This window comes from Haematobia irritans, chromosome 3 (assembly GCF_050003625.1).
Source record: "Haematobia irritans isolate KBUSLIRL chromosome 3, ASM5000362v1, whole genome shotgun sequence".
NCBI classification, from domain to species: Eukaryota; Metazoa; Arthropoda; class Insecta; order Diptera; family Muscidae; genus Haematobia; species Haematobia irritans.
Window position 1 is genome coordinate 166,270,884 of NC_134399.1, and position 72,089 is coordinate 166,342,972.

The 72,089-nt window shown below is 34.4% G+C and overlaps 3 protein-coding genes and 3 long non-coding RNA genes across 6 annotated transcripts in view; 2 read left to right on the forward strand and 4 right to left on the reverse strand.

The window, feature by feature from the left end:
* Positions 1 to 494: 494 nt before the first annotated feature.
* Positions 495 to 1,228, reverse strand: LOC142228344 (uncharacterized). The gene is made up of 2 exons (XR_012720141.1): positions 1,150 to 1,228; positions 495 to 654 (listed from the first exon to the last, which is right to left on the reverse strand). It is a non-coding gene; the product is annotated as an uncharacterized LOC142228344 (long non-coding RNA).
* A 5,249-nt stretch (positions 1,229 to 6,477) lies between these two features.
* Positions 6,478 to 6,962, reverse strand: LOC142230231 (uncharacterized). Its single transcript, XR_012720612.1, has 2 exons — positions 6,847 to 6,962; positions 6,478 to 6,781 (listed from the first exon to the last, which is right to left on the reverse strand). It is a non-coding gene; the product is annotated as an uncharacterized LOC142230231 (long non-coding RNA).
* A 527-nt stretch (positions 6,963 to 7,489) lies between these two features.
* On the forward strand, positions 7,490 to 8,183 carry LOC142230425 (uncharacterized). The gene is made up of 2 exons (XM_075301067.1): positions 7,490 to 7,635; positions 7,690 to 8,183. Exon 2 carries the CDS (start codon positions 7,697 to 7,699, stop codon positions 7,898 to 7,900), a length of 204 nt encoding a protein of 67 aa, XP_075157182.1. The 5' UTR covers positions 7,490 to 7,635; positions 7,690 to 7,696; the 3' UTR covers positions 7,901 to 8,183.
* Positions 8,184 to 11,844: 3,661 nt separating this feature from the next.
* Positions 11,845 to 17,032, reverse strand: LOC142229486 (uncharacterized). Its single transcript, XM_075300046.1, has 2 exons — positions 12,328 to 17,032; positions 11,845 to 12,258 (listed from the first exon to the last, which is right to left on the reverse strand). Exons 1-2 carry the CDS (start codon positions 16,848 to 16,850, stop codon positions 12,213 to 12,215), a joined length of 4,569 nt encoding a protein of 1,522 aa, XP_075156161.1. The 5' UTR covers positions 16,851 to 17,032; the 3' UTR covers positions 11,845 to 12,212.
* An 11,026-nt stretch (positions 17,033 to 28,058) lies between these two features.
* Positions 28,059 to 45,265, forward strand: LOC142230724 (uncharacterized). The gene is made up of 2 exons (XR_012720787.1): positions 28,059 to 28,191; positions 44,462 to 45,265. It is a non-coding gene; the product is annotated as an uncharacterized LOC142230724 (long non-coding RNA).
* A 10,126-nt stretch (positions 45,266 to 55,391) lies between these two features.
* The window catches only part of LOC142230726 (uncharacterized), a 260,167-nt gene continuing 243,469 nt past the window's right edge, over positions 55,392 to 72,089 (reverse strand). Inside the window, exons 5-7 of the mRNA XM_075301355.1 lie at positions 65,293 to 65,480; positions 61,160 to 61,312; positions 55,392 to 55,607 (exon numbers count right to left, since the gene is read on the reverse strand). Of these exons, the coding sequence (XP_075157470.1) occupies positions 55,482 to 55,607; positions 61,160 to 61,312; positions 65,293 to 65,480 (467 nt within the window). The 3' untranslated portion in view covers positions 55,392 to 55,481. The remainder of the gene's footprint in view (positions 55,608 to 61,159; positions 61,313 to 65,292; positions 65,481 to 72,089) is intronic.

The following is a 72,089-nucleotide window of genomic DNA, read 5'->3' on the forward strand; positions in this document are numbered from 1 at the left end:
TGTGTGCCAAAAAATTTAATGGAATGAAAACATTTGCAAAAAACAACATTTGTTACTCAAAGTAGGTAGGTTTGAGCAGAGAACTGAACTGGGTGACGCCGACGCAAACTGTATGACATTTAAGAGAAGCGCCGATAAAAGCGCATGATATTAGAGAAATTTTCCTCATGACTACTACACCCAGACAAAAATTATTACCATACGGGCTCAAATCAATACCGTACGTTATTGATAGTTAGCCAACCCCGTATGGTACAATATCAATACCGAACGGTACAGGCGGTACACAAAGCATGGAAGTACCATACGGTATTATGAAAATACCAAAATGGTATTAAAAATAATACCTAAGCGGTATTACTATTTATACCATTAAGTTATTGATTTATAAACAGTGTGGTATTACAAAATAATACCAAAACGGTATTGGGTTTAATACAAACCCGGTGTTTATTGTTATAATACACATTAGTTCAATAAAACACACGTAACAATGACTTTTCCTTTAATACATTTATAAAATATATTGTACATACACTTCACCACTTTTTTCATGCAAAATTATTCTTTGAATTTTATGTCCCATCACAGGCTCTGTATGCCTCAAGCTGTCTGTTGTGAGATTTGGAAAGCTTTTGTATGTCTCTTAGGTATCTAAAGGCCGGTACTCTGTTCGGTTTTCGCGTTGAAACTCCATACAAAACCAAAAAATGCGAAAAATTTGCGAAATTTTTTCCATTTGTGATACTTTGTTTTTTCGTGTTGAAAAACTGACGTTTATAGCACGGCGCCATTTGCAATGTGAATTAAGAAATAATTTATTTATTAAAAACTATTTGTGCGGGTTTATAAATCAAACACGGACCATATTTTTGTTCCGAAACTATACAAAGGATCAAAGGAATAGCAGATCAATTGCCCAAGGAAAAATAAAATGTTATTTTGTAAAAACAAGCAACACCACCAACTTAATCCAATATCGCTCCCTGTAAAATAGAGCTCCAAGCTACCTAAAAAAACGCCGCTTTCTATGTGCGAAATAATGGTTTCCATAAAAATTTTTCGCAAGAATGAACATAGTACCGGCCTTAATGAGAGAATGATTCCGAATTAGTAAACATTAATAATACTAAAACAGTTTATACTTACGAATACTTCGCTATATCCACAAATTTAGTTTTTTCAGTCATCATGTTTTCCAAGAAATATGGTAAGTAACGCGTCTGTTTACTTTATGTGAACAAACTAAACTACTAAGGCGACAACTTAGTTTTTAGCAACGGCGACATATCATATGCTGCGGGTATGTGATAGTTAATACCATAATAATACCGGATGTAAATGATTTGATAAAAAGTGGTATCAAAATTAGAAGGTAACGTGAACCCATCAATTAATACCAAACGGTAATGGCCACGTACAGCCTTTTTCCTACCAGTGTATGGCTTAAGGTAGAATTAACATACATATCATGCGTTCAATGCGTCGGATGATTGAAGAGTTGAAATTTCTCTTTGAAATCAAAAGCTCGAATAGTCTGTCGCAAACAGAAAAAAAATCAACCCTTCCATCAACGCACGGATTGACGCATGGTGTGTAAAGGTTGAGTTACATACCATGCGTTAATGCGTACGTTGATTGAAGAGTTGAATTTTCTCTTTGAAAGCAACAGTTTTGTTAGAGTGCTTTAAACTGAAAAATATCAACCCATCCATCAACGCACGGATTAACGCATGATATGTAACTCAACCTTAATACGGTGTTCTCACCAAGCATGTTTTGGGGTTTGAAATGTTTTCCCTTTATAAGCACTTCAAAACGAGTCGTTTTCGCCATACTAAAAAACAAGTTCAAAACACAAGTTTTCCTCCAAAACACGTCAATTTTAGAATATGATCCCACCTAAAGGTAAGTACTATGTTCGCTTTTCGCGTTGAAATTTTCGTGGTTACTTTATTAAAACAGTTCAATATAAAGCAGACAAATCAACACAATTGATGCGTGGTTTCTTGTTCCTCTAGATTTCGGCAAGACTTTACAGGAATAAGTTTGTTTTCATTTATAATTTTGATTATTTAAGGAAAAGTAATCGCGAAAATAAAGTGGTTTTCAACTCGAAAACCGAACATAGTACCTACCTTAATTTGGAATATACCCCGAATAACATACCCTATTCAAAATATATGTCAAAATATTGAAATAAGTTTCATAAAAAAAAGAATAAACAAAGGCTTTTAAGAACATGGACATGTGAAAATAACATAAAAATTTTTCCCTTTGCGCTCGCGGTAATTATTTGGAAATAGGTTGCATACATGTGAATTTCGAGTAAATGTGAATTTCTAGTTTCCATGATAACTGACAAACTAAAACATCTCAACCCGGTGTGAACGGTGAAATGTTTTGGAAAAACGAAAGAGGAAAACGAGTCGGTGGGAACATAGCATAACTCAACCTTTATTCTCTTTTGTGCTTCGACTTAAGTAAAAATATCAAAACATCCATCTTGTCATATTTTTGGGATGGGATTTATACCGGGTGACAGCCGGAATTTAGAGGAACAAGAAACTACGGTTTATGCCGTTTACACTATACTTTCATTCGGCAATAATATCGCTATTCATTACCATAATTTAAGTTCGACCACACAATCCATGCTGAAATTAACTTATGTGATCATTTATCAAATCTTTTTCTTAAGCTTAGTATGTTTGGATAATGTTTTCGCACGAAAAGCTATTATCCCTGCCAACATTTTTTGAATTTGACGGCGCTTCTGAGAATCCCCGCCACGTCGAAAACAATCGTATACGGCATCCAAAACTCGACGGAAAAGCGCCGTCACTATTGAGAAGTTGTACCATGCCAAGTTATGCGCTTTACAGACTACCAGTTATTCCGGACGACAGTGCTCGTGTCGAACATATCCCATATATTGTGCACATTATAAGTTAACAGCCTATTTCTGCTATCCGAATTCTAGTCTTCGTTCGCATACAAAACGAAAAACAGCTGATTTTGGTTTCTCTAAGGGGTATCTAAACGAAAATCGAAACGAAAGTCAATGCGAACGAAGACGTAACGTAAGCTCTAAAATTGGGTTTCTCTAACTCGATTCGTTCGCATTTTGACGAACTGAAATGTCAAAACCACTCACTTGGTAAAGACCTTTCGTTTTGTGGAAAAAGGCATTTATAAATAGGAAAAACTTAATAATTGATAAAATGATTAAAGCTTTTATTGTAAATATGTGATAAAAGTTAATTATATCGATCTATTTTTTCTTTATAACCGCCATAGAGACCGTTTAAGGGAAAGTCTAACACGAGCAAACACATACATTTCGAATGAATCACTCATTAAAAGGACAACTGAACTGTAATTATTGTAGAAATATGGAAATACAAATCCTTATCTCTCTACACGGGCTGATTTGTTAAAAAAAATTATTGAGCTAAACCAAATATCAAAAGCGGGAAATTTTTGCCAAATGAACGGCGATGCCAGATTGAATTTTATGGAAAATCATTTTTAAAATGTATGGGCCTTTTTCAGGAAATTGAAATAATTGAGATCTGGTAATGCTAGCATTTAGGCCGGTACTCTGTTCGGTTTTCGCGTTGAAACTCCATACAAAACCAAAAAATGCGAAAAATTTGCGAAATTTTTTCCATTTGTGATACTTTGTTTTTTCGTGTTGAAAAACTGACGTTTATAGCACGGCGCCATTTGCAATGTGAATTAAGAAATAATTTATTTATTAAAAACTATTTGTGCGGGTTTATAAATCAAACACGGACCATATTTTTGTTCCGAAACTATACAAAGGATCAAAGGAATAGCAGATCAATTGCCCAAGGAAAAATAAAATGTTATTTTGTAAAAACAAGCAACAACCACCAACTTAATCCAATATCGCTCCCTGTAAAATAGCGCTCCAAGCTACCTAAAAAAACGCCGCTTTCTATGTGCGAAATAATGGTTTCCATAAAAATTTTTCGCAAGAATGAACATAGTACCGAACGAAAGGAAGTTAGAGAAACCCAAATCTAGACGAAAGTGAGTGACTGCCATTCGTTCGCAATTGCTTTCGTTCGGATATCAGAAATAGGCTGTAAGTCCGAAGGCATAATCGATACTGCTGTATGTTTATGGGATCGATAACACATTTACCGATTATTTAGTCATCGCCGACAAGTCGTATCAATCCGACACATTGTAAGATTCTTCACACACACCGACATTCCGTCCGGAATATCTGATAGTCTGTAAAGCGCATAGGATTCTTTGCAAACACCGACATTACGTCCGGAATAACTGATAGTCTGTAAAGCGCATGAAAAACAATTGCATTATTCCATTTGGAAAGTCAAAAATTGTTCACCAATATACCTTTTACAATTTTAAGCGAAATAACTATGTTTTCCGTACTTCATTATCGATTTCATTTAAATAAATTATAAGAAGCTAGTTGCGCTTGGTTTTTCACAAAATATAAAATGGCTCTTGTAACAATAGTGATGACAAAATACTTTAATATACATTTCATACTTTTTCATACGCTTCCCCCATCACAGTTGGCGATTGTTGCAGTGTCACTTACGAGTCTGTGGTAGCGATGAGTATGAAATGAAACTTTGAAATGCTGGCAGGGTAAATGCTGATATTAGTTTTTTGCTGAAACGAACTTAGGCTGGACACACTGTTTTTTTTTTATTATTTTTATTTATTCCCATTGGCGGGTAAATTGAATAACTACCATACATTTAAAAACGTTAGCATCATAAATTCGATAGAGTTTTTTCTACATATTGGGGATAATATATATATCGCGCCCTTATCGTTGTACTTTCCCTGCCAACTTTTTATGAATTTAACGATTCTATACATCTTTCTTTTGTTTCCCTAGTGATATATACCAAGCTTTGAGCAACAGCAAGTTTTCCTCGATCAAGATGGTATGTTTTAGTTTGGCGCTTCTTTTGACTTCCAATGACTTCAATTGGTTCAAACAAGCATCCCAATAAACACAAACGTTTGAAAAATACTAAATTTCAACAATTTTTCAAACATTTTTTCAAAGGATTAGGGTAATATTCAATTTGAGAAATTGTTGAGAAAATCGTGTTCTCAGCAAAAAACAGACATTGCCCTCAACAGTAGAATTCAACACGTTAGCAACGATTTCTCAACATATTAGCAACAACTTTTCAAACTAAATTTCATATTAACGCTTCAAAGCTATTGGAAAATTTGTTGAAGGCAAGCAATTTGCAAAGCTTTTCGAATAAATGTTGAATATGGGATTTACTATCAAATTGATATGGCGTTACCTATGAAAAATGCTCATCCTTGTGTTTGTTGGGATTGGTGTTTTTCGCTTGGTTCACACATTGCCCAATAAACACAAACGTTTGAAAAATACTAAAATTCAATAATTTTTCAAACATTTTTTCAAAGGATTAGGGTAATATTCAAGTTGAGAAATTGTTGAGAAAATCGCGTTCTCAACAAAAAACAGACATTACCCTCAACAGTAAAATTCAACACAATAGAAATAATCTCTCAATTGTAATCCTCAAATTGAAATGTATCGCTACTCAATAATTTCTCAAAAAGTTTTCAATGTGAGGCAAATTAAAAATTAACATTGTTGCGAATATTTTCTAACCACAATTTGCATGAAAGTCAATCCCAGTTCTAACTGAAAGTCAACACTAAATTTCTAGGGATTTTGTAAATTTTATTAATTTTTTTCGTTAAAAATATAATAATATTAAAAATAACATTAATAATATATAAAAATAATAATAATATAATACCATAATAATAATAATTAAAACATAATTTTCTTATTAAACGTATTAATAACTAAAACGATCAATACAACTTTAAATATCTTAAACATTTTTACATGTATAATTCCATTTCCTCCATAATGTCGGTGTCACATAACTATTAATTAATTAATTAATTATTAATTAATATGTTGGCAATTTGAAATAATTAATATCGAGGAATTTGCTGGCCTGCGTGTTAGAATAGATTCTATCAAGATGAATTCACAAAATATCAAACTGATCACGGAATGTAAATTGATGTAATGCACATTTTCATCCAGAAGCTCTTGATATAGGAATTGTTGCACTTTTTTAATTGGTTGCACTTTGCAAGTTTTCTGGAATATTTTCTTTGTTGTTTCCTTCATCATTTTTTCATCGGTCAACATCTTCCAAGAATATAACATCCAATGATTTTAGTTTTCTGCAAAGCAGTCGAGTTTTGTGATTTCCATTACGTTTTATTTCACTTTTTGTTTTGAATTATCAATTATAGTTAGCGTTTTGGACTAATTTCACTCTTGTGTCAAAAATATTTCAATTTTTGTATTTCTTCCCACTGACCACGTACTTCGTGGCACAAAATGTATTGAAAACCACAAAATTCGATTTCCTCAAGAGCGTTGGTGTCACAAAATTGTTGTAAAACTCATTAAAATTCGGGCAATTCGCAAGGAACTTGATAACCAGTGAGTTAGAATAAATTTCCAGTAATTTCAATTCGCAAAATAACAAATTAAACCGATGATGCGAGGTAAATTAAAATATCGATGTGATGCGAATTAACATGTAGTAGTTGTTGATATGGAAAAGCATAAATACCAAGTTTAATTCGTTGCACTTTGATTTATGGAAACTTTCTCTTTTCGATAAGCCACCATCATTTTCATCGGTCAACCTCTTAAGGTTTCAAGAATGCAGCATCAAAATATTTTAGTTTTCTGCAATAAGATTTAAATTTAGTGACTTCTCTAAAGTGTTGATTTAATTTTCCATATTGACTTACCAATTATTATAAACTATTTGAATCAGTTCCAGTTAATTGTCCAACATTTTTTATCGGTCAGCTTTTTAATGTTTCAAGAACTTAGAATCCATAATTTTAGTTTTCGGCAAAGAGATGTATATTTAGTGTCTTCCTTAAAGTTTCATTTAATTTTTTTGTTTTATTTTCACTTACCTAATATTAGAAACTATTTGGAGTAAATTCAGTTTTTTGTCTAAAATTTTCCAAGTTTTTTATTTCTTCCAATTAACCACGAACTTCGTTGCACAAACAAGTATTGAAAACCACATGGTTTTTTCGTTGCATTTTAGGGTAGTGTTTTGTCAAAGTTTTCTCATATTATCTCCAACACCTTTTCAAATATTTCGTCAACATTTTGGCAAATTGGAAGTAATTCGCAAAAAATTTGAAGATGTATTGAAGATGAGCTGTTTCAAGTCAAGTTGAATTTATGTTGAAAATTATATTTACCCTCAAACCGAAAAGTTGTTGCATTTGAAAAACGCTCATCCTGTGTTTATTGGGTGTTGAACGAGTAAATGTATTATGTGAACAGCTCGTAAGTTCATACGAATATTAAAACTTGTTGATAAGTGCGAACCTTCCAAGTCTATGAAATGCAACTCTTAGTATAACACATTTTGGAAAAGTCGATTTGTCAACAACTATCAGCTGATTTTGGTCTATGTTTTATACGGCATCATATTCCCTAGGAAATATTTTTGTACGGTATCGTAAAAATAAGTAGTTAATTGCTTGCAGCAAAAAATTGCTTGGTTTAAAACAAAGGTAGATTCTGAATGGTAACTGATTTATAATTATCACTAATTTTCATTTACATAGATTCCAAATGCGTAAAAGAGAGTTGCAGAGCATACCACTGAAATTAGCCGAACTTAAGGAATATGATGCTGTAAAAACAGAAAGGATATTAAACAAAAGTAAAAATAGTTCTGGAGAGGCAAGTGGTGCCCCAAAAGAAGCATCACCCATAGCAAATGTTGGACCAAAAACAAAGAAAGAAATCCAAGAACGCATAAATACTACAATGTAGCAAAAAAATTTTATATATTCTGTAGATTAAAGTGAATATTTATTAAGTTGACAACAACATTTATTCACTAAGAATGGAAATATGTTTGGGAAAGGTAGATCTCTAACAATTGATGAATATTGCTTTCGTTGGTACCACTTCCATATTGTTCTGGTTTATATGTTCAAACTGTAACGAGTTATAATTCGAAATTGTAAAATATTATGCGGAAGAAAACACCCATAAATCTTTTTCAATATTTAAATACAACTAATAATAAATAATGCTGCTATGCCACCATCAAGTATGTCGTACACCTTCCATCTGACAATACGAGATTGGTTTTCTTTTGTCTCCTTATATTGGATATTCCTCCTTCTTGTATACGGCTTGGATCTCATTAAATCAATTTTGACGTAGCAATCGAACACAGAATGAGTTGCCCGATTCAGAATCACTGAACAATGTTGTATTCTTTGAATTGGTTCTGGCTCCAATAATATTGATTTTTTTCACGAGATTATCGTGAATACTTTCAAAAGCTTGTAAAACTAGCAAATACGTCTTTTATCCTTTTTGGCAGACAAAGATTGCTATTTTTAGGGCTCTTTATATTTTAATCAGGAAAAGGATTTCTGTTTGTACTAAAGTAGTCTTTCCGTTGACCGCAATACTACTCAAGATCATGAGAAGCGGATTTGTAAACCCATGTAAATAAATGTGCATGTAATAGGAATCCGCATCTGCTGATGCAAAACGTCAGTTACTCAAATAATTCCTACGGGAAATGGATCAAGAACTAGTACCAGTTAGGGTCAAAACATATAGAAGGGATTGAACACCTTAACATGGGTATGTCATTGATGGGGGTAAATGTACACTTTAGGACACGACTCATTCTAAACGACACGTTTTGAGACAACTTAGTAGGACTCGACTATAGACAGATCCTCATGAATCTATCTTGGACAAACACCAGAAACGAAAAAGTTTTGGAATATGTTGAACAATGGATTATTCTGATTGAATTGTATTTCTGTAAATGTGTAGATCCACAAAGATTTGAATATCAAAGAAGTATAGAAATCACAATATTATATGAAAATTTAAAATTTGCGATAACCTGATGCACTGGTATCAGTACTGTGATAGGTCCATTAGCGGCTATTTGCACCAATTGCAAACACTAGCTTGATGTCCCGGGGGAGTCCCACTTCCAGAAAAATTTCAATATTCCAGCAGAACTAAAAAGTTAACCGTATACATTCGAAAGCTTTTACCTTTTATCAAATTTTACTATAAACTTATGATCCAAACCAACAAGAATTATTAAAGAAGAGTAAAAGATGGTTGTTTGATGTAATTCGTACAGCAATTTGCTTCATAAAGCAATCTGACCGAAAGTGTCTGTGTAATAAAATAATGTTGACTACCAAACAGAGTTAGGTTAGGTGGCAGTCCGATATATCAGGCCCACTTAGATTATTCAGTCCATTGTGAACTTCTCTCTTATCACTGAGTGCTGCCCGATTCCATGTTAAGCTCAATGACAAGGGACCTACTTTGTATAGCCGAGTCCGAACGGCGTTCCACATTGCAGTGAAACCACTTAGAGAAGCTTTGAAACACTCAGAAATGTCACCAACATTACTGAGGTGGGATAATCCACTGCTGAAAAACTTTTTGGTGTTAGGTCGAAGCAGGAATCGAACCCACGACCCACCAAACAGAGTTGGTATATTTTCTTCCGGAGTTGGTTGCTGTTGCATTTCCTATGCATCACACGCTGCACGATAGAGGATTTGCGCTATTTTGGCTCATTCCCGGCAAAACGTTGATTTGTGCACAGAAAAAAATTTCACAACAATTTTTTCCGATTAAAGTCTTAGTTGAGTTTAAAAAATATTCATTAAAAACTTAATTTTTTCAACAAATTTTTTAAATGAAACAAAAATCAATCACACACAAAAAAATTTTCAGATTCAATCACAAAATTAATTGATCCAATTAATTTTTTAATTGAAATGTCTTCAATCACAAACATGATAGTATCAATCAACGTTTTAATTGAGCATCAAAAAATACTTGATTAAAAAATTAATTGATTTCATTAGCAAATTTCAATTGAATGAAGACAAAAAATATTTTTTTTGTGTGATGAAAGTCCAACGGATGGAGATTTTAGTGGCCATTGTGCTGTAGAAATAAAGCGGGGAATCTTGTTCTTAAGTCATTCTCGATTGACGTTTGCTGAGTCCTGTTAGAATGTCCACGGTCTGCGGCCAAAATGTTTGTCTGCCCAGAGAGTCAATACAGTATTTGGACATTTTCTTGATAATATGACGCATTTATTTTAATTAGAGGTGTGCACGTGACACGAAATTGTCGTGAATCACGAAAATTTTCGTGATTCGTGCGTGAGTCACGTTCATGACAACAGCGTGAGTGTGATTAACAAACCAAAATGTCGTGCGTTAGCGTGAGTCACGAAAATAATATCTTCGTGAGTGTGCGTGAGTAACGAATTACCCTCACGAAAATATTCCTGCTCACCAAGATAAAACGCTTAAGAGTTAAATTCAATTGCAATTTTAGTGACACCTGGGATGTTAAGTGTTTGATAACACTCTCGATTTTAATAATGCTCATGTTTTCATACACTTCACTAAGGTAAATTAATCATAAAATTATTCGTGAGTCACGATATTTTTCGTGAGTAACGGTATTTTTCGTGAGTCACGACATTTTCGTGCGTGAGTACAAATTTTCTTTTTGTGAGTGTGCGTGAGTAATTCGGTAACTGGCCACTTTCGTGTAAACGAAGCAACTCCTTGGCTCTTTACAGTCTAACTTTTTTGTGCATTGGTGATCTTTTGCCCTTTCTGGAACTTCAACGGCGATATCGTTGCCCATGTGCAAGTTTTCCGTGGATTCCGATCAAATCCAGTCTTAAATGTTCGGTTTATTTGGGGTGTTGTTACTTTGATTCGTCCACTTTTTGGATGCAAAGCAATACTGCCAGTATCACAGTAGCGAGAAATAAAGGCTAGGTAAAAGTGGCAGCCCGATTTATTGCATGCTCTCTTCAGTCCATTGCGATATGCAAAATGGTACGAGAAAACGATAGCCACGCAACCACAAATTTTCCAGCCAAATATAAAGTAATCGCCTTATCACGCTTGAATACCATTTTAACTAGTAAAATAGGTCTGTCAGCAGAGAGTGGTTTATAAATGATAGAAATGAAGTTAGTTGCAATACATATCAGCCATACGGGAAAACTTTGCTTCCATACAATTCCTTTTATCCTACATTATTAGTACTCACATTCCAATGTTTGATGATAGTTCCTTCTCTTACTAGACCCAATCACCAGATTCCCCAGATTTATTGCTCGTATTAGGGTGTATAAAGCGCTATTGCATACACAATACTACTATAGTTGAACTGAACCCGACGGTTACCTTTCGGTGAAAAATATTCTATCCCTTTGGTCATCTTTCAGAATAATTAAAAATTGGTATTCGGCTAATCGCCGTTTTGTAATCGTCAAAATCGCCCAATAAATTTTGGCATTTTTTGACGTTGGTCAAAATCAACCTTTTATAGTAACCAAAATCGATCCAAAACAAACTATAACGTAAAAAACGAAAAGTCGGATTTGAACTGAAAGTGTAATGTGATGTGGCTCGTTTTATGTTGAAAATTCATCTTCAACTTTTCAATAATCGTAAATGAAGTGGCAAAAAGTTTAAAGTCAACTTTTTGAAATTTTGTAAAATTGGAGAAGTCGACTTATCACAATGTTGAAAAAGTTGAAAAGTCGACTTCTTGATTCTCATTCAAAACCCAAGTGTATTTTCCCAAAGCTAAAAGTAGACTTCGATTTTTAGATGTTTTTTTTCAACCAAAAATCGATTAGTAATAGTTCGACTTTTAAATTTCCAATATAAATGAATGACAAATTTGTATATTGCATATTGGTTAATTTATTTTCACAAAATATTCTTAAGGACATTTAAATAAATTAAGTTATAATTATTATTGTATACCTGCTGCATCAGTTAAACTCGTTGCTCACAACTATATAATTATTTGAATTAAACATAATAGTTCAGTAATATTGGTTAACTATATATTTTTTGGTATATATGTGTGTATGTATATGACTATATCAATTTTGCTTTTAGGTACACATTTTCCTCTATAATCTCACTAACAAAACAAAACAATTATTTCACATAACATAATTATCTATATACATTATAGTCGTTTCAAAGCCAGTTTTCATCAGAAGTTGCCATCACATAAATTGGTCATATATAAAGTTTGTTCAGATTCCAATAGCTTGTCGTAATTTTTGAGGTATATTTTGGTAACTGAAAACAAATGGAATGAAATCGAGAAATTAGAAGGGATTTTTACACTAAAAGAATTTATTAACTCACTGGAATTCCCTTTTGCCATTAAAGGATTGTGCAATAATAAATGCTAATATGAATCCTTGGCCTATAATTAAATATCCTTTTTTCAATAGAATGGTTGGTTGTTTTTCAGGGTATTCCTCTTCAATGTAACGGGTGCGAACGCCTTCCATATTGCCATGAATGTGCGATATGATTTGGTTTCGTTTATTTTCCAAAGATTCGCGTCGAGTATTGAAGATGAGAGCAGAATCATAATGGTCACGTCGGCTAGCATCACGAACTTGGAGTGTCCTGCCATATCTGTCGTTTTGACGGGAGTTTTGTTGTCGCTCTCTTACCTCACGACGTCCATCAGACTCCAATTTATTGGATCGTCTGGATTCTCCTTCTTCACGATCACGTTGTTCTGTGGCTTCCTGAAATCTATCGGATCGAACTTTATTTGATCGTTCTGTATCTCGCATATTTCGATCTTTTTGAACTTTTCGGGCGAGAATTTCCTCCACCTCAGATGATTGTCGAGTATCGCGTTCATTGGGAACTCTTCGATCTTCTTCACGTCGCCTGGAATCACGAATTTCCTCATTTTGTATACTTTCACGGGAATAGTGTTGACGCTCTAGAACTTCACGACGTCCATCAGATTCGAATTCATTCGATGGCTGGACTTCTCGAATCATCTCGGATAGAAATTCATTTGATTGTTCTCTATCTCGCATATTTCGATCATCTTGTACTCTTCTTTCTCGAACTACGCGTATTTTATCAAATTCAGATTGGCGACGGGAATCTCGCTCATAACGATCTGTTTCTTTGCGCTCACGTCGGTCTTCCTCTCGAACTTCATGAGTCCTTCCAAACTCAGATGATCGACGGGAATCTCGCTCATAACGATCTGCTTCTTTGCGCTCACGTCGGTCATCCTCGCGAACTTCTTGGGTCCTTCCAAAATCAGATGATCGGCGCATATCTCGTTCATTGCGATCTGCTTGTTCGCGTTCTCGTCGGTTAGACTCTCGATCTTCATGGGTCCTCTCAAACTCAGATGATCGGCGCATATCTCGTTCATTGCGATCTGCTTGTTCGCGTTCCCGTCGGTTAGCCTCACGATCTTCATGGATCCTTTCAAACTCTGATGATCGGCGGATATCTCGTTCATTGTGATCAGCTTGTTTGCGTTCCCGTCGGTTAGCCTCTCGATCTTCATTGGTCCTCTCATACTCAGACGATCGGCGGATATCTCGTTCAATGCGATCTACTTGTTCGCGTTCCCGCCGGTTAGCCTCACGATCTTCATGGGTCCTTTCAAATTCAGATGATCGGCGGAAATCTCGCTCATTGCTATTTGCTTGTTCGCGTTCCCGTCGGTTAGACTCTCGATCTTCATGGGTTCTTTCAATCTCAGATGATTGGCGGATAGCTCGTTCATTGCGATCTGCTTGTTCGCGTTCCCGTCGGTTAGCCTCACGATCTTCATGGGTCCTTTCAAACTCAGATGATCGGCGGAAATCTCGTTCATTGCGATTTGCTTGTTCGCGTTCCCGTCGGTTAGACTCTCGATCTTCATGGGTCCTCTCAAACTCAAATGATCGGCGGATATCTCGTTCATTGCGATCAGCTTGTTCGCGTTCCCGTCGGTTAGTCTCACGATCTTCATGGGTCCTTTCAATCTCTGATGATTGGCGGAAATCGCGCTCATTGCGACCTACTTGTTCGCGTTCACGTCGGTGAGCCTCGCGATCTTCATGGGTCCTCTCAAACTCAGATGATCGGCGCATATCTCGTTCATTGCGATCTGCTTGTTCGCGTTCTCGCCGGTTAGCCTCGCGATCTTCATGGGTCCTCTCAAACTCAGATGATCGGCGCATATCTCGTTCATTGCGATCTGCTTGTTCGCGTTCTCGTCGGTTAGATTCTCGATCTTCATGGGTCCTCTCAAACTCAGATGATCGGCGGATATCTCGTTCATTTCGATCTGCTTGTTCGCGCTCACGTCGTTTGGCCACGCGATCTTCATTGGTCCTCTCAAATTCAGATAACACTCGAGTGCCTCGCTCATTGCGATCGCTTTGTTCTCGGTCACGTTGGCTAGAAACGCGCATTTCATGGGTGCTGTCATATTTGATGCTTTGACGGAGATCTTGTTGTCGCTCTCGAATCTCACGACGTTTATCAGAGTCTAATTCATTGGATCGCTGTGTTTCTCTTTCTTCCCGATATGTTTGTTCACGCTGTTCTTCTGTGTCTCGATCTTCTCGTACTCTTCTTTCTGTTATTTCACGAATTTCATTCAACTCAGCAGATCGTCGTGTATCTCGGCTATTGAGGCAGCTTTGTTCTCGCACATGTCCAATGGTATCACGAACTTCACGGGTCCTGTCATATTCGCCAATTTCATGAGTTGTCTCAGCACGAATTGCCGTGGGTCGTCGTTCATTGAGATCATTAAATTTGCGTGTGTCTCGCTCAAATCGTTCACGGACTTCACGAATTCCTTTAAATTCAGTTTCAGTGGATCCTTCTGAATGATAGTTGGATCCGCGAGTATCCCGATCTCCGAATTCTTCTCTCTCTCGATTATTCCTTTCAATTTCATTAGATCGTCGTTCGTTAATTTCATTGCGATCTTCTTCTCGTCCTTCTATATTTTTTCTTATTGTTGCGGAGTCAATTTCCCGACGTGAGTTTCTATCATAACGCTCTCTTTGTTTGAATTCGTAAGACCTTTGATGATCATTTTGGTTCCTTTCAGATTCGCTTCTACCTACAATTTCTTGTGGCTCGTTGCGAGTATTGCTAGCTCGTTGTTCACGTTGAGATTCTCGCTCGCTGCTAACTTCTCGTTGTAGTCGTTCTCGTAATGCATGATTCTTCTCAGTCCCAAATAAATCTTCAGTAGATCGGCGTTCTGTAACTTCTAAAGTCCTACGATTTTCTACTCTATTGGACAGTCTGGATTCTCTATCTTCTGGTGCCCGTACCTCTTGAATTCTGTCAGATACTGTATGGCGAATTCTTCGGGCCTCTCTTTCTTTGCGACCATCCCCTTGTCTTTCTTGCACATCACGTCGGATTGTTTGTTCATCTGTATTACTACGTACTTGTCTTTCTTCAACTTCTTGAATCCTTTCAGGTTCATCTTCGTTAAATCGTCGGTCGTATCGTTCACTATCTTCTCGATTTTCTTGGACTTCACGTCGTATCTTCCGCTCATTACCAACACGACTTTCTCGAGTTTGATATTGTGCTTTACGATCATCTGAATCTCGTCTCTCTCGAACGATATTCAATTCAGATTCGACTGAGATTTTGACTCTATGGTAATTTCGATCTCCTTCTTCAATACGCTCTCGAGCCTCAAGTATTCTTTCAGATTCGTCTGTCGATGACCGCCGTTCTCGAACTTCACGAATTCTATTAGAACCATGTTCAATTGATTGTCCAGCGTTTTGATTACCCTCAGTTTCTCGGACTTCACGATTCCTATCAATTACATAATCCTCAGAGGAAATTGAGTTTCGTTCTCGGCGGTCATCTTCGTTCAAACGTTGAGTATTGCGAGTATCGGTTCGTTCTGCTTCACGTTCCCGGGCTTCACGATTTCTATTGGAATCGATTTCCATTCTACGTTCTGAACCTCGGTCATCCTTCATACTTCCTTCTCGAGTGTCTCTATCTTCCATCCTATTGGATAATCGCGAATCTCTTTCATTGCGTTCTTCAGGCTCTCGCCTTTCTTCCATCATACGAATCCTCTTAGAATCAATATCGACAGATCGTTTTTCAGCTCTGCCAAATTTCTCAGCATCAATTTCATTAGATCGTCGTGGTTCACGTTCCCCGAATCGTTCTCTGACATTATTAGGAAGTGCTTGCTCTCGTCTTTCGCTAACTTCGCGTATCCTTTCAGACTCCCTTTCATTAGATCGTTGTATGGTAACCTCATTTCGATCAACCATTTCATCTCGTTGGCGTGTATCACGAATCTTCGAAGAATCAATCGTATCAAATCGCTGTGTAGTATCCCTTTCCTTTCTGCCATCCATTTCACGGCGGCGTTCATCAAGAGTATCCAATTTATTCTCATCACGTCGTTGACGAACTTCACGAATCATTTCATTTGAATTTCGCATTTCATTCACTTGAAACAGACGTCCGTCATCATTATGGCCTCGAACTTTACGTTGATCACGAACAAATCTTCGTTCATTCATATCGGAATTTCGATTGGATGAATGTCGTCGTGTTTCAAATCGATATTCCGTTTCCCGAATAGATCGAGTAACGGATTGATTTTCTCGTTCAAGTAAGAGTTCGTGTTGAAATTCACGTCGTCCTATTTCGTTGATATGTTTTGCATATTCATGATTTTCATGGCCAAGAATACCTTCCGAAGAGAGTTCCCAATTTATTGTGTGCCGTAATTCGTGGACCTGATCATAACAATCGGATCTTTCACAGGTTCCTGATTGGTACTGGCCCCAAGTAGTGGCCAACAGTAATAGGCTGACAGCTGTTTTCAACTGCCAAGGACTAAATAACATTGTCACTAAGTGGGAGTTTTTTATATTGTTTTTTTTTTTTTTTTTTATGGACGGTTTAATATTTCAATACTCTACTTTCAAACTACTTCGAAATTTTGTATTTTGAAATTTAATTCAATACTTTTCACTGACGTTCTTCTGTAGCTGATTCTTTGATATTCTATTCAATATGGTTCGTTCGAAGTCGTTGTTGCGACTGATATCCTTCAGGTATTTGGTTGCTTCTTTTATACTCTAAGCATTGTCTCTCTCTCGGTAATGAAGAAAATTGAATTTCCTTTTCAATGAATTTCAATTTAATAGAAATGTGATTTATTTTTGTTTCCTCCTCTTATCGCATATGAGCACCATGGAACCTCCTATAGACAATGATGTAAACATCCAGTATCCTTTGGTTTATAAAATGTTGGCAAGGATTTATTTTATTTCTTTCGGCATGAATGAAATTCCAGTCCATTCATGAAATTCATTGATAAGCTGGTTATTTTGTGACGTCAGTGTAAAGTTATTAGCGACATAGCAGAGTATATTCTATCTTCAAATGAAACACGTAGCGAAAATATATGCGAAGAAGTTTAGATTGTTTACGAAAATTAAAAAAAAAATAGATGAATTCTGGTTGTAGTTTTTCTAGCCAATTATACGAACAGGACTTGAAGAGTTGGAAAGATTTAAAGCCACAATAATGGAACTGTTAGGTTAGGTATAGGCCATTGTGATACCACAGTGGCGAACTTCTCTCTTATCAATGAATGCTGTCCGATTCTATTTTTAGCTCAATGACAAGAGGCCTACTTTTTATAGCCGAGCCAGAACAGGGTTCCACATTGCGGTTACGCCACTTAGAGAACTTTTAGAAACTCTCAGAAATGTCATCAGCATTACTAAGAGGGTGTAGTACAACGAAACTGTGGGTTGAACCCACGACCCTATGAGTGCAATTCAGGCATGCTAACTATTGTACCACGGTGGCTCCAGTTAGGTTGAATAGATATGAAATGTTTCTACCTTTCATGCCAGCAGAAAGGGTTATTCTCTAATTTTTGTGTTTGCTTTACTATTATCGTATTCCAGAGGCTGTCACCATTCTCTGGCCAAAATAGCCCAATTTTTGTGTTAACCCACCATTCTTCATATTCCGAGATCTGCATTTGGTTAAAAAAGGTAGTGACATTGGAAAGGTTCCACTATCTCCATATTAGGCACAGTAATAATACCAACGCACAGTGATTCGATCCCATACAACGAATGGACAAAAATAGAAAGAGGCATCGTAGGAAAGCGAAACTTTGAAGGGCTTTAGCCACCCCAGCTAAAAAATAAAAGACTGAAGTTACAAGTTCAATTAATGTTTTATTTTATAAAAATTAATAAAAAATCAGACTTCAACATAACTACACGCTCACAAAAAATCGCTTCTGTAACATATACTCCCAAACATATTTTGCTTCAAGCATATACATTTTTGGGTATTGCCCAAACATTTATATGTGTGATCTCTTCCAATATATAATATGTTTGAAAGCATATTGGTCCAAACAATATATGTTTGGGTAGTCTAAGTTCCAAGCATTTTGTATTTTTGCATCCAAATTCAATAATGTTGTCTTCCAAAAAACAATATGTTATTATATGAACATATAATATGTTTGGAAGCATTTTGCACCCAAAAATATTATATGCTTAAAAAAAATTCTCCCAAACAATATTGTGCTCAAAATTTTATTTATTTATTTATATATTTACAATCATAATGAATTATGAAAATAAACAGGTAATAGAGGTGCTAACAACATAGGTTTTCGACCTGAATGCTCAAAATTTTGTTTCTGCCCAATTGTATATTCCCCCACATCTTTCTCACTTCCACGAGATTTTTTAGTTCTTAGCACCTTTTTCTGTAATACAAACATTGTAGAAGAAATTATTCAATTGTATGATTTTTTTTATTTTAATTTCACCTTTTGCCGGACGGTGATTCGAACAGCGGACCACACAGTTTGTAAGGATCAAAGAAGTAGCTGATCAATTGCCCAAGGGAAAATAAAATGTTAATTTTGTAATAACAAGCAACAACCACCAACTTAATTCAATATCGCTTCCTGTTAAATAGCGCTCCAAGCTACTAATCACATATATGTTTATAGGCTATTTCTAAATTAATATATGTTTGCATCCAAACATTTTATGTCCCAAATATAATATGTTCTAACATATTAACATATATGTCCCAAACATGTTATGCTAGTTTATGAACATTATATGCTCGCACTCAAAAATATTGTGTTTAAAAATTTGTGTCCCAAACATATAATGTTTATAGCCAAACATATGAAAAACAGTCTTTTTCATCCGTGCAGAAGGAGACGAGATAGACACATGGTGTCTTTGGCAATAATGCTCAGGGTGGGTCCCTGAGTCGATCTAGCCATGTCCGTCTGTCCGTCCGTCCGTCTGTCTGTGAACACATTTTTGTTATCAAAGTCTAGGTTTGAATTGGATACAGACTGTCTTGAGTTTTGTACCCCATCTCTTGATTCAAACCTACGTTTTATTTGATTTTGGTGTATTTTCTTTACACCTTTCATTGTATTTCTAAGTATATGTAATTTCCTACGTGCTCTTTTATGACTCCTGGTATTACTCATAGGTTTATCAGTGGGATTATCGATTATTTGACGTACATTTTTTTCTATTTATAAGAATTTTCTGCAACTTAGATGATTGTGATTGACTAGTTTTATTTTTGAAGTGGTAACAATTATTTCTCTGATGGTCGTTGCCACACATAGGACATGATTGAGGCACGCTCCCTGAATAATTTTTTTTTCAGCTTGATTTTGTTGATATGACAAACGACGAATTGATTGCAAATCGTTTACTCCTGTGGCAGAGTTTTCAATCTCACTACATGCATCCTTGGTAGCTTCATATCGATGTCTACATTCCAAAGTGCGCTAAGTCTAAAAAGTTAATTTTACAGGAAACAAGTTCAAAGTTTTGTTTTTTGAAATTTCTCAACGCCCCTATAAGATACACACAAAAAAATGTTTTTCTGATTCAATCACCAAATTAATTGATCCAATTAATTTTTTAATTGAAATGTCTTCAATCACGAAAATGATAGTATCAATCACAGTTTTAATTGGGCATAGAAAAATTCTTGATTAAAAAATTAATTGATTTTTTCAGCAAATTTCAATTAATTTTTTAATTGATTCAATTAAAAATTTAATTGATGTTGATTGTAAAACTCAATTAATTTATTAATTAAAAAAGGTAACTATTTTTAATTACTTTCCGAATTGGCTTAGAGTTTTTGTTTGGATTAACAAATGATTGTTTGAAATACATTTTTAATTAAAAATAAAAAAATCAGCACTTTTTTTAACCCTTTCACTACCGAAAAGACACCAAATTCTATTTTTCCACTTAGTTTTGATTTATTTCTCGATGTTATTTTAGTGTAGAGTCTTTAATCTAAATAACCTATAAATATTTTCCATATTGGTGAGATCCAAAATACATTTTGGTAAACTTCTTTAGAAATAAACGAAAAATACGAAAATTTGAGACAATTTTTCTACTGTATGTTTCTAGTAAATGGACATTCATACGAAAACTATAGCTGACACTTTTTCGGGTTCTTTTTTGTATTTTTGCTCACACTTTGAAGGACATTATAGGCCAAATAGCGCTTATTTTCGTAAGGCCACTTGGTCACAATTCAAGAATTAAATTTTCAAAACAAGCTCATATAGCTCTTGAAGTATTTGAAGTAGGTTTTCAAAATGGCAATTTTTGTTCTACATGCTGTTAGTTAGTACAAGAAAAACAGAAGAAAAATTAAAGTTTTTAACATTAGGTTTTCTTCGGTAGTGAAAGGGTTAACTGAATTAGTCTTCCGAATTTGATTAAAAAGTTAATTGTATCAATTAATTTTTTAATTAAAAATTTAAAAATTTTCAATCATTGACTTAATTAACTTAATGTTTCTATCATGATTAAAAAGTTAATTGTATCAATTAATTTATTAATTGAAAAAATTTTCAAATTCTATTAACTTTTTAATTGGAAATATTTTGGTGATATTTTTTTCTGTGTAGAAATTCCCTTATTTTCGGTCTTAAGATCGTATTTTTTATAATTTTTTTTATAGCATGTATGAACTTGAAATAGTGATAATAGAACATTACTAAAAATCACTTAGACCACTTTAGACCGAACAAAGCTTTTTGCCCTTTTTGGATTGGACATTTTTTAAAACATTAATCACAGGTTAAGTACAATATTAGCCATAACTTTTGATAGAAGGGTTCAATAAATTCAAAATTTTGACAGGATGCAATTCACATCAATCCGAATAAAAAACAGCGAACTCCATCAAAGCATGCTAAGCCGCCTTAGCGTACTCTGGAATGAGGCCATCGATATATGGAACATATTTCTAAAACTTCATCCAACGTCGGATTTGACTTTTGTAAGCAAGTGCTTCCAATTTTTTCATGGGGCGTGTACAGGACAATCATATCCCTTATTTGACTATCCACATATGACTCTTTGCACAGTCCATTTCTACAGACCCACTCGATATAAGTTGGATTTGGTTTCATCATCGTCTGATTATATAATTTGAATCTAGCATCTAAAATATGCTGCTTCTTCACAAAATGTTTGTCCAATGAAAATAAAATCTCATTATAAGATTTGTCGTCGATTTTACCAACAAATATTTTCTGTAACAATTCCAAAATATCGCTACCAACCCAACTGAGGAAACAGGAGCGTTTTGTAGCTTCATCCGATATTGAGTTTGCTTTGAAGTGATGTTCTAGTTGAAAAATGTAATTTGTCAATCTATCCGATTTTGGATTGAATTTCCCAAACATGGTTATTGGCGGTGTATTGCTTTTTTTTGCAATTACTCCTTCTAAAATTGCTTTGTTTTGCGCCAAAATTTGTGTAACAAGTTGTTGATTAACTTCCTGCATGTGAGAAAAAATTTGTGAAAGCACGTACACATCCATAGCTGCGGTGTTCTTTCCTGATTTCGTCGCCAAATGTAATAACTGATGGATTATATAAAAAGTTATAAAGATTCTTCTTTATTTGATAGTAATTCGAAAACTAGTTCAAGAACAATAATTTAAAAATTTCAATGCGTCATTTCAAATAATAAATCATAGATAACAGGTTGGCTGATAAGTCCCCGGTCTGACACATAGATGGCGTCGCTAGTATTAAATGCATATTATTTTTATATAGTACCAACCTTGAAATGATTCGTGTCAAAATTTGACGTTTGTAAGTCAATTAGTTTGTGAGAGCAACTTTTGTTATTGTGAAAAAAAGGAAAAAAAGGAATTTCGTGTTTTGATAAAATACTGTTTTCTGATGGGGAAAAATACGGTGGAAGCAAAAACTTTGCTTGATAATTTTCCGAACTCTGAACCCAGGAAATCAACAATAATTGATAGGTATGCAAAATTCAAGCGTGGTGAAATGAGCACGGAGGACGCAGTGGACGCCCGAAAGAGGTGGTTACCGACGAAAACATCAAAAAATCCACACAATGATTTTGAATGACCGTAAAATGAAGTTGATCGAGATAGCAGAGGCCTTAAAGATATCAAAGGAACGTGTTGGTCATATCATTCATCAATATTTGGATATCGATTATCTTGAGAAGGGAAAAACCATCAACAGTGACTATTATATGGCGTTATTGGAGCGATTGAAGGTCGAAATCGCGGCAAAACGGACCCATATGAAGAAGAAAAAAGTGTTGTTCCACCAAGACAACGCATCGTGCCACAAGTCATTGAGAACGATGGCAAAAATTCATGAATTGGGCTTCGAATTGCTTCCCCACCCACCGTATTCTCCAGATCTGCGACTTTTTCTTGTTCTCAGACCTCAAAAGGATGCTCGCAGGGAAAAAATTTGGCTGCAATGAAGAGGTGATCGCCGAAACTGAGGCCTATTTTGAGACAAAACCGAAGGAGTACTACCAAAATGGTATCAAAAGGTCGTTATAATCGTTGTATCGCTCTTGAAGGGAACTATGTTGAATAATAAAAACGAATTTTGACAAAAAAAAATTGTTTTTCTTTGTTAGACCGGGGACTTATCAGCCAACCTGTTACGTTGATTGTAAAATTATATTTCAAACAAAGTGTTTCTCATATGTTAAGCACACCCAGAAAAAAGTGACCCCTTCATTAAGTTAAAATGAACTCATTGTGAAGAAAGTTGAACTTCGTATAGCGCCAAAGACATTTTTATTTGTTTGAACGATGTGATTTTCGTAGAAATTAGGTAGAATGCATTCCATATATTAGTTAACATTTTCCTATATTTATGTACCACTATACTACAGAAGGGAAACATTTAAGTGAATTGAATTCATATATGGAATAATTTTATTGAACTTTTTTCATTCATTTGGACAAATCTTACATATTTGTGGTAAACCTTTTACTTCAAATTTAGAACTGCTTACCTTCGTTTTTAAATACAATTTTATGTATTTATATAAGCAATTTGTTCTTCAATAAAAGTCATGTTTTATTAATATATTAAATATATTTATTTAGAATCAACAGCATCGGCTGGCCTTGAAATATTAAAACACATTTTTTCTCCTTCTAGTACCTTTCACTTTGAATAAGTTGCTGCCTAGCAATTTTGTCCACCTTTTGCAATTTCAATACCTACAAATATAAACAAAAAATCCTAAACCAATTTTTTCACAAAACACTGAAAAAACAGTGACCCACCAGGAAGAAAATTTTCGGTTAATTTTAGAAAATTTTAAATATTTGTAGAAAATTTTAACTAAACAGTATTACAAACGTTGGCATCACGCCGATGTCATAAAAATAAGTAAATATTTTTAGACAAATTCAAGAAAATTTATTAGACATAACTAAGTTTTTTCACATGTTAAAGAAAATTTTGTAGTTTGAAGGAAAAACTTGGAGTTCAAAATTGCAAGAATGTCTTTAGTGACATACGAATTTCATGATGGACGCATTTTTGATAAAATTTACAAATTTAAAGAAATTCTGAACTATTTTGTGGAAGACACAAATTTAGTTAATCTTTATGCTTCATTTGAGTATATTTTTTCCTCGGTTTTAGTTACTTTAACTAACGTACACAAAAAATTATTAGAGTAAAGAAAACTTTCTCCAAACATAATAATTCCATGAACTAAAATAAAGTTAAATTAGCTTTAGTGAAATAGGGAGTTCACTTTTTTTTTTGAGCGAAGGTTAGAGTCAATGGATATTACCTGTTTATTGAAGATTCCAAAATGAAGTCGAATGAAGGGGTTTTTATTCTGCTGGTGTTTTCTTTTTTTATAAACCAATATTCAAAAAACGAAAATTTTTCTCACTAATTTAAAATAACAAATATTTTATTTGTTTTTTATTATTTTACTGTAAGAAATGTAGAAAATTTTCTTATAGTCTAACAAGTGTGTTTCCTTAAGTTTTGAAAGGATTGAATACTTCTTAGTACGAATGAACTAAAATATTTTTCTATGCCAAGTGTTATTCGTATGTATGATAAGCTTTCTATAATAAAGTAAGTCAGAATTATCATTTTATAAGAAATCTTACTAAATTTGAGGAAACTTGGTTTTAGTTCGGTTTTTGTTTATTTCTACGAATGCTTTGTTATCAGTGAATAAAATTTTCTTTTTCAGTAGTAAATTCTTATACCCAGCGAAGAAAACAGTATTAATAAAATGCCATGCCTTATTCTAGTTAATGAACTATTCCTAACTGCTTTCAAATTTAACTGAATGGAAATAAAATGGGTAAACTACATTGATGAACATTTTTTCCTTTAGTTTCGAAGACACTTTTTTCTGGGTGCAGGTTATTCAAGGCCGTAGCCAGGATTTTAATTCGGGGGGGGTTCAACTTAAAAAAAAAAATATTCATATAATCTCATGTGTAGAAAATTTTATTTATGCATAGGTATGTATACAATATTTTTATACCCACCACCATAGAATGGTGACGGGGGTATAATAAGTTTGTCATTCCGTTTGTAACACATCGAAATATCGATTTCCGACTATATAATGTATATATATTCTTGATCAGGGAGAAATTCCAAGACGATATAACGATATCCGTCTGTCCGTCTGTCTGTTGTAATCACGCTACAGTCTTCAATAATGAAGCAATCGTACTGAAATTTTGCACAAACTCGTCTTTTGTCTGCAGGCAGGTCAAGTTCGAAGATGGGCTATATCGGTCCAGGTTTTGATATAGTCCCCATATAAACCGACCTCCCGATTTGGGGTCTTGGGCTTATAGAAACCGTAGTTTATATCCAATTTGCCTGAAATTTGAAACCTAGAGGTATTTTATGACCATAAAGAGGTGTGCCGAAAATGGTGAGTATCGGTCCATATTTAGGTATAGCCCCCATATAGACCGATTTCAAGATTTTACTTCTTGGGCTTCCAGAATCCGAAGTTTTTATCCTATTTGCCTGAAATTGGAAATCTAGAGGTATTTTCGGGTCATAAAGAGGTGTGCCGAAAACGGTGAGTATCGGTCCATATTTTAGTATAGCCCCCATAAGAACGATCTCCCGATTTAACTCCTTGGGTTTCTAGAAACCGTAGTTTTTATCTGATTTGCCTGAAATTGTAAATATTCTGGTATTTTAGGCTCACAAAAACGTGTATCGGATTAAGTTTTTATCGATCCATTTGGTAATGCCTCCATATATACCGACTTCACTTCTTGAGGGTGTAGAAGGCGCACTGATCATGAAAATTGCTTGAAACTCAATGTAAAATTTCCAGATTTTACTTCTACAGATTTAAGATTTCAAATCAAGAATTTATTTTATAATTTTCTTGAACACTTACAAGAGATGTTAATGATTCCTTTAAAACTCAAACAAAAATGGTTCTTATAAATCCAGAATCTGATATAGTCCTCATAGGTGAAATCTTTAAATTTATCTTCGGGAATATCCTCAAGTCCTCCTGAAATTTCAATGGAAACCCTAATATTTGGTTCATGGTGGTGGGTATTTAAGATTCGGCCTGGCCGAACTTAGTGCTGTATATACTTTTTATAATATTAAATTGAGCCGATGGGCTTTTTGGACAGCAAATAAATCAATGACTTCTTCAGTCGGCACATTTATTCGGCGATGAACCGACATTAATGCCAATCCTTTGAGTCTACTCTCGCTAGTCGAATTTCTAAGATACGTCTTTAATCTCTTCATTGTTGAAAATGAACGTTCGGATGAGCACGTAGTAACTGCAGGGATGGAAAATGCAGTACTATAGTACTTTTTTCAAACCTTTTTCACCCCGGTCAGTACCGTAGTACCCCCGCGAATGATTTAGTACCTTTTGTGTAGACATTTTTGAGTCGATATCAGATTTATGGTACAATAGCTTTGACAAAATATTTTAATATTTTGAGAAAGTCTTTATCAACCTTATTTGCTAATAGTCTTTTACAAATATGGCAAAACACACATGTTCATGTGGGAAGAAAATCTCGATTTTGTAAAAGACATAGTCAAAAACAGGATTTTATTGAACTTCAAGAAAGTTTTAGTCGAAAAAAGAATGCGATTCTATATTATCGATTTTTTATTTCGGTAGAAATAGTTGTCAACATTTTATTTCTATATAGAATTTTTGCAAAGTTTTATTTTTATAGAAAATTTTGTCAAAATTTTATTTCAATTGAAAATTTTGTAAACATTTTATTTCTATAGGAAATTTTTGCAAAATTTTATTTCTATAGAAAATTTTGTCAAAATTGTATTTTCTTTAAAATTCAGTCTCTTGACAATAATCTTCCAGTGAAATTTTTGTTGAAATTTAGTAAAAAGTACCTTTCCGCTCAAAAAATACCTTTTTGTACTTTCTTAAAAATTGTATTTTCCATCCCTGAGTAACTGGCAAAGTGACCAAAATTTTTAAAAGAATATGCACGTTTGGAAAAATCTCTTTATTGCTTCCATCGCTGAATTAGGCAGGTTCTAATCAAAAATAGCAACATTTTATTTTGTTAATGAATAACATACTCTAAAATCAAAACTTAAAAAAATTGTCAAAATTTCAATTTGCTCATTTTATCAATTTATCTACACAAAATATTTAACTTGGATAAAATCGGATCATTGGTTCTTTTACACCATCCTCGTAATATTTTGTAAAAATAGTTCTAGTCAAATGCAGTAAAATGGTAGTAAAATGTCACCAGGAGTACCAATCTCGATATCGTCGATAACAAACAATAACAGAATTTATCATCCAAAAGAATATTAATTAAAGGCGACAGACGAAAAGCGATTTTCCAACATGAAACCAAGGCATATTTAGTAAGGTAGTTTTAGTATTACAAAAAGAGAAAAAATAAATTCTTGTAGATGGGAAGAACCCAGAATATTTAATTCAATGATATATAATCATAGTTTGAAGAAATACTGCATGGTATTTGGTAGGGGAAGATGACAATCCCATAAAACTCCTTTAAATACTCACGGACAGATCTTTTTTTAATATAAAAATAATATATCATCTACAATTTGTACATATTAATATTATTAAGTTTCACCATTGCAATGACGTCAATACCATATAAGCAGTTTATACCGCAGTTGCTACTTAAATAATCAAAAATATAATCATATCAAGGCCATGCAGGCTCAGTTGTTTTCAGTCGATAGATAAATTGAAAAATAATTGAAATTGTTGCAATTGGTATATAAAATTAACTTGGAGAAATCGATTCCTTATTGGCGATGGGTTATCAAATAACCTTTCAACAGTTGGCCAAGGATGATTGAAACGAGTTAAATAAAGTGAAAATCTGCACATGTACGATAAGGAAGAATTTCAACAATGGATTGAAAGAACATAGAGTCAATTGTGTTCATTTTGCGATATCCCTGCTAAGCTCCCATCCAACGCCTGCTAATCACAGTTTCAATATTGCCATAAAATATGTGTGAAGAAAAAAAAAACTCATTTAAGCGTTGCAAACTGTTTTATGCTATGACATTTTCCCATCCATAATGGCCTAACAATGTGGGTTTGTGAGTAACAGATAAAATGATGTGGGGAACCAAATCAAGCATATCATTTTTGCCTTTCGGAGTATAAATAGAAATGATTTGCGGAAAATCCTTTTAGTTTTATAAAAACGTGTAAGACAGTAGGACGACAAAAAGTTTCCATTTTTAGCCGGTATTAGAGTTACTTCAACGGCTCCAGTGTTACCAAGTTTAAAAGTGGTCTATATCCGCTTTATCAAGGGAATCAAAATGTAGTCCCTTTAGGGTATGTACAGGCAAAAAAAATAATTCTTTCCTCCCAAACGAAATTTAAGACAAACAAAGTTCGTTTCTCATTTGCTTTTTGTTGAAAGGAAGTGTATTTGGAAGAAAAGTATATACTTTTTGAGATAAACGTTTATTCTTTTCCAGGATGTAAAAACAATTTCATAAAGACTAACTCAAAAAAAATTTTTCTCGCTAATTGCATTTTCCCTTACATCTTTCTCACTTCCACGAAGTTTTTTCAGTTCTTATCACCTTTTTCTCTAATACAATGTAGAAGAAATTATACGATTTTATAAATTTAAAACTTTTTTTTACCTTTCGCCTGGACGGAGAATCGAACCGCGGACCATGCAATTTGTAAGCCAACACACTATCCACTGAGCTATGTAGCCGTTATTGTCATCAATAGCCGAATAAACAAAGTTTATTTAACAGAAAAATACATTTAGTTGGGCACCATGGAGCAGTGTTTGCTACGTCGACTTGCATGCCAAGGGTCGTGGGTTCGATCCCCGCTTCGACCAAAGTTTTTTTTTTTTACATATATTTTATTTATTTATTTATTTATTTATTTGTATATTTCTACACAGCAAGACAATGTCTTATAATTATAGTGCAGATTTCAATAGTTGAAATAATATCCATCTTAATTAGGGTTACAATAATTCATATTATGGGAAATTCCAGATATGGTCGGAAGATTCCGAAAAAATGGTCAACATTCTATTCTACTATACTTATTAAAGACCTAAAGTCAGAAAAGGACAGTGTTTGATATAAACGAAATGGACTGTGTTGTTGGTTCAAAAATAACTTTTTTTATTGAAAAAAATAAAAATTTTGTACCACACGAATTTTTTTTGGTGATAAAAGTGTATACTTTTCGAAGCAATTCAAAAAACTCTAACAAAAGAAAAACGTTTTCGGTACACGTTTTCCAAACGTTTTTTTTTTCTTTGCGTGTAGAAGAAGGTGTAGTAAATTTTTTGAATATTGTGAATGTTTTGAAACAAAACAAGTATATACGGCCGTAAGTTCGGCCAGGCCGAATTTTATGTACCCTCCACCATGGATTGCGTAGAAACTTCTACGAAAGACTGTCATCCACAATCGAATTACTTGGGTTGTGGTATCTTAAAACTTCTTAACATCGTTTTCTAAATTGTGAGTTAGTCCATACGCGGTAGAGCCAGAAATGAAATATGGGGGTCGCTTATATGGGGGCTATATACAATTATGAACTTGATATGGACCAATTTTTTGTCATTGGGGATCGATTTATCTGAGGGCTATATATAACTATAGACTGATATGGACCTAGTTAGACATGGTTGTTAACGGCCATATACTAGCACAATGTACCAAATTTCAACTGACTCGAATGAAATTTGTTCCTCCAAGAGGCTCCAAAACCAAATCTCGGGATCGGTTTATATGGGGGCTATATATGATTATGGACTGATATGGACCACTTTTGGCATGGCTATTAAATATCATATACTACCACCACGTACCAAATTTCAACCAGAATCGGATGAATTTTGCTTTTCCAAAATGCACCGGAGGTCAAATCTGGGGATCGGTTTATATGGGGATATATATAATTATGGACTGATATGAACCAATCCCTGCATGTTTTTTGGATAACATATACTAACATCATGTACCAAATTTCAACCGAATCGGGTGAATTTTGCTCTTCCAAGGAGCTCCGGAAGTCAAATCTGGGGATCGGTTTATATGGAGGCTATATATAATTATGGACCAATTTCGACCAATTTTTGCATGGGTGTTTCAGGCCATATACTAACACCACGTACCAAATTTCAACTGAATCATAAGAATTTTGGCCTTCCAAGAGGCTCCGGAGGTCAAATCTGGTGATCGGTTTATATGGGGGCTATATATAATTACGGACCGATATGGACCATTTTTTGCATAGTTGTTAAATAACATATACCAACACCATGTACCATATTTCAGCCGGATCGGATGAAATTTGCTTCTCTTAGAGGTTCCGCAAGCCAAATCGGGGGATCGGTTTGTATGGGGGCTATATATAATTATGGACCGATGTGGACCAATTTTTGCATGGTTGTTAGAGATCATATGTTGACACCATGTACCAAATTTCAGCCGGATCGGATGAAATTTGCTTCTCTTAGGGTCCCCGCAAGCCAAATTTGGGGGGTCCGTTTATATAGGGGCTATACGTAAAAGTGGACCGTTATGGCCCATTTGCAATACCATCCGACCTACATCAATAACAACTACTTGTGCCAAGTTTCAAGTCGATAGCTTGTTTCGTTCGGAAGTTAGCGTGATTTCAACAGACGGACGGACATGCTCAGATCGACTCAGAATTTCACCACGACCCAGGGGTCTTAGAGCAATATTTTGATGTGTTACAAACGGAATGACAAAGTTAATATACCACCATCCTATGGTGGAGCGTTAATTTCTAAGACACATATAAAATATATGTGTCTCTGAAATTAAAAATTGTCGGACAATAAATTTATCTTTCCATAACACCACACTAAAAAAAATATTTCTAGTTCTTAAAATACGAATTCGAATTTTTCTTAGCATAAAGCTTTTTTTGCTCGATGGACTGTTCAATGAAGTCATTTTATCCTTATATGAAAGAACACTTTACCTCTCTAAGGTCATGTTGCCTTCAGAAAAATTCTCCAAAAATAATGAAATCGTCTTTTTTTGAAATTTTGTTCTTGACTACAAAGCTATTAGAATTCTAGAACAATCTAATTTTCCAAATGAATACACACACACAATTGGTTTTTAAGTCTTTATATTTTAGTCTCACAACTTGTCCATTCAAAAGTTAAAACAGAATAAAAAATTATTGTCATACTCAATATTTAAATGTAGAAGTAAACTCAAATTAAAATATTCAAAAAGCATACTTGATGAAAATAAATTTCAAAATTAAAGTAGCAAGTTAAAATGATGCAATGTATATTAGACCGATATATTTTTGTATAATAGCATTACAATGCTACTTCCAACACGTCTCCTCAAAAATGTATCGGATAGTTCAAATATAAAAGTAAAAATCGTTATTCACTACAAGTTGTTTATTCTGGGAAAATAATAATATGACCCAGCATTCGCTGCAAGGATTAGGAAAACCCAGAAAAACCTAATCAGGTCAAATTAATAAAAATATTTAAAATTCTTTTAATCCAAGTTATGCCAAGTGCCAAAGGTTTTGTTAAGATGTCAGCCAGCTGCTTTTCTGTGGAAATAAACTCAAGTTTAATTAATTTATTTTCAACTTGTTCTCGAGCAAAGTGGTATTTGATGTCAATATGCTTAGATCTTTTGTGGCATGAAGGGTTATTAGCTATGCCTAAGCATCCTTAATTGTCCTCATAAACCAAAATTGGAACATCAAAATCTATACCAATACTTTTCAACAAAGACTTCAACCATCGAGCCTCCCGTACTGCCTCAAATAATGCCATATATTCTGCCTCGGTTGAGGATGCTGCCACAGAAGCCTGTTTCCTTGTATTCCAGCAAATTAAATGATGGTCATACATCTTGAACAGAAAACTAGTAGTGCTCTTTCTATCACTTTCATTTTCACCCCAATCTGAGTCCACATAACCTGTGAGCAAGGTTGCAATGTCTGATTTCTTCTCATATACTAATTTCAAATCAATGGTACCTTTAAGATACCTAAGAACCTTTTTAAGACACTGCCATAATTCTCTATTAAACTTGTTACTATAACGGCTCAAAATATTCACCGAAGTACTTAGATCAGGTCTTGTACAAAGCATGATGTACATTAAACAACCAATTAAACTACGACACGGAGCATCATAGTTTTTATTTGAATTTAAGGCATCATAATTTAGCTTGGTCGGAAGAGGACTAGCAACTGATTTGCAATCATTCTTTCCACACTTCACAAGTATTCTGTTAATGTAAGCAGACTGACTCAGAATCAAAGTACTATCATTCCGCTCAACCCCCATTCCAATGAAAAATTTAATCTCTTTTAAGTCAGTCATTTTGAATCTATTCATCAAATACTCCTTAAAATTGGTAATGGTTGATTCATTTCCTGAAGCAATAACCAAATCGTCCACATACAGTAGGACATATATTTTTTCTGATGAATTGCCTTTGTCAAGAAAATAAATACAACGGTCTACAGGTGAGCTAATAAATCCAATATCCTTTAATGCCTTATCGAAAACTTCTAAACAACATCTTGCTGCTTGCTTAAGACCATATATTGCCTTATTCAGCCTACAAACTTCTCCTTTCTCAAATGACAAACCCTGTAGCATCTTCCTGTAAATTTCTTCCTTTAAAACAGCATTTAGAAGGGCTGTTTTTACATCCATGTGATGAACTTTTAAGTTGTACTGGTTAGAAATGGACATCAATATTCGAAAACTGGAAACTCTTACTACTGGGCCAAACGTCTCATCATAATCAACTAAGTACTCCTGCGTAAAACCCCTTGCCACTAATCTGACCTTATGCCTTAGCGGATTCCCAAACTCATCATGTTTTAAACTAAAAATCCACTTGCAGTCCACCACATTTGTATTAATAGGCATTGCAACTATTGGCCATGTCTGATTTGAGAAATTAGAATGAAGTTCTTCCTCAATTGCTTTTTTCCAACACGACTTATCATCTCTGAGCTCAATTTCGTCAAATGATTTCGGAATATTATCAACAAAAGCTGTTGCAACTAATATACAACTATTCAAGGCTGATTCGCACTCATCATAGTTTACGCGGGGCTTCTCTTTTAAACGTTTACTCCTTCTGATATTCGATTCACCTTCCAAGCATCTTGGATTTTCATCCGATATATTATGGTGAGGCATAATATCCGTACTCTCATTCGGGACTACAACAGTGGATGGTTCATTTATACCACTCTCATTCGGGATAACAACTTGCAGTGTTTGATCTAATTCTTTATCCGTACTCTCATTCTGGATTTTGCAATGCACATATTTCGTACTGTCTTTCCGGAATTTCACTGGAGTTCTGGAGTTTTTCATATTAGTTTCGTCAACATTTACATCTCGTGCCATAAAAAATTTTCCTGTTTCCATATCCCACAATTTATATCCATTTGGCTCATATCCAACCAGTATTGCCTTTGATGATTTTTTATCGAACTTCCTTTTTCTATTTTTATTATGTACATATACAGTAGAGCCAAATACTTTCAAAAATTTTAAAACTGGCTTTTTTCCATGCCAAATTTCAAACGGCGTTTTTGAGCAATCTTTTAATGCTTTATTTGGGCTTCTGTTTATCAAATATGTTGCTGTAAGAACAGCTTCTCCCCAAAAAGACTTGTCTAATTTAGCACCGCTTGCCATTGAACGAGCTTTTTCGGTAATTGTTCTAATCATGCGCTCAGCTACGCCATTCAATTGTGGGGTATATGGAACAGTCAAGTGATAAATTATGCCTTTATTAGTACAATACTCGCGCATTTCATTTGACAAATATTCGCTTCCATTATCAATATACAAATTAACAACTTTCAAATTAAAATGAGCCTCGCTTTTGGCAACAAAATCTTTAAAAGCAGAATATACACCAGACTTGTAAGTTAATATATAAGACACACAATAGTGAGTAAACTGGTCTATGAAAAATACGTAATAACTCTTTCCGTCTATAGTTGCGGGGGTAATTGGACCAGAGACATCTGAATGCACTATAAATAATGGTCTGCTGACATGTTCTTTGTTTTTGATCTTGTTAAAATTCTGCCTTGACAATTTACCATTTATACATGCCTCACACAACAAGTTATCAGGACTGACATTTCTTAATATAACAGAATCACTAAACATTTCCTTAGTTTTTATGTCCAAGAATTTACCTCTACTAATATGCCCCAACCGTTCATGCCACAAACGGTAACTAGTGCTATTAATAGCACTGGAAGCTTGAAAGCCATCACAAGACCGAAAAGAAATTATTGGAACATTGTTTTCACATTTACCTTCAATAATCACTTTCTTATACTTACGGACTTCGACACCTCGCGTATTAAATTCAATAGTCATTCCAGCATCTTGCATTTTTCTTATGGAAAGGAGGTTTTGTGGGACTTCTTTGCAAAACAAGACATTCTCAAGGGTTATTTGATATTGGTTGTTGCTCCATAGTCTTACAGTGCCTCGTTTTGATGCATATATATATTCTCCATATTTCGCAACTGCTATTTTCGTTGGAGGCTTTAAATTGATGTAGTCTGTGTAAAGCTTTTCGTCATTTATAATATGATCTGATGCTCCGGAGTCCAGCAAAAATTGTACACTGCCCTTTTGACAAAAAATATCCTTAGTGCCCATCATAAAAGCAAATCGTTCTTCAGATTGAACGGCAGTGTGAGCTAGTTTTGCTTTCCCGAAATTCTTAGAATTCAATAACTTCTTGTAAATATAGCAGTTCTTTTTAATATGGCCAAGTTTATGGCAATGATGACATTTCAGGGATTGTGTCTTGCGTTTCTTATCCTTTTGAATAAAGTCATTAAATGGATACGGCTTTTCGCTTATTGCTTGCAGTATTTTAGAGCTGGTGTCTTTGCTATCATTTCTCAGTTTAATTTCATGGTCAAGTAAACGATTTTTTACAAATGCCAGAGTCAAATTGTCTTCAGATAATGTCTCAATAGCAGTAATTATTCCATCATAGGATGGCGGCAATTTTATTAGTAAATGGGATACCTTATCCATTTCTTCAAGTTTTGCACCTGAAGCCAACAACTCGGTGATTAAATCATCAAAAATATTAAAATGGTTCAATAATGGTATATCCTCCTTCAATTTCAAAGATAAAAATTTTTTCCGTATAGCCAATTGCGATGCAATACTTTTTCGCTCATATATAGCATCCAGATTCTTGAAAATTTGTTTGGCTGAGCATTCAGCGCTGGCAAATCCCAAGAAAGAATCTCCTAAATACTCAATTATAACACTCTTAGCATTTCTTCCACACTTTTTCCATTCCTCGGTAACGTTATCTGGAGCATCATTTTCAATCACTTTTAGGACATCAATTTCAGCCAAAAGAGATTTAACCCGAAATTTCCATATGGAATATCTTTCACCATCAAAAGGCTTAATATTTCTTTTTAATTTATCCATGTCTTTTTCTTTCAGTTATGGGGCGTTGTCTGGGTCCATAACCTATAAGAATTCCAGAACAATCTAATTTACCAAATGAATACACACACAAACAATTTCAAAGTCAAAAACAAAGTCTTTATATTTTAGTCTCACAACTTGTCAATTCAAAAGTTAAAACAGAATGAAAAATTATTGTCATATTTGTCATGTATAAGAAAACTCAAATTAAAATATTCAAAAAGCATACTTGATGAAAATAAATTTCAAAATTAAAGTAGGAAGTTAAAATGATGCAATGTATATTAGACCCATATATTTTTGTATAGTAGCATTAAAATTAGGGTTTCTTTTCCCGGCAACGGGATCCCGTGAATTCCCGGGAAATTGCTATTTTTTCGTTCCCGCTTTCCCGGGAATGAAGTGCGGGAATTCCCGGGAAATTTTCTTTACAATATTTTATGTATAATAGAGGGTTTTATATGGCAAATGACAGTTGAAATCTAGTTAAAGTGGATTTTGGAAGTGCAATGTGAATAACTATTGTACCAAGTCGTACACCCTCAAAAAACATCGCTTCTCCAACATATGTTCCAAACATATTTTGCAGGAAACACATATATTATTGAATATTGCCGAAACATTATTATATTTGTTTTATGTGAACATATTATATGTTTGGAAGCATTTTGAGCCCAAAAAATTTATATGCTTGGAAGAATTTTCTCCCCAAGAAGATTGTGCTCATTCCCTCACATAATTTTCACTTCCACGAAAGTTTTAGTTCTCGGCACCTTTTTCTGTAATACAAATAATGTTGAAGAATTTATTCAATTTTGTAATTTTTTTAAATTTTACCTTTCGCCTGGACGGAGAATCGAACCGGGAACCATGCAATTTGTAAGGCAACACACTACCACTGGGCTACGTAGCTGTTATAGTCACCAATAGACAATTATCGTTATAAGTTACATGTATATAGCATAGCTTGCAGCGCCCACGAGCCCATGCAAACATAACATTATTTAACAGAAACATACATTTGTTGGCCATGTGGAGGTGTGGTTAGCATACGTTCCGATTTCTTTTAACGAACCAAGAAAAAAATTTTGCCCATAATGCCAAAATAATAAACAAAACACATGTCCACACATACATAAAATGCTGCTCTCAAGGCGAAAACACATGCAGTTTTTTTTTTTCAAATGTCCATTCTCTTGGTTGCGAACGTCTATTCCCTTTACTCCGAATACTCATTCTAATATTCAAATTAAATAATATTTAGACTTAAGCATATCAAATTTTTGGCCTTATCATAAAACAGTTTTCCGAAACAAAATACAAGCGGTTTCACAGAAATTGCTTTTCATTCTCTCGCTATGTTATATTGATATCTTTCGTCAACCCTCCCGGTTTCCATCTCTATTTCTTTCTCTATACTCTCTCTTTCTCTTTGTCGCTCTCTGAATAAAATATCACAACATATATATGTTTACTCGAAAATTTTAAATGTTTACATGTTTACATTCACACACATTATTTTTAAAAAACATTCATGTCCCAAACATAATATATTCTAACATATTAACATATGTGTCCCAAACATTTAGTGTTAGTTTAGGAACATTACATGTTTCCACTTAAATATATTGTGTTTAAAAATTGTGCCCGAAACACATTTTGTTTATATCGGAACATATGAAAAATATATTTTTTTAACAGAGTAGTAGTTGCCTTGTGGAGCATACATAGTCGTGGGTTCTAATCCAGAATCCAATGGGCTCCAAATTGTTAAAAAGAAGTTTGCACTTCCTAATTTATGATTGTCATATTTCTGTAAATCGACATTCCGATAGACTGGTAGACTGAGTAAACCTTTAAAAACAACGGGGCATTTTACCTTATGTAACCCACGTTGGAAATTGCATAATTTCAAAATTTCATAATTATTGCAAGGATGTTTTTTATGAAATAAGAAAATTCCAACCTTTTTTAAGATAACAAGTTGGCTGATAAGTCCCCGGTCTAACAAAGGAAAACACATTTTTTTGTCAAAATTCGTTTTTATTATTCAACATAGTGGCCTTCAAGAGCGATACAATGATTATAACGACCTTCCAATTTTTTGATACCATTTTGGTAGTACTCCTGCGGTTTTGCCTCAAAATAGGCCTCAGTTTCGGAGATCACCTCTTCATTGCAGCCAAATTTTTTCCCTGCGAGCATCCTTTTGAGGTCTGAGAAGAAGAAAAAGTCGCTGGGGCCAGATCTGGAGAATACGGTGGGTGGGGAAGCAATTCGAAGCCCAATTCATGAATTTTTGCCATCGTTCTCAATGACTTGTGGCACGGTGCGTTGTCTTGGTGGAACAACACTTTTTTCTTCTTCATACGGGGCCGTTTTGCCGCGATTTCGACCTTCAAACGCTCCAATAACGCCATATAATAGTCACTGTTGGTGGTTTTTCCCTTCTCAAGATAATCGATAAAAATTATTCCATGCGCATCCCAAAAAAACAGAGGCCATTACTTTGCCAGCGGACTTTTGAGTCTTTCCACGCTTCGGAGACGGTTCACCGGTCGCTGTCCACTCCGCCGACTATCGATTGGACTCAGGAGTGTAGTGATGGAGCCATGTTTCATCCATTGTCACATATCGACGGAAAAACTCGGGTGTATTACGAGTTAACAGCTGCAAACACCGATCAGAATCATCAACACGTTGTTGTTCTTGGACAAATGTGAGCTCGCGCGGTACCCATTTTGCACAGAGCTTCCGCATATCCAAATATTGATGAATGATATGACCAACACGTTCCTTTGATATCTTTAAGGCCTCTGCTATCTCGATCAACTTCATTTTACGGTCATTCAAAATCATTTTGTGGATTTTTTTGATGTTTTCGTCGGTAACCACCTCTTCCGGGAGTCCACTGCGTTCACCGTCCTCCGCTCATTTCACCACGCTTGAATTTTGCATACCAATCAATTATTGTTGATTTCCTTGGGGCAGAGTCCGGAAACTAATTATCAAGCCAAGTTTTTGCTTCCACCGTATTTTTTCCCTTCAGAAAACAGTGTTTTATCAAAACACGAAATTCCTTTTTTTCCATTTTTTTCACAATAACAAAAGTTGCTTCACAAAAGACGCTCTATCTCACAAACTAATTGACTTACAGACGTCAAATTTTGACACGAATCATTTGAAGGTTGGTAATATATAAAAATAATATGCATTTAATACTAGCGACGCCATGTGTCAGACCGGGGACTTATCAGCCAACCTGTTAGTTACTTTAATTTCAAATTTATACCTTATACACATAAGGCTTGATATCTATTAAAATATGGGGTTTAAAGCCCTTACGAGTATTTATAGGGCATACGACAACTGACATCTAGTTAAAGTGGATTTTGGAAGTGTAATGTCGTATTACATGGTAGTGTTTCCCTTTTGGGAATATTGACTGAACATGTGCATTTATTGACCCCGTTTAACGATGGTGAAATCTATGTATGATGTATTTAGTATGATTTATGGCTGATGTAAGGAACAACATATATATTGTTAGTCGTCAGACAGCGCCTTATAACCGTAGCTCTAGGCTATTTCTAATTTATTCAAATGTCTAAATATATTCCACATCAAAGCAGGTTTCCCTTTGACCGGAATCCCGGGAAATTCGAAAAAAATTCCCGCTTTCCCGGGAATGCAAAAAAGGGAAAACGAAAACCCTAATTACAATGCTACTTCCAACAAAAGCAAAAAAGCGTTAAAAAATTTAAGATGTTTTTCTACACATTATTTTAATGACCTTTTGGCTTACTTGAAATAATTTCTACTGAAGTCGAGTCTAAATTTGTAAAATGGAATCGGACACTTTTCAGTGATAAATTCACTGCTGTGGTATCACAATGGGCTGAATAGTGAAAGGTTGAAAAAAAAACAAGTATATACGGCCGTAAGTTCGGCCAGGCCGAAGCTTTTGTACCCTCCACCATGGATTGCGTAGAAACTTCTACTGAAGCCGATGGCAAGGTATCTTAAAACTTCCTAACACCGTAATATGTACCATACGTGGTATATATTAAACTAAAAAAGGCCGATTAAATACGTATATAATTAAATAAGTTTAAAGTTTCTATAGAAATAAAATTGTGACAAAATAAAATTTTGACAACATTTTCTATAGAAATAATATTTTGACAAAATTTTCTATAGAAATAAAATTTTTACAAAATTTTCTACAGAAATAACATTTTGACAATGTTTTCTATAAAAATAAAATTTTGGTAGATTATTTTTGGCTCGAGTGGCAACCATGATTATGAACCGATATGGAAAAATTTTTGTGTGATTGGGGATCGGCTATATATATATATAACTATAGACCGATATGGACCAATTTTGGCATGGTTATTAGTGGCCTTATACCAACACCACGTTGCAAATTTCAACCGGATTTGCTCCTCCAAGAGGCTCCGGAGATCAAATCTGGGGAACGATTTATATGGGGGATATATATAATTATGGACCGATATGGACCAATTCTTGCGTGTTTGTTAGAGACCACATTCTAACATGTTCCAAATTTCAACCGGATCGGGTGAATTTTGCTCCTCCAAGAGGCTCCGGAGGACAAATCTGGGGATCGATTTATATGGGGGCTATATATAATTATGGACCGATATGGACCAATTCTTGCATGGTTGTTAGAGACCATATACTAACACCACGTACCAAATTTCAATCGGATCGGATGAATTTTGCTCCTCTAAGAGGCTCCGGAGGTCAAATCTGGGGATCGGCTTATATGGGGGCTATATATAATTATGGGTCGATGTGGACCAATTTTTACATGGTCATTAGAGAACATATACCAACACCATGTACCAAATTTCAGCCGGATCGGATGAAATTTGCTTCTCTTAGAGGCTCAGCAAGCCAAATCGGGGGATCGGTTTATATGGGGGCTATATATAATTATGGACCGATGTGGACCAATTTTTGCATGGTTGTTAGAGACCATATACTAACACCATGTACCTTCTGCTTCTCTTAGAGGCCTCGCAAGCCAAATTTGGGGGTCCGTTTATATGGGGGCTATACGTTAAAGTGGACCGATATGGCCCATTTGCAATACCATCCGACCTACATCAATAACAACTACTTGTGCCAAGTTTCAAGTCGATAGCTTGTTTCGTTCGGAAGTTAGCGTGATTTCAACAGACAGACGGACGGACATGCTCAGATCGACTCAGAATTTCACCACGACCCAGAATATATATACTTTATGGGGTCTTAGAGCAATATTTCGATGTGTTACAAACGGAATGACAAAGTTGATATACCCCCATCCTATGGTGGAGGGTATAACAAGTAAGGAAAGTCTAAAGTCGGGCGGGGCCGACTATATTCAATTTTCGCACGAGATAGTTCATTTTTCCCATAAAATAGTTGAAATTTTTTTCTTTGTAACAGGTTGGCTGATAAGTCCCCGGTCTGGCACATAGATGGCGTCGCTAGTATTAAATGCATGTTATTTTTATATAGTACCAACCTTCAAATGATTCGTGTCAAAATTTGACGTCTGTAAGTCATTTAGTTTGTGAGATAGAGCGTCTTTTGTGAAGCAACTTTTGTTATTGTGAAAAAAATGAAAAAAAAAAGAATTTCGTGTTTTGATAAAATACTGTTTTCTGAAGGGAAAAAATACGGTGGAAGCAAAAACTTGGCTTGATAATGAGTTTCCGGACTCTGCCCCAGGGAAATCAACAAAAATTGATTGGTATGCAAAATTCAAGCGTAGTGAAATGAGCACGGAGGACGGTGAAAGCAGTGGACGCCCGAAAGAGGTGGTTACCGACGAAAACATCAAAAAAATCCACAAAATGATTTTGAATGACCGTAAAATGAAGTTGATCGAGATAGCAGAGGCATTAAAGATATCAAAGGAACGTGTTGGTCATATCATTCATCAATATTTGGATATGCGGAAGCTCTGTGCAAAATGGGTGCAGCGCGAGGTCACATGTGACCAAAAACAACAACGTGTCTATGATTCTGAGCGGTGTTTGCAGCTGTTAACTCGTAATACACCCGAGTTTTTCCGTCGATATGTGACAATGGATGAAACATGGCTCCATCACTACACTCCTGAGTCTAATCGACAGTCGGCTGAGTGGACAGCGACCGAAACTGAGGTTTATTTTGAGGCAAAACCGAAGGAGTACTACCAAAATGGTATCAAAAAATTGAGCATTCAGGTCGAAAACCTTTGTTGTTAGCACCTATATTACCTGTTTATTTTCATAATTCATTATGATTGTAAATATATAAATAAATAAATAAAATTTTGAGCACAATATTGTTTGGGAGAAATGCTCCCAAACATATTATATGTTCACATAATAACATATTGTTTTTTGGAAGACAACATTATTGAATTTGGATGCAAAAATACAAAATGTTTAGAAATTGACTACCCAAACATATATTTTTTAGACCAATATGCTTTCAAACATATTATATATTGGAAGAGATCAAACATATAAATGTTTGGACAATAGCCAAAAATGTATATGCTTGAAGCAAAATATGTTTGGGAGTATATGTTACAGAAGCGATTTTTTGTGAGCGTGTAGCTTCAATTAATGTTTTATTTCAAAAATTGAATAAAAAATTAGACATCAAAATAACTCGACAATTAATTTATAATAAAGCAACTAAAAGTAGTTCCACACTTTTCCCAGCAAAAAAATTGTGAGTTGTTCTAAAGGCACAACTTCAAAAGTACTTCCAAAAATGTCCTCAATTATTTTAACTACACAGGAAGTTTTTTTACTTAATTTTTTTCATATTTTAATGTGTAATTTTTTGTTTTCTTTTTTTTCAAATAGTTTAAAAAAGAGTAAGAATAAATAAATTGGTACAAATTATTCAAATTTTGCCACAAAACTGCTAAATCCATTATAGAAAAATCGATAATTTTGGAAATTATTCGAGGAAAAACGTTTCAAACAAGCGTCAGAATGCATTAAAAATCATAAAAACAATATAAAAATTATTTATATTCACATTCAAAACACTGAATTCGGATCTCACCTTAAGAAGTGATGCAAATTCATTGCAACGGCTGTTGAAACGGTGGACATTTGTCCTATGACAAGCTCATATTACATTCATTGCTTCTCCGCCAATTTTGCATCACTTCTAGACCCAAAAAGAACATTTTCACTACTTTTTTGGCAACGCTTTTTCGCAGCATTATTAAGATATTAATTTATGAAAGAATAGTTTTAATATCAATTACTATTTTGTTAATTAAATTGACTAAACTAAATCAATCATAAGTTCAACCACAGCTTTATTTCATAAATATCTGACTTCAAACATTGCCATCGGCAACTGCTACCACAACCCAAGTAATTCGATTGTTCATGAAAGTTTTTAGCGGAACTTTGTGCGATTGTTATACTTGTTTAATTTTTATAAAAATTAAAAAAAAAACTATTGACATTTATTGAAAAATGGAAAATCATTGAGTTTCAAATTCTGGGGGGGGGGGGTGTGCTAAAATTTTTCTGGGGGGTCTAAGCCCCCTCCTACGCTTATGGTCAACCTGTTAGCTATTTGTGACAGAATATTGACGAAAAAGTTGAAAGTCGCGACCTAACTCGTAAAAATTTAAACTCGACTTTTCGATGTTTTCAAAATTTTCCGTATTTTGAAAAAGTCGAAGAGTCACTGTAAAAAAATGTTGTCGTGAGCTCAATGAGATCTTCTCCTTGTAATACAAAACAAGTTTCATTAGCGTAGCTAGACAATTTTCCTAGGGGGGGCTATAGCCCCCCCTAGGAAAATTATTGTTTTATTTCATAAAAAAAGAATACAAAAATAGACATCAAAATAATATATAATAAAAGTAGTTCCACACTTTTTCCCAGTAAAAAAATTGGGATTTGTTTCAAAGGCACAACTTTAAAAGCACTTCCAAAAATGACCTCACAAAGAAGTTAATTATATTAACTACACAGGAAGTTGTTTACTTCAGTTTTTTCATATTTTAATGCGTAGTTTTTGTTTTCTTTTTTCAAATAGTTTAAAAAAAAGGAAAAATAAATAAAATGGTAAAAATTATTCAAATTTTGCCACAAAAATGCTAAATCCATTATAGAAAAATCGATAAGTTTTGAAAATATTCAAACAAGCGTTAGAATGCATTAAAAATCATAAAAAATATAAAAATTATTATAAATTAATGTTTCTTGAAGCTCGAGTTCTTTATACATATTTGTAAAACTCTAACAAAAGGTCGACCAAAAATCAAATAAAAAAAACGAATAAATAAAAATTATTTATTTGGGAAAATATCACACAATTTTTTAATTCACATTCAAAACCCTGAATTCGGATCACACCGTAAGAAGTGATGTAAATTTATTGCAACGGCTGTTGAAACGGTGGACATTCGTTCTGTGACGAGTTCCTATTACATTCATCGCTTCTCCGCCAATTTTGCACCACTTCCGGACCCAAAAGGAACATTTTCACTTCTTTTTTGGCGACTCTTTTTTGCAGCATTATTAAGATATTAATTTATGAAAGAATAGTTTTAATACCAATTACTATTTTTTAATTAAGATGACTAAACCAGACTAAACAATATAATAAAGGAGCTTTACAGCCTGTTTCTGTATGTCGAATGAGCTCTGTGGATCGACTAAAATGGAAACAAACAGCTGAATTTATAACCAAAAAACAGGCTGTTAGTTATTCAACTAAACCATAAGTTCAATCACAGCTCTATTTCATAAATATCAGACTTCAAACATTACCATCGGCAACTGCTACCACAACCCAAGTAATTCGATTGTGCATGAAAGTCTTTAGCGGAACTTTGTGCGGTTGTATATATTTGTTTAATTTTTATAAAAATGTAAAATCGTAAATAGGTTTTCAAACTCTGGGGGGGGCTAAATTTTTTCTGGGGGGGTCTAAGCCCCCTCCCCAGAGGCCTTCCTACGCTTATGACAAGTCTTCAATATCATTGAAATGACATTCTCAAATTTACTTTTATTGAAACTTAATTTAATATGGTTATTTTTTTTTCAATTGCAGATTTCGCCTATCCAATTGATGGATGAGGATGATGACAAATAATTTTGATTTATTTTTGCCGTATTTTCTGTTCGATTTCTCTAAAAAAAATGCCTACTTATCAGTATGGAACCCATCCAAAAGAAATTTCCAACTTATTAATAGTAAATCGAAAAAAAAAAACTCATATAAACAAATATAAAGTTTCAGTACAAATAATAATAACTCTTTTTTTAAAGTTTACCCAATATTTTTTGGAATGTTTTTTTTTTGTAAATCTTGGCTACCCTACTAGATGAAAATGTGAATCACAATAATGTTATTTGTTTTAAATAATAATGATATTGTCAATGTTATATGAAAAATAATGTTATTACAAAATATAAAAAACGGTTAATTGTGTCGTAGAATATATTACAAAATTCAGTATAATCATCTAAATGTTGTTACAAAATAATAATAATAATCAAATATATAAATGTTATTAATATTTACCCATATATAATCAATCACAAGTATTGTATATGCTGTATATGCATTCGATAATTCCATACCGGAAAATCGAATTTATCCTTATATATATCGAAAACAAAACAAAAATACATATGTGTAATGAAATTTATTGTTCTCATTTCAATCAATCGATAAGCAGTTATTCAGTATCAGTCATAATGTAAATTTTTTTCAAAATTTATCAAAGATTGAATGCTGCAAAAAAAATTTAAAATAAACAAAATTTGTATTTATGTGTCATGTTGCTGTTGTTTGGGATTCGAATTATCTCAACGGAATCAAGAATAAAATGGAATACGAAAAGTATATAAATTTGTATTAATCTCCTAGTATTGCAAATTGATCAATGGTAGGTATTGACAAGGTACGTGGAGAGATGGGGAACCTGATGAATCAGGAATTATAAATGGCATAGTAGAAAAATTAGGAAATTAATTAAAAAAAAAAAAAATAATATTCCAAGTCAAAACGAACTTTCAGCAAGTAAAAATTCTTATTTGCATGTCATGGGTTAGATTGAGACCCAGGAATATCCTGACGAACTGATGTAATCACACATAATTATAGCTGTGACATCCTCGTTCACCCTGATAAACGTGGAATCTTCAATTTGCTCTACCACGGCTATACCCTGGCGTGGTAGAGCAAATTGAAGATTCCACGTTTATCAGGGTGAACGAGGATGTCACAGCTAGAATTATGTGTGATTACATCAGTTCGCCAAATCTATCTTTAGCATCGCCTGGGCTCAGACCACCTATCAAAAATTCTCTTCATTGTCCGACCTTCCGATTTAATAACCTCTGGGCGTTTACCAATTAAAAACATCAATTGAAACGATTTCAGAGAATATGCAGATTGCCACTCACTTCCCAGAAGAATTAGCTCCGGCGTATTAATCCTGCTGTTCTTTGTGTGAGAGAACTGTAAGAGAGTCGACGGATACAATCCAGGCACAGGGAAGATATAGACAACCGTAAGACCACTCCCGAACTCCGAATGATGGGATTGCATTCTTATTTGTGAAAGCGATATAGTGATCAGGAGAGCGATTCGTCGCACTCATAATACCATAGTCACAAAGACGCCACAATTTACGTCACCGGAAGTTGGTGAGAGGTTGGTCGGACTAATCCTGCTGTCCCTTGAATCCGGAAATGAATCCAGATATTGGTAAGAGAAGAATACAATTCAGGTATAAGTAAGTTCTGGGCCACCGTACCGTCATTCTCGAAGTCGGGAAGAGTGATGAGATTTTAGACATATTTGCCAACGTGACGGTGAATGATCCGAAGAGAAACTGCCATTCTTCTCATTCGTAGTCTCCAAGTCAGAGAGAAGCCATAATTTACCTCAAGTTGGATGCCGACGAAAGTTGGATGCTATGCTGAAGCATACGGAAAGGAGCTTCGTCGTAATAATTCTGCTGCCCGTTGATTCAAGGAACTGGATCTAAATATTAGTAAGAGTTAACGAACACAATTCGGGTATAAGTAAGTTCTGTGCCACCGTAAGGACATTCTCGAAGTCGAAGTTTTTCACCCTGCAATTTTGTGAGCAGCCTGGGAGCGACTAAGAGATTTCTTGGTTGTCTTCGAGGCTGCGATACGCCATAATTAACCTCAACCGATTTTACTGATTTCATCAACAGCGCGAAACCATTCAATCCAGGAATTTTGAAGCTAATGTTGAAGCATCTGAAAATGAGCTTAGTCGTATTAATACTGCTGCAACTTGAACGGAATCTCGATATTATTAAGAGAGTCAACGGAACCAATTCGGTTGTAGGTAATTTCTGGACCCTAAAGACATTCTCGAGATTTGGAGGAGGTATGATGGGATTTCAGTCATATTAGGCGACGTGACAGTGACTGATCGTAAGATGGACAACCTTCTTCACATTACTAATCTCCGAGCGACCGATACGCCAAAAATTTCCTTAGCCGAAGCTTACACAGTTAATGATGCCTTTCAAGGCACTGAGCCCCGAGGGAGCTCGATGTCTGAAAAATGAGTAGGGTGATTCCATTACTAAAGATTCGAATCATATAGACTTCGATCACTCTTCTCTCACCAGTAGCCAAGACATTTATTCCTTCCCAGTTTTATAGAGAATTTACTCTCCCCCAGTCCTGTGGATAATTTTACAGCCGCCATTTATCCACTCAACAACGGCATTACTTGCCAATGCAGCATATATAAATATGGGGACTCAACCAACCATAGTAATGTCACAAGACGGCCCTCGTTGTTTTGACTCGTTTGAAGGCCTTCGATATGGTCAACCATTCCACGATATGGTCAACGAGAACATAGGGAATGCGTCTCTAGCGGTAGGGGCAAAACGTTCGATTTTAAATTATATGTGTGGGCGCTGTATGGAACATTTTTGCCGCAAAGATATTCTTTTCTCGGCAAACATATACAAGGTTGCCGAAACCAGATACATAATTTTCGAGAAAATAACATTTTTGCGACAAACATGTTAGGTTAGGTTAGGTGGCAGCCCGATGTATCAGGCTCACTTAGACTATTCAGTCCATTGTGATACCACATTGGTGAACTTCTCTCTGCCCGATTCCATGTTAAGCTCAATGACAAGGGACCTCCTTTTTATAGCCGAGTCCGAACGGCGTTCCACAGGACAGTGAAACCACTTAGAGAAGCTTTGAAACCCCCAGAAATGTCACCAGCATTACTGAGGTGGGATAATCCACTTTTTGGTGTTCGGTCGAAGCAGGAATCGAACCCACGACCTTGTGTATGCAAGGCGGGCATGCTAACCATTGCACCACGGTGGCTCCCAAACATGTTACATGTTCCCCTTCTTTGGGTGTATGCAGCATATGTACACCGTTAATTTTACGAAGAATTCTTCACTAAAACAACGAAATTTTCATTAATTTTCGTAAAATTTACGAAGAACATTTTACGAATATATGAAACGTCTACGAAATAGTATACATTAATTTTTCTTCGTAAAAGTTGCGTGCTTTTAACGAAACTTTCTTAAATTTTCATGATTTTTGTGAAGAAGTTTTTACGAATTTATGAATATATTGCGAAACATTCTGCGTTAAAATTTCTTCATAAGAAGTACGAAACATTTTCTTTAAAATAACAAAGAAGTTTCATTGAAGTTGTAAAATTTCAGTTCGCGACATAAAATTGCCTCTGATAATGTGCTTGAATGTATTCCTTTATTCTACTTTTTTTATTCATGTCTATGCTACTTCCCATTTGGGTGATAGCGCGCTATAAATAAAAGTGAATCAATAAACCTAAAAATTATTCAAAAACTAAAGATGTAAAGTAGTGATAACATTTTTCACACTTGTTACTACAACCAAATGCACTTTCGAATACAAATTTTTTTTCTAAAAGTTCGAACATTTTTGAAAAAAAGTACGAAGATTTTTCATAAAAAGTACGAATATTCTCCATAAAAACTACGATTTTTGTTCTAACAAACTACCAAAAATTTGGAAGTACTTTTCTTCGTAAAAAGTACAAAATATTTCGTACTTTTAGTGAAAATTTGGTTGTAAAACAATGACAAATTTCGTACTTTTAATGAAATTTTTCGTTCTTTTTACGAAGAAAATTCTTTCGGTGTATGAACTCCACAGACGATGCCCTCAGAAGTGCGTCCCCGCAGCGCTCCTATGTATGATTTTTTATGTGGAGAACAAAATCCTTCCCGTTATTATACATATTACATTTTATCGAAGCAGAACATCCTGGGTTGTCATCGGAGTAACCATCCAACTCACGATATTGTGTATAGGCAACCACCTCAAAGGAATGTCGGGGTCGATTTCCATTTCTGATCCCGATTCATGAGGATAATGTGGCTCAAGCGGGGAGATTTTGGTCCTGTTATTGGCAGTCGGCCATCCCCATAGCACCGGTGGAAAGAGACTTCCCCCATATTGACAGGTCTCGAAAAAGTACATAGTATAGATGGTTAGGTTAGGTTCGGTATAGTGACAGCCCTTTATTTTAGGTTCACTTAGAATATTCACTCCTTTGTGATACCACAAGTGGTGAAATTCTCTCTTATCAATTAGTGCTGCTCGATTCTATGTTTAGCACAATGACAAGGGTCCTCCTTTTTATAGGCGAGTCCGAACCGCTTGTTGGCGTTCGGTCGAAGGAGGGATTGATCCCATGACCATTTCTATGCAAGGCGGGCGGGTATGTTACTCATTTCACCACGGTGACTCCTAGCCACAATGTTATTCCCGTTCTCGGAAGCGAGCCACCGCCCATATCACGGCAAAAAGAAACCTCCTACGGAACCCCAGGGCGGTTTTAGCCCAATTAAGATCAGGCAAGTACAGCCGCCTGAACTTTTATTTATTTGGAATTGATAGCATCTGTATCTAGCCAACTCACTACCATATCATTTAGCCGCAGTGTTCCTCGAAATGGACTACAAAAACAACACATTGTTACAACAACAATTAAACGAGCGATAATATATAATTTTAGAGTATTTTTTTTTAATTTAATGTCGTAAGCACTAATGGGGGTTTGTCCTTAAAATACTGTGTACACGTTGTTTTTCAGTGTATGTATTAGAATCTTGTCTCACAATGTCATTCCTTCAACACAAGGTATATAAAATGAAAACAAAACTCGATTAACTTTTCAAAAGTCTCTTTATATAATTTATTCTTTATTTAATTTTTTTCTTCTATAATAATTAATTAAAGAGAAAATCATATCTCTGATGTATTTTATTCGACTTATTACAAAAAAAACCTAAAAACATTCTATCAATTACTACACACATTATTTAATTCATCATCAATTTCAAATATTTAAAGAACTATGTTTTCTTTAAACTTTAATACGTTTAAAATTGGTTAAATTTTTTGTTTTTGTATATGATTTAAGAGAAGAAATACAAAGGATCAAATATCAATTGATTTGATCAAGGATAAAACACAATCAAAAAACAATATATAGGGAAAGTTGTTAATGTTTAATTTTTGTTTTAACTAATTATTTTATACAGATATCTTTAAAATTTTAAAATATTCTAATAATAATAATAATAATACCACTACACGGGTACGTATTTTTAAATTGACACTATGTATGAATATATTTTGTAATTACTTACTTGGGTAAAGTGTGGGTAAGTACTTATATTTCGAATATATTCAGAATATAGAATAATATTTTTAAAATATATAAAATACAAAATATCAATTAATTAATACTGATGCTTTGTAGTTATGTTATGAGTCGATGGATTGTTATTACAAATAGTAAATGTAGAACTAATAAATGTAAAAAATGGTAGAACTATATCATTTATAATATTTAAATAAAAAAGCATTAAAACTTATTAAGTAAAATATTTTATATTATTTATAAATATTTCCTTCATACAGTAGATGAAAAGGCAAAGAAATTGGAAAAAATATCGATACTTTTAAACAACATATTAATTTGAATATTACAAGGTGGCTGATATCTAATGCAACAAAGAAAAGCGCTATATCAGTTGATATCTATTCGAATTGGCTACATTTGGCACGAAATATGGCCAAACGGACCAAAATGTGTTAATATTTCTTCATAAAAAGTTCTACACTTTCCGTTTGCGACGTATAATTTTCTCTTAAAAGCTTGTCATTCTACACAAAGTATATAAACCACACCTAAACACCAAGTTTTTTCCGAATTTTATTTGACATTTCTCTATTTCAGACTTACTCAATTTGAATTTGGAGAGATACACAATCCAACAACGTGTTAAATGGTTCCAAGAAATGGCAACAGTGAATGATCAATTTTCGAAGAAAATCATCTTCAGTGATGAGGCACATGTTCACCTCAGTGGATTCGTCAATAAAAGAGAATTTCCGCATTTGGGGGAATGAGAATCCAAGAGTGATTGTCGAAGAACCAATGCACCCACAAAGAGTGACTGTTCGGTGCGGTTTATGGGCTGGCGGCATCATCGGGCCGTATTTTTTCCAAAATGAGGCCGGTCAGGCAGTTACTGTGAATGGTGTTCGCTATCGTGAGATGATAACGAACTTTTTATGGCCCTAATTGGAAGATATGGATGTGGACGATATGTGGTTTCAGCAGGACGGTGTCACACAGCTAACGAAACAATGGCTCTTTTGCGCAACAAATTTAATGGCCATGTTATCTCACGTAATGGCGATGTCAATTGGCCGCCAAGATCATGTGATTTGACACCGTTGGACTTTTTTCTTTGGGGGTTATTTGAAAGAAAAGGTGTACGTCGATAAGCCAGCAACAATTCAAGAGCTAAAGGATGAGATAATTCGGCACATTAACGGCATAGAACCTCCATTATGCCTCAGCGTCATCGAAAATTTGGACCATCGGATGAAGGTGTGCAACCGAGGTCGCGGCGTCCATTTGGCCGATATTTTGTTCCATACATAATTGAGTAATACCAATATATCATAATAAAATAAAATTGCAATAATTTCCTAAATAGTTTGTGTTTTATTCAAAATCAACATCGGCCCTTGAAATTTTAACCACCCTTTATATTCTTAATCAGAGAGATATAATCATGTTCGTCAGTCCGATGTAATCTCGCTACAGTCTTCAATAATGGCGCCATCGTCCTGAAATTTGGCACTGATTGGAAATCTAGAGGTATTTTAGGACCACAAATAGGTGTGTCGAAAATAGTGTGTATCGGTCCATGTTTTGGTATAGACACCATATAGGCCGATCCCCCGATTCGGGGTCTTGGTCTTCTAGAAAATGTAGTTTTTGTTCGACTTGGCTGAAGTTGGGAATCTAGAGGTATGTTAGGACCACAAATAGGTGTATCGAAAATGGTGTGTATCGGTCCATGTTTTGGTATAGACCCCATATAGACCGATCTCCCGATTTGGGGTATTGGATTTCTAGAAGCCGTATTTGTTATTCCATATTCCTGAAATTGGAAATCTAGAGGTATGTAAGGACCACAAATAGGTGTGTCGAAAATGGTGTGTATCGGTCCATTTTTTGGTATAGCCCCAAAATATACCGATCTCCGGAATTTAATTCTTGGGCTTTTAGAAACCATAGTTTTTATCCGAATTGTCTGAAATTGGAAATCTAGAGGTATTTTAGTACCACAAATAGGTGTGTTTTGGTATAGACACCGCAATTTTTATCCGATTTACATGAAATTCAAAATCTGGAGATATTTTGGGTCTATGCATAAGTACCCCGAATATGGTGTGTATCGGTTCATGTTTTCGTATTTACCTCATATAAACCGATCTCCAGATTTTACCTCTTAAGTGTGTAAACATCCCAAGTTTTATGCGATTTGCCTGAAATTCAAAATCAAGCGGTATTTTGGGTCCACACATACGTAACAGGTTGGCTGATAAGTCCCCGGTATAACAAAGAAAAACACATTTTTTTGTCAAAATTCGTTTTTATTATTCAACATAGTTCCCTTCAAGAGCGATACAACGATTATAACGACCTTCCAATTTTTTGATACCATTTTGGTAGTACTTCTTCGGTTTTGCCTCAAAATAGGCCTCAGTTTCGGCGATCACCTCTTCATTGCAGCCAAATTTTTTCCCTGCGAGCATCCTTTTGAGTTCTGAGAACAAGAAAAAGTCGCAGGGGGCCAGATCTGGATAATACGGTGGGTGGGGAAGCAATTCGAAGCCCAATTCATGAATTTTTGCCATCGTTCTCAATGACTTGTGGCACGATGCGTTGTCTTGGTGGAACAACACTTCTTTCTTCTTCATATGGGCCGCGATTTCGACCTTCAAACGCTCCAATAACGCCATATAATAGTCACTGTTGGTGGTTTTTCCCTTCTCAAGATAATCGATAAAAATTATTCCATGCGCATCCCAAAAAACAGAGGTCATTACTTTGCCAGCGGACTTTTGAGTCTTTCCACGCTTCGGAGACGGTTCACCGGTCGCTGTCCACTCCGCCGACTATCGATTGGAGTCAGGAGTGTAGTGATGGAGCCATATTTCATCCATTGTCACATATCGACGGAAAAACTCGGGTGTATTACGAGTTAACAGCTGCAAACACCGCTCAGAATCATCAACACGTTGTTGTTTTTGGTCAAATGTGAGCTCGCGCGGCACTCATTTTGCACAGAGCTTCCGCATATCCAAATATTGATGAATGATATAACCAACACGTTCCTTTGATATCTTTAAGGCCTCTGCTATCTCGATCAACTTCATTTTACGGATTTTTTTGATGTTTTCGTCGGTAACCACCTCTTTCGGGCGTTCACCGTCCTCCGAGCTCATTTCACCACGCTTGACTTTTGCATACCAATCAATTATTGTTGATTTCCCTGGGGCAGAGTCCGGAAACTCATTATCAAGCCAAGTTTTTGCTTCCACCGTATTTTTCCCCTTCAGAAAACCGTATTTTATCAAAACACGAAATTCCTTTTTTCCATTTTTTTCACAATAACAAAAGTTGCTTCACAAAAGACGCTCTATCTCACAAACTAATTGACTTACAGACGTCAAATTTTGACACGAATCATTTGAAGATTGGTACTACATAAAAATAATAGGCATTTAATACTAGCGACGCCATCTATGTGTCAGACCGGGGACTTATCAGCCAACCTGTTAAGCCGAATACGGGGTATATCGATCGATTTTGATATACTCCCCATATAGATCGATCTCCCGATTTGACTTCGAGATACCGTAATTTTTATCCGATTTGCCGGAAATTCAAAATTTGGAAGTATTTTCTGTCCATAAATTGGTGTAGCGAATATGGTGTGCATCGGTGTACATATAAATTCCCATGTGTTAAATCTCCCGATTTCTATGTTGGTATATATGTTTGCTTGGCTGAGTATCAGTCATCAAATCCACCTGAAATTCTTTATATTTATTTTCAAGTAACCTGACGAAGAGTTTTCTAAGGAAACAATTATATGGTGGTGGATATTTAAGATTCGGCTCGGCCGAACTTAAGTCTTGTTAATTGTACTAATAGCTTGTAGAACAAAAATTGTGATTTTGAGGACCTACCATCAATTTGAGATATCACGGAACGCGCGGTTTCAGTTTACAAAGGACCTTTGTGAACTGAGCCCTTTTAAGGATCTCTATATTTTTAATATCAGCTAATACTTTTCATATGAATGGTGTTATAATATTATCTACACCAGGAAATAATTCCGTCAGATGTTTCTGACATCTTGATTTTACATTTTTATGTGCATCACCAGAATTGTTTAGTGATCTTAATATTTAAACTGCACGTTACAAGTTTTTATGCAAATTATCCAAAGAGAGTATTGTTTCTATCTTACATTGGTTAGTATTTTTCTGTAGCTGTGAGTTATTAAGCAATGAATGTTTCAAATTGTACCAAATAGTTCATTGTAGTACGATTGTACTTTCAGCCTATAGAATGTACCAAATTTAGTGCAAAACTTTTTCAACCCTGATTGTACCTCTAACGTAAAAAAACAAATTTTATTTCTCTAATGTAAATGTTGTGATATATCAATTTCTTTGCTATGTCAACCACTGTGCCTTATTTTGGGAGTGTTAAAATGAACATAAAAACAAGCAAACTCGTGTAGAAATAAATATCGAATGTACTCTAAGTACTGTATATAACAATAGAGCTATAGAGAGATTGAGAAAATGATTAAGAGAGCAATTTTTAATAACGGCTAATTACTAAGCTACATATGAAGTTTATCCAACTCAATAATATGTAAATATTACGTTCTTTGTTTTTATTAATATTTAAGTTTATTTAAAAATTTCTGATTGCTGATTATTTTTACTGTTATATTTGCTATTTCTATATTCAGATATTTGCTTTGTATGTTTGTATATGTAATCTCTATGGAAAATTTCCGGAAGGAAACTGAACGGTATCGTTTTTGGTTTTACTAATCAAATTTGCTCTCAATTTGGCTTCAACAAATTTGATTATGGCCTTTTTATACTTTAGAAACGGACGTCACAGTTGTTCCTGGTTTAAAACGGATATTGCATTAAATGGATAAAATGTATATATGGGATTTTTATACTTCTAAGAGAAATATTGTTTTTTTGAAAAAAAAAAATAATAATAATTATATTAACTTAATCTTAAATACTGAAATATGCAATAACAATTAAAGTTATATGATGAAATGTTTATATATTTTAAAATTCAGTCCATATTCTTTATTTGTTTTTTTATATAACTTTTGCAAAGTTTTTTTTGGTTTTCATTTCTCTGCTTTTTCTTGGTATAAAAAAAATTCTCTGAAAAAATTATGTATCGACATAATATGAAAAAAAAATAGTTTGTAATATGAGATTGAGGTTTTTAGAAAAATTCAATCTCTTAAAAGAATAACTCATTTTATACTTAAGTACCAAACATTTTTCTAAATTTGTAAAGAATAAAAAAAAAACAATAATTTATTAAAATTTTCTTATTTATGTAAATTCTTTTTTGCTTAATATGCTACTTTATCGCAATCATCATTATGATGTTCCCTTTAAATATCTCATTGATTATTGTTGTCGGTAAGTAGGTCATCTAATGCACCATTGAGTCTACCCTTACTTAGGGCCTCGACCAACATGTGGAGGCGCTCTTCACGTTCGGTGTGTCTTCTTTCCAGCGAAGAAACCTTTATGCAATTAAAAAATATATATGTTTAAAATATTATACATTTTGATAGTATTATTTTTGTATACTGATATGAGGTATATTATAGGGTGATCATGGTGGAATAAAATTGTAGGAAGCTATTGTAAAAATGACTCCCAACTTAAAGAACTACTATTTTCAATGACAAACAGACAATAAATACATATAGATTACAAAACAAAAAAAAAAAAAAAATAATACAATAAGGTGGATCAACTCTTTTTTAAATTAAGAAAAAAATTCGGCCTCGTGTTCTTCGAAGCAAACACGTTTTCAGATCCGTAGGAAACAGACAACGTATACCTTTAGGGATTTTAGGAATGTTTAATTTTGCCTGTAATTCATGTTACAAATTTTTATCTCTTTAACTCTGCGATTAGGAGGTGTGTCCAGAGTGATCTGGTGGTCAAGCGAAAAGATGGCGCATATCATGTGGCCCTTGGTTGCATATGAGACACATGTCAGCTACGCTGCTATCAATTAATGATAGGTAGGAATTGATGCGGTTGCACTTGCCTTATCCATGTTGGGCCAAAACTACCCTGATCTGCCGCGGGAGGTCTCTTTCCTCCGATGATATGAGCGGCAGTCGAGCTCCGGGAACATTATTAATTTCGTAGCTTCTAAACGCTTCAGCTACAGTAACTTCATGAATCCTGTTCAGACCTGTCTGGTATCTTGCCTGGTCTAGAGGCTCTATTTTGGTTATTTGGGTGGTTACTGCGAGGAGATACTGCTTTGACAACATGTAATTATGATTTCACACAGGGATGATCTTAGCCTCCATATAAAGGTGATCCAGGGGTGTACTACGCAGACATGCTGCCGCAGTTCTTAGGCCAGCATGTCTGCTTGATAAGTATGTATGTTATTCCACTACGTGTCGCTTGTTTGAGGTGTCCACACTGGCGCCCAGCAAGTTGGGGATCCAAACTACTTTTTTAGAAGCTCATTTTTTGCTGGGTTACCACTGACCGTCCAATTGCCTTTTATGTAGTCACCAAAGTTTAATTATCAGCACTCAAGTGTTGCCGGCATGCGATTTGTGGACTTTGTTTCTATCGCAAAATGCAGTAGCATGTGTAGACGACATCAAAAAAAGGCTGTCGAATGTAACCGAGAGAATCTTGTGGTAGTTTGTAGCAGGCATTGAAAATGCAGTACTATAGTACTTTTTTCCACCCTGGTCAGTACCGTAGTACCCCCGCGAATGATTTAGTACCTTTTGTGTAGACAATAGTTTTGACAAAATATTTTAATATTTTGAGAAAGTCTTTAACAAGCTTGTTAATTAATAATCTTTTACAAATATGGCAAAACAGACAAGTTTATGCGGGAATAAAATCTCGATTTTGTAAAAGCCATAGTCAAAAACACCAATTTATTGAATTTCAAGAATGATTTAGTCGAAAAAAGCACGCGCTTCTATATTACGCTTCCACACGAACATTTTCTCGATGAGAATAATGCGAGCCAAAAACTACCAGAAAGTTTTGTCACAATTATATTTCTACAGAAAATTTTGTCAAAATATTTTTCTTTTTGTCAAAATTTTATTTTGTTTTTTGTCAACATTTTATTTCTATAGAAAATTTTGTCAAAATTTTATTTCTATAGAAAATTTTGTGAAAATTTTATTTCTATAGAAAATTTTGTCAAAATTTTATTTCTATAGGAAATTTTGTCAAAATTTTATTTCTTTAGAAAATTTTGTTAAAATTTTATTTCTATAGAAAATTTTGTCAAAATTTTATTTCTATAGAAAATTTTGTCAAAATCTTATTTCTATAAAAAATCTTGTAAAAATTTTATTTCTATAGAAAGTTTTTTTCAAAATTTTATTTATATAGAAAATTTTGTCAACATTTTATTTCTATAGAAAATTTTGTCAAAACTTTATTTCTATAGAAAAGTGTGCCAAAATTTTATTTCTATAGAAAATTTTGTCAAAATTTTATTTCTATAGAAAATTTTGTCAAAATTTTATTTCTATAGAAAATTTTGTTAAAATTTTATTTCCATAGAAAATTTTGTCAAAATTTTATTTCTATAGAAAATTTTGTCAAAATTTTATTTCTATAGATTTTGTCAAAATTTTATTTCTATAGAAAATTTTGTCAAGATTTTATTTCTATAGAAAATTTTGGCAAAATTTTATTTCTATAGAAAATTTTGTTAAAATTTTATATCTATCGAAAATTTTGTCAAAATTTTATATCTATCGACAATTTTGTCAAAATTTTATTTCTATAGAAAATTTTGTCAAAATTTTATTTCTATAGAAAATTTTGTCAAAATTTTGTTTCTATAGAAAATTTTCTCAAAATTTTATTTCTATAGAAAACTTTTTAAATTTTTTTTAAATTGAGGAGTTGACAAACAAAATTTTATTCGCTTTAAATTCAGTCTAACGAAGCTCTGGACAATAATCACCCAATGGGATTTTTGTTGAAATTTAGTGAAAAGTACTTTTTCGCTCAAAAAATACCTTTTTTGTACTTTCTTAAAAATTGTATTTTCCATCACTGGTTTGTAGTAAGAATTATCTCGCAATAGACTCCATATTCATCAACTGCCTGCGTACTTCAGCTGTCCATGCAGTGAAAAGTGTGGGTAAGATCAGCAAGATGACATATGACATCAACTACGGGCCCAGATACCATGATTGTACAGTCGCCCGTATATGAGACAATTTCAACGCCGTCCGGAGGTGGTGAAATGGATGATAGGTAGAGGTTGAAAAGTGCCGGAGATATCACCCTACCTTGGGGAACTCCCTTTTTCACTCTACAGGGTCTCGGCTTTCTATCCCTAAATACCACACACGAGTGGTGCCCGCACAGATAATTAAGAACACAACGTTTGGTTTCTACCGGTAGGGACGTATTCCCGATGTCCACGAAGAGGACGGCTATTACCCAGGAGAGAATGCCAAAGCATTCTCTCTTAGCACCAATCGGTTATGTCCACGCAACAATCACTCAATGTTTGGCCTATAACCTGGAGTATAGCCCGTCGAAAAACCTCATGCTTAAATCAACATCACGTCGTCTGATGTTAAAATACATCGCGCATCTCATTGCTTAACTCACCATGAGGTAATCTAATGTGATTGCGATCACATCATTTTCGACTTTATTACAAATTCCCTAAATAGAGGACCAGCAAATTTAGATCGATAACCCATTGAAGTGGCGGTGTAGTCTCTGAGGCCGGCGGTATATGAACGTTGTATATCTCTATCTCGGCAGCCCTGGACTTGAATGCTACTTTTCTGTAAGAGTCAGTAGTGTTTGGCACGTGCGTGATAGGTCTATACTAGAGGTCTGCATCGAATAACTTTTCACTACATGTATGCAATTCGCTGTCGAATATAGTACATATACTGTCTTTCTCTTAGAGCGCAAGTAGTGAAGTGAAGAGAACACTTGCTTGTCAAATACCACCAAGTACTTATCCGAAACAATATGTGTTGCGAAAAAAAGTACTTGAGAAAAAGTACAACATGGATTCTCTTCACTTCACGTGGTACCACAAGTATTTCTCAGATATGTGCGAAGCAAAACTTTCCATTATTATTAATCATAGATATGCATGTATGTCACATATTTCATATATTTATGTATGACACACATTTACCTTAACGTTTGCAGTTCTCTATAACAAACCGAGTAACCGAGTATGGAGAGTAACTGTTTTTTTTTTTTTGTATTTCTGAAACTGCACGTGGTACATGGAGTACTCTATGAAGTTTTGTTCTCGCAACATACTCAACGTGATCACTCTGAGTACACTTCAATAAGAGAGAAAGAGGAATATGTGTTTGTTGGTAGTGAAGACATCAGAGTAGCAACAAGAAGTTACTCGTGGCTTTTGGTGTTCATCAAAATGTGTACCAATTGTTTTGCGACTCTCTCAAATAGATGTACTAATGTAGCAAATACACGTGTACTCTGCATTTAAAAATGGAATTGTGCAGACCTCTAGTCTATACTGCACAGAACGGTGCAATATGCAAGCCAGGCCTCAACCTACATTCCTTATGCGATCCATACATACAGGTGGCATTTATCTTTGTCTGTTGGATCACAGAGACCCTGATTCTCTTCAGATTCATAAAATCTACAATCTTACTGATCTTACCTCGGAGCCCGTTGCAATTAAATTGCAAAAAAGGTGCACTTTCCAGAACTGGTACAACAATATTCGGTGTCAGATGCTGCGGCAATAAATATTGTTGAGCGGGAGAAGTCGCTGAGGTCAAGTCGATTATATTGGTTATGCTGTTAGTGACATCTTAGTTTTACAACGACGAAGCAGTGTCAGTGTTGGCAATGGTCTTTGAATAAAGAGTATTTAGGGTTGCCACTACAGAATATAGGGTTGTCTATAAAGACTCGCTATTTGGTATTTGAGTACAGAGTATGTGGGGTTGCCAGTAGAGTGTAAAGAGGGTTACCATGCTTTTTTTTACTATCGTTTATCAAAGCATTCGGTATTGTTATTTATAAATTTTCGTATTTTGAAAATATATAATTCCGCATAATGGTCCCTGGTCCCATAGTGCAAAGATAGCACACCATGGAGAATAATTTTTTTGTTGCTATATTTGCATAAAATGATAAATAAACAAATTACACAAAAGATTACTCCAATTTAAAAAAAGAGCATTTAATTCCAAATTAAGCTATCAACACACATTAGTCAAATAAAAATATCAATAAAGACGACACTATCGAAATTAAATAAATTCAACAAACACCACGCATTCATAGTTTATACAAAATTAGTTATTTTTATATTATTGTTATATAATACAGAAGATAGTAATGATCGCCATCAACCTCATCTACACCAATGACAACAACATTAATTGTACACTATAAAAATAATAATAAAAATAAGCTATGACAACAAAAGCAAGATCATTTCACTTCAATTTCACATGAGTTTTCTCGTTTAAAACGCAAAGAAAAAAAAAAAACAAACAAAAAATAAAGATTTAATGTGAAGAAAAAAATGCATAGACTGATATACAGTTGGAAATTATACGAAAGAGTTAATCATTAAACTATGAATGAATTGGCAGATTGAGGGATAGACGATGGACTAGTTATGCAATAATGGAGTAATTAATTTGTAAATTAAAATCATAAAAACTGTTACAATTGTTGCATAAAAGCTACTGCCCGTTAAAAGTCCAAAAATAAAACGACATTTATACATCAACATAAACAACAACAATAGGCTAATGGTCAGCATATGAACATTTTTCACACTTGACGATGACAACGACGACGGCAACGGCGATGTGGACAATTGTTTAGACCAGTAACTCATAGGTTTAGGTCTAATTGTAGCATGTAGCGTTTGTCGGTGTAATGCCATTGGCGTCAGCGTCTCATTAAATTTACTGACCATTGGCTGAGAGGAATGACCGATATAAGTTGAAGTGTCCATACCAGGGGAATGAAGGGAAGGGAATTTCTTGTGGAAGTCATTTAATCTCCCCATTTTGGCTGCATAACATACCTTGGCTTTGAGCGCATAATAATCGACGGGTACTTTACGGCGTTTTTGCATAGCAAATTGTTCATCACGTTCATTGAGACGTTGCTGTAAGAGACGAACGGTTTCGTGACATGTGGCCAGTTCACGTTCATGGGCAGTTTGTAAAGTCTTCAACTGTAATTGTAGGACAAAAATAAAGAGTGAAAGAAAAACGTAATCAAAAGTTTAGAAATGAGTTATGTATGGTTGAATATATAAAAGCTCAATTAATAGTTAAAATATGTTTATCAATAATGTGGGGTGGGGGAGGATATGATCAGTTCTTTAGCAACGAAGCAAGGTTTACAACTATACAGGGTGGCTGATGTGTAATGCACCATAGTAGGTTAGGTGGCAGCCCGATGTATCTGGCTCGCTTAGACTATTCAGTTCATTGTGATACCACATTGGTGAACTTCTCTCTTATCACTGAGTGCTGCCCGATTCCATGTTAAGCTCAATGACAAGGACCTCCTTTTTATAGCCGAGTCCGAACGGCGTTCTACATTGCAGTGAAACCACTTAGAGAAGCTTTGAATCCCTGAGAAATGTCACCAGCATTACTGAGGTGGGATAATCCACCGCTGAAAAACTTTTTGGAGTTCGGTCGAAGCGGGAATCGAACCCACGACCTAGTGTATGCAAGGCGGGCATACTAAGCATTGCACCACGGTGGCTACCAATGCACCATAGTAAAGCACTATATTCCTTAATGCATTTTTTTTTTAAATTTTATTGTTCAAAAGTAAAAATGTCATAAATAACATTAATTTTTAGAATCAGTTTAGATTTGTTCGAAGTGGCTATTTTTGGAACGAATCATGGCCCTCAAACGACCGAGAAAGTGGTGCGGGAATGTGGCGATATTTTGGCCCATTCCCAGCAAAGTACCATCTTGAGATAATCGACACTTTTTTAAGTATAAATCTTACTCTCCAAAATGGCCCAGGCACAAAAGTCAACCGACTGATATCCGTGGGTTTTGGTGGTCATTGCGTTGTAGAAATGAAGCAAGGCACATGAAATGTTTGTCTGACCAGGGCTTCAATACTGTCCTCAGAACATTTTTCCCGAATATGATAACCTCCTAGAGCAAAAAAAAAAATGTTATTTTGGACGGTGAACATGTAACATGTTTTTCGTAACCATATTATTTTCTCGGATGTTATGTATCGGATTTCGATAAAATTTTATGTTTGGTTAGAAAACAACAGTTTTGCGGTTCCCCATCCAAAAATACCAATTTGCTCTAGGAGGTGATTATATTTCTCTTCTGCGTGTATGGTTGAAGAATACGAGCCATTGGCCGTTACGGCGGCCAATCAAAGGTATACATTTTCAGCTGACCTCTTTGGCAAGTAAACCCCATCATTTTGTTTGTTCGCAAACTGTTTAATTTGGAATGGCTTCTCGTCAGAAAAAAAAACCAAATTCGGTAACTGGCCACTTTCGTTTAAGCGAAGCAACTCTTTGGTTCTTTTCAGTCTATCTTTTTGTGTATCGGTGAGCTATTGCACTTTTTGTAACCTAAATGGCTTTAGCCCAAGCTCATTTTTTAATATATGTTGAATCCGTTTTGGAGATACAGTATGCAAAATCCGTATTCGTACACCCTCGATGAAATAGGAAAATCGCTATAAACTTAAGGTGTGTAATAGCAAAACTTTTTTCATTTTATTTGAAACAAAACCCGTATTCGTACACTTGACATCCCTGTTTTTACTGTTCATTCTAATGGGAGTTTTTAACAAAACTTTGTTTCGGTGTTTTGCATTTTGGTTATAGAGCCCTGTGTTATCGAAATAAATCAAATTTAGTGTTGTTTCTGCAAGTAGCACGCGAAAATCGATATAGGTAAAAAATCAAGCGAACTTTCGGACGAACAACGAAAAATTGTAATAGATCTGCATAAAAGTGGAAAATCTTTACGTGAGATCGCAAAATTAATGAAGCGCAGTGCTTCTACAATACAATATATTATTTCAAAATTCAAAAATTGTGGCCAGTCAAAAAAACAACGTCGAAAAGTTAACCGTTCCTATCAAGCTATCAAGGAGACACTGTTCATTCCTTCGCCATCAAATTCGCATCGATCCGACAGTAAATGAGGTATAACTGGCTGTAAGTTTAGAAAAACATTTTAGAATACGTGTTATCCTCCAGACAGTGAGAAATTATTTAAAAAAATGTGGATTTAAGAGCCGGTATGCTGTCAGAAAACCTATTATCAGCAGGCTTCATAAGCAAAAGAGAATTACATTCTTTAAAAAATACAAAAATGAAGATTTTAACTTCTGGAAAAGAGTTATTTTTACTGATGAGTCAAAATTCAACATCAAAGTATACGATGGACGCATAAAAATTTGGCGAGAGAAAAATACATGCTTATCACGCCATAACCTAATTCGTACATTCAAGCATGGTGGGGGATCAGTGATGGTATGGGGGTGCTTTTCCGCAGCAGGCGTTGGAAACCTTAATTTTGTGGATGGAATAATGACAGCAAAGGATTATATAAACATTTGGAAGCAAAACTTGAAACAGAGTGCCGTAAAATTAGGTTTGTCCCAGAACTTTATCTTCCAACAGGACAACGATCCGAAACACACCACTCTAGATTCCAGCCTTTGGATCCTGTACAACTGTCCAAAATATCTGAAGACACCACCCCAAAGTCCAGACCTCAATCCTATTGTGAACCAATGGTCAATTTTTAAGAAAAATTAAAAAATACGATATTAGAAACGTAAAGGACCTCAAAACAGCATTAAAAATTGAATGGGATCAAATATCCCCAGAATTAACATCCAAACTTGTCGAATCCACTCCAAGATGTCTAAATGCAGTTCTAAAACAAAAAGGATATCCAACAAAATATTAACTTTAGTTATAATATATTGTAAAATAATTTTTTTTCATATATGTTATTGTGTACGAATACGGATTTTGTTTCAAATAAAATGAAAAACGTGCCATCTACATTAGAATTGATGCAATACGGTGCCATATTTTTTTGTATGGTTTGTATTTTGCATAAACAATATTAATATGAAAAAGTTTTTGGTATTGGTATTACACACCTTAAAATTATAGCGATTTTCCTATTTCCTCGCGGGTGTACGAATACGGATTTTGCATACTGTATGTTCTGCTCACGAGCAACTTTTCTGACTTTACTTTTCGGATCATTTTGAATTAAATAGAACATAAATGGTATGTAAGGTTTGTTTAGAGTGTTATGCTTCTTGTTCCACTTTTTTAAAATTTGTGTGCCACCTTTTATTAGTAATGACATTTTTTGTGCCATGGTTATCGGCATTCACAATAAGAAACCTAATTAAACCCGATTAATATAGGAATTAAGGAAAACCATACCAATAAATACATGATATGGTGTTGTGTATGAAAATCGTTCTACCTTGCGTTTTTTTGGGAAAGGCCAATATATGTATAGGTGACTCAAACTAATACACAGCGCTGTTGTTTGTCGCACAGTAGATGACACTTTTTTTTAGTACAATAACAATTTTTGATTTAATTTAAATTAAACAAGACAACAACATTTCTAATGGTGTTTTCTTTTCTGAAAAAAGTGCTTTGCCTTCATTTTGTCTGTACAGAATGCGCATTTTTAAAATGTTACCAGAAACCTAAAAAAATGCTATCATTTCAGCGGGCAGAAAAGAATTCAAAGAAGGAAACAGGGCAATCGCAGCACTCTCGTTTGTTGGCAGTGCTGAAAATGCCCGTAATTTGCCTCTATGCGTGGCGCTATTTTCACAACAGAATTCGAAGCCTTTTCGCACTTTTGCCTGTTTTTTTTAGAAAAGAACCTAAAGAGTACATTTTCCGGGCAAAATGCAAAAAAAGTGTGCATTTTTTACAAGAAAAGAAAACGCCATAAGAGAATATAATGTTTTTCAAATCTAGAATTCTCGTTCTCTAAACAGAATTTGAGTGAATAGTGTGCGCTCTGTAAACACATCGGTTATCGTACAAACCATTCACAATAATATGTATTGATTGCTATGTAAACTCTCATAAGATTATATATATATATATATGACACTCAATGTTTACGGAAATGAATACAAGACGAACAACAAAATACTTACATCTTGTAAACGTTTATCGTGTAATGATTTGTAATCAGCTTCCAAAAGCTTGTATTTGCTGAGGGCTTCTTTTAAAGCTTGTGACTCTGTGGTGGCAGGCATGTGATCCAAATTTGATTTAGACGAGCTGTTAGATGTGGAAGCGACGGCGGCGGCAGTACTGCTTTGAAGCTTATCGTTTTTGAATGCTGCGTTAAAACGAGAGAGAGATGGAGTGGGAGAGACAAAATAAAAAGAGCGTGAGAAATTAAAAATGCAACATAAATCAAAAGATATGCCATTAATGACATAATAGAAGATAATCAATAAACTGAAAAGTTAAACATATAACGGTTACTTCAATAATGTCGACGTTGTCGTCTTCATCTTCATCGTTGTACGTGTATTATATACATAAATCAAATTTAGTAGACAAGAAGTTGCGTAGTGTTGACGTAAATCAAAAACTAAGTTCGTTGAACGTAAATGGCCACAAAAAGAAATGAAGTTTTTTAGTTTTTGCGAATGAAATTGAAGTTCACCACTTTATATATTTTGATTGATTGCAATCGTTTGTCTATATGTCTATTCAGTTTTTATTTAAACTAGCTACCCCATGGGGCTTTACATAATCAACATAGATTTGCATTTTCAAGAAAGAGTGAAGCATCAACATTTTGAACAAAAATAATAATAAATGCCGAAACCAATAAAAAAATTAAACTTCATTTTTATGCAATCATAATTAATCGATATCAAGCTTCGACGAATCTTAAAATCACAATAAATTTATTTTATGTTATATTTTTATGAGGAAATTATTTTGAAATAGAAAAAACTTTCGCTTTCAAATAGACCGGCTTTTGTGGTAGCCGCCCGCAGTTACCTTGTAAACTCACGAAGAAATTTGTAAAGAGGAATATTAAGAAATTTAAAGATTAATACATGTAATTTTTTTCTTCTCCCGGCAACGTATATGAATGTATATGAACATGAAATGACATAAGATTTTAATTAAATGAAATTTCATAGTAAACTAATCGCTTAAAGAAGTTATATCATTAATATGTATTTCAATAATTTATGCATATAATTGCCTTCCGGATATTTTCAAGACAGGTGACAAACTGTCTGTTATATCCCAAACCTTGGAGAATCCCAAGGTTTATGGAAATTATTTATATATTTATAAGAAAGAATGATGCACATTATTTATAAATTTGTACACAGCAGTAGTTATACCAATAATGCACTGAAAAATTTTTTTATCGTGAGGTCAAAAATAGCTTGTCTTTAAAATACGAATGGGAGCAGTGTGACCAGATCTCAAAAATTGTTGCTGGTAAATCAGCATTGAAATAATAGTAAAAAATGCTGTAATCAATATTAAATTAGCCGTATTTTTTTTAAATTTTGTGTTCAATTTTGCCTTAGAAATATATTTCATTAGGATTAAAGGATGTCATGCCATGTACGAGTATTATTGAGCCATCCCAAACGATAAGAATATTTTTTTTAGGCTGAAAGGATTGAAACCCTTCGTTCATCAAAATGTGACAATAAATGAGAATATCGCCATTTTATGAAAATGTTTGCTAACTTTATGAAGTTGTGGTGGGTTTGGAAAGTTGTATGAAAATCGATTAATAAATACGCCAAGTATTGTTTAAGCAAGAAATTTCGTCAAATCCGAGGACGAATGGACTTGAATTACGCCCTATACACCCTCAAGAAATAGCTTCTGTAACATATGCCCCAGACACATTTTGCTTCAAGCATATATATTTTCAGGATTGGTCCAAACAAAATATTGTTTGTACTGTACTGTACTCTTTCTAAACACAAATATGTTTATAGGCTATTTCTAAATTAATATATGTTTGCATCCAAGCATATTATATTTACAAACATTTTATGTCCCAAACATAGTATGTTCTAACATATTAACATATATGTCCCAAACATGTTATGCTAGTTTATGAACATTATATGCTTGCACTTAAAAATATTGTGTTAAAAAATTTTAGTTCCAAACATATAATTTTTACACCCAAACATATGAAAAACAATCTTTTTCGTCCGTGTACTTTCAACAAAAAAATACATAGACGGACATCGACATTTTTGCTTCTGAGTTAATTGATATACTAAATTATCGTTGTCAAACCGCTCTGAATCTTATATAAAAATGAACGACTTTATTACTCCAACAAGTACTAACGTATTTCAAATTTTGTGGATCGAGTAATGCTAAAAATGCTAAATTTATAAATTTGTATTTAGCATTTCTTTTAGCTAAATTTAGCTGCAAAAATGCTAAAATGGCCACACTAGATGGTTATGCTTAGCACAGAAGACGCATTTCTCTGGTATATAGTGTTTCCCTAATGCAGAAGTCAATAAACCTTTCAATGGATTCCACTGCACAATGAGAGCTTCCAAAAAAATTATCCCCAATTTTTGATCCGGAAGTATTGACAACTTGGATCGTATCCAATGAATTTTGCTTGGGCTTGTAATGAAATTTTCAGGAATATAAAATTTTCTTTAATAAATTATCGTATTTATTTAGATTTTCCTTTCAATATTTCGTGCTTTTATCTAAACCGGATGAACCTGTTATGCCGGATATTTGTTTCACAAAACACCGTCCGCCGGTTTTGGAAAAAGTCCGGTTTTTCAAAAACCGACTTTCAAAAAACCCTCTATTTGTTCGCGAGCAGCTGTTGTTGGATTTTGGTTAATCTTGAAACACCCATACAGTCGACTGCTGTTTACTTCCGGGATCATTCGCGTAAATCCACGTTTCACCACTTGTCTCGATGTCATAAATGTGTTGCGAAGCATCGCGATCGTATTTGGAGCATTTGTTTCGACCAATCGACACGAGCATTTTTTGAGCGATGGACAAATTGTTGATTTTACCATACCATCGATAAACACTGGTCCTTGACGGAGCTTCATGGCCAAAAATTGAATTAATTTCATCGATACACAGTTTTCTTTTTTAAATGTTCACGAAGTGATGGGCTTCTTTTGTAAAAATGTAGAAATTTGATGCTAATTTAGTATGCTAAATCGATTTCGAACAAATCCCCAATTGTATGGGAATTCCCCACCAAATACCCATGTCCCAACTCAGAAATTTCGTCCCCATTCACGAAAAAATATCCCCAATTTGGGGAAAATCCCCAATACTGGCAACACTATGCCCAGCCACGAAACCCTCCTATTCTACACCACGCCATCTGTTGTCAATTCTGCATTACTAATTTGCGCACCCAATATTTTTTTATTTTCCAGGAAAAAAATGTGATCTGGAAGTAGTGCAAATTTAGATAATCTCCAATGGATGTTATATGGTCTGGTTGTAGCACAGAAGTACCCTATAATTATTTTCCGGCAAAAATATTTTGGAAGTTATTGCGTTATTTCAGACATAAATTTAAATCTTCTAAATTTTACAGGGCATTAAAAATTCTAAGGGAAATTTCACGAGAGAGTTGTCAGTTGACAGATTGCAAAACTAGGGTTGTCCAGCCGGAAAAAAATGTGATCTGGAAGTAGTGCAAATTTAGATCATCTCCAATGAATGTTATATGGTCTAGTTGTAGCATAGAAGAACCCTATAATTATTTTGCGGCAAAAATGTTTTGGAAGTTATTGCGTTAAATTTAATTTTTCTAAATCTTACTAGGCATTAAAAATTCTAAGGCAAAATTCTAACAAAAAATCCAAAATATCGAAGTAGCATAACATCTGAAGAACTGATGCGAAATAAATGCAACGGGTACTTAACAGAATCACTTCCAGCCTATGGCAAGCCCGTGTAAAATGCATTGCTTTTAATCCGATTTTACACGGATCTATAATGAGCATTTTCATTGCTTTTTCCTGTGTCGCTTCAGAATCAGAAATTAGTACAATTTCCCCAAAAGACGTGAAAGGGTTTAATCAATTGCTCCCCTTCTCTTATTACATAAATATCCATCATATCGTAAATATCCAAAAAATAAACATAATAGATCCTATTAGCCGATTTAAAAAATAAAGTCACGCACTTATTTAACTTGATCTAATTTCAAACAATTAAAAAAAAAAACTTTACATAATTTTACTTTTACACAAAGTAACTGTTACGATTAACAAATAAATTCCAAGCGAATAACGATGGTTCACTTTTTATAATGGGATGGGGAGGGCAGCGACTCATTGAAATTCAATGCGGAAGACATTTAAAGGCATAACTGAACGTGTGTCAAATCTTCTATTGTTTGATAACAAAAACTATTAAAACTTCATTTTAACTGGTAATTTGTTATTATTATGGTTATATCTTTTATCAGTAGTTGTTTTGGTAATGCTGGTTAATTTTGAAGATTCAGAGTCATACTTTATTATATTATTATTACTACTAAGGTTTTTTGGTTCGATTCGATTTGTTTTTCCAAAATAGAAATATAACAAATTAATAAAAACTGATGATATAAATAATGTCATATGTAATATATTATAATTATTGAAATCAAACCTCAACCACACAACTCCTATTGATCTGCGCAACAACAATTTATTTGTAACCACGATTTATTTCCGTATTGTAATTATTTGGTACTATTTCACACTCTTCTTCCACATCATCCTAGGAGTGTACTCGTCTTTTGATCATGTCAGTGAAAGTGAATAAACTAGTGGCGAAAATACGTTCCCCATGGGGCAAAGTGAGCCCCAAATTAATTCGCACAGTGGTATGAAATAAAAAATGTTAAAAATGCTTTCAAAATTTTTATCAATTAAAAGTAACTACTTAACAATCATTTTGGAAATGTGGTGATTGACTTTTCAATTCAATACTCTTGGTACAGCGAAGCTAGAACCCGAGGCGGTTGGTGTGATGCGTGGATTTGACATCGTGAAATATATTTCTTCATTATACCCTTCACCACTACTGTGGTACAGGGTATAATAAGTTTGTGCATTTGTGTGTAACGCCAAGAAGGAAAAGTCTGAGACCCATCGTTTAGTATACCGATCGTCTTAGAATTAAATTCTGAGACGATTTAGCGATGTCCGTCTGTCTGTCTGTCCGTCTGCACACAAAAAATTTTTTTCTGATTCAATCACGAAATTAATTGATCCAATTAATTTTTAATTGAAATGTCTTCAATCACAGAAATGATAGTATCAATTAAAAAATTAATTGAAGGTCAATTAAAAAGTTAATTGATCCAATTAAAAAATTAATTGATACTATTATTTTTGTTTCAATTAAAAAAATTTGTTGAATAAATTAAATTTTTAATTGAATATTTTTTAAAACTCAATTAAAATTTTAATTGGAAAAATTTTCGTGAAATTTTTTTGTGTGTGTCTGTATATGTAATTTTGTGTGCAAAGTACAGCTCGCAGTTTAAGTCCGATTATCCTCAAATTTGGCACAGAGTTTTACATTGGCTCAAAGACAATCGCTATTGAATTTCGTTGAAATCGGTTCAGATTTAGATATAGCTCCCTTATATATATTTTTGTCAGATTTTCATTTATATGGCCAAAAAAAGCCAGAGTTTTGTCCTGATTTGCTTCAAATTTTGCACAAGGAGTACGTTTAATAGTATTGCTAATTGTGCTAAATTTGGTTGAAATCGGTTCAGATTTAGATATAGCTCCCATATATATCTTTCGTCCGATTTCGACTAATATGGCCTCAAAAGCCAGAGTTTTGTCCTGATTTGCTTAAAATTTTGCACAAGGAGTACGTTTAAGAGTATCATTCAGTGTGCTAAATTTGGTTAAAATCAGTTCAGATTAAGATATAGCTCCCATATATATCTTTCGCCCGATTTAGACTCATATGGCCTCAAAAGCAAGAGGTTTGCCCTGATTTGCTTCAAATTTTGCACAAGGAGTACGTATGAGTAGTATCATTAAGCATGCTAAATTTGGTTGAAATCGGTTAAGATTTAGATATAGCTCGCATATATATCTTTCGCCCGATTTACACCCATATGACCACGGAGGCCAAAATTATTCTTATTTTATTATGTTTTTGCTGAGATAGTAGGATTATAATTCTAACTATGCATGTCAAATTTGTCAAAATCGGTTCATATTTAGATATAGCTCCCATATATATGTACACCAGAGTAGGGGAAATATGGAGGAATGGTTCATATTTTAGATCCATTTTCAATGGGAGTTTCCTCCAATTGACTCGATAGTTTCCACAGAGAAAACATTTAATATGCTAATTAAGTGTGTCATCTTGATCTAATATGGCCAAAATACCCACATTTTACACAAAATTCTGTGATGATTTCCCCATATCGTAGTCATATCTTACACACTGTAATGCCAAACTTTCCACAGAATGGTCGAATTTTCAATAAAACTCCCGACTTGTGGAAATATCGCCCGAATTGCCCAAATAATATATCACAACCCACAATTGACCACATATTTTGGCGAGATTTAACAAATATCCTTGTAAAATCGCCACTGCTGAGTAGAAAAAATTGTAAATATTACTCAAATTGTCCTGTATCTCGAATACATATGTATCGCCCGATAAATCATAAATGCTATTTTGTACAATTGCATCAAAATTGCTCTAGCTTTATATTTCCCATATTCTCAGGGTATTAGTATATTAATTTTTAATTCTAGCGATTTTGTAGAAGTACAAAAAATTGTCTCCAAATCTTTTCAGATATAAATCAGAAATGGTAACACAAATTTTGGTCTACATAATGGTGAAGGGTATAATATAGTCGGCCCCGCACGACTTTAGACTTTACTTACTTGTTTTTACCGTGAAACGG

What these genes read in the sequence shown, in the direction of transcription:
- LOC142230425 (XM_075301067.1), top strand. Translation starts at nt 7,697, where the DNA reads ATGCGTAAAAGAGAGTTGCAGAGCATACCACTGAAATTAGCCGAACTT.
- LOC142229486 (XM_075300046.1), bottom strand. Translation starts at nt 16,850, where the DNA reads ATGTTATTTAGTCCTTGGCAGTTGAAAACAGCTGTCAGCCTATTACTG. An exon ending in AATGGCAAAAGGGAATTCCA is followed by an intron (nt 12,259 to 12,327) that starts GTGAGTTAATAA and finishes ATTTGTTTTCAG; the next exon opens with TTACCAAAATATACCTCAAA.